At 43.0% G+C, this 72,089-nt stretch overlaps 1 protein-coding gene and 1 long non-coding RNA gene across 2 annotated transcripts; one reads left to right on the plus strand and one right to left on the minus strand.

Moving 5' to 3' along the window:
• The first annotated feature begins 13,618 nt into the window (after window positions 1-13,618).
• Window positions 13,619-53,117, plus strand: LY86 (lymphocyte antigen 86). Its single transcript, XM_034762263.1, has 5 exons — window positions 13,619-13,885; window positions 41,089-41,175; window positions 42,230-42,358; window positions 48,039-48,091; window positions 52,436-53,117. The coding sequence occupies exons 1-5, from the start codon at window positions 13,765-13,767 to the stop codon at window positions 52,517-52,519; spliced, it is 474 nt and encodes a 157-aa protein (XP_034618154.1). The 5' UTR covers window positions 13,619-13,764; the 3' UTR covers window positions 52,520-53,117.
• On the minus strand, window positions 13,801-36,222 carry LOC117873179. Its single transcript, XR_004644650.1, has 3 exons — window positions 36,169-36,222; window positions 32,282-32,416; window positions 13,801-13,844 (listed from the first exon to the last, which is right to left on the minus strand). It is a non-coding gene; the product is annotated as an uncharacterized LOC117873179 (long non-coding RNA).
• Window positions 53,118-72,089: the final 18,972 nt, after the last annotated feature.

Genomic DNA, 72,089 nt, shown 5'->3' on the forward strand with positions numbered 1-72,089 from the left:
CACCTGGAGAGGGGGGCCATTTGCCCACCCCTGCATTAGGGTGTGCCCGGGCACACCCAGCACACCCCATGTGCACGCCTACAACAATAGCTTGTGATATCGATTTTAAAGCCAACAAATCTTTGGGCCTTGTTCTAGATCTGAGAGAGAAGAGTCCAGTGATTAGGAACTTTTTATTTTAACTCTGGCAAACACCCATATATCTAGGGTGCCATGGAGAATTAACCTACCAATGTGGAGGCCAACATGAGTTTTTGGGGGAAGAAGGGGGAGGAGAAGGGGGTCGGGATTGAGAGTGGAAGAAAGAAAGGAGGGGAGGGAAATTAAGTTTATAATGTAGCTCAGCTGTAATCTTAATAATGATAAAGTGGTTGCAGCAGCTCTGAAGTTATAATACTTATCTTACAGATGGGGAAGCTGAAGGACACTTTAGTGACCTGCTCAAGGTCATATAGCAAATTAGAACCTAGACTGCTCACAGTCCTGTGCTCTAACCACTAGACACATTGACTCGAGAGCTATTGCTACTTGAATTGACCTCAGGAAGGTTTCTATAGAATACAATTGTAGATTTGTTTTTATACAGCTGTATTTATCAATTTAGGAATCGAATAAATTATTCATAGAAGTGACTATTTTAATTCCTTCTTTCAGGTCTGGTGACCCATATACACACTGAGCAGTATCTTGCTCTGTGAGGTGTCCCATTTATTTCAAGGTGACAAGGGTAGCAGAATATGGCCCTTGATTTGCGAAAGAGAAAGTTACAGCACAGTGTATTAGTAGTAACCAGAGAAATATACACCTGCTTCAAGGAAAGGAAAAAGCCATGATCTCCAAAATACTATTAATTGAGTTTTAATGCATTATAGGTTTGTTGAGCTATTCTGGAGGTTTCACCTACAAAATCAGACTGGTCCCTGGCTTTAAGAATTATAGAATCGTTGGACTGGAAGGGACCTCGAGAGGTCTTCTAGTCCAGTCCCTTGCACTCAATACAGGACTAAGTATTATCTAGACCATCCCTGACAGGTGTTTCTCTGCTCTATTTGTGGAATCTCCATCATTGGAGATTTTAAAGAACAGATTAGACAAATAGTCTGTTTCCCTTTCCTCTGCACAGATTAATTAGATTTTTATTTCACTCGTCATCATGAAAGAAAAAGGTCTTTTAAGAAGGCCAGTAAAAACCACAAAGGGCCCTTAGAGGATCTCTCCCATTTTCCCACATTGCCTGATTTTATTGTATTTTAATTGTAAATATTGGCATATCATACTCAGCCGCTTAAGTTCTATAGTGGTGATATTCTCCCTCATAGAAGTTGGCACATGCCTTGAGGAATGTAATAATTAACAATACTTTGCACTTATAACAGCACCTTCCACCCAAGACTCGCAAAATGCTCTACAAACATTAATTAGGCAAGTCTCACAACACTACACCCAGGGTAAGATGAGGCAGAGGGAGGTTACATGACTTGCCCAGAGTCATACAGGAAATCACTGGATGAGCTAGGATTTAAACCCAGGGGTTCTAACTCAAGAGTCCATACTTGATTGCCACAGATTATACAAATGTTCAAAGTATGATCCTTTGTGCTGTGCTCCATAGGCTTGGCTCCTGCTCAGCACATCCCTGTTGGTAGGGCTCGGACTATGTCTACACTTACAACACTAAAGCGGCACCACAGCAGCTGTGACGCTGTATTGCTTCAGCGTAGACACTTACTACAGTGACAGGAGGTGTTATTCCATCACTGTAGCTATTCTACTCCCCCAAGAGGCAGTAGCTAGGTTGATGGAAGAATTCTTCTGTTGACCTATAGCTGTCTACACTGGGGGTTAGCACGACTTAACTATGTCTCTCAGATCCAAACCCATGAGAGACATGGCTATGCCAACGTAACTTTTCAGTGTAGACCAGCCCTAGGATATCCTACTGGATTCCTTTGTCTTGACTCCTTTTTGACTGGAGAAATACTGGTCTACACTAAAAAATTAGGTCGAGCCAGATATGTTCTCAGGGGTGTGAAAAATCCACACCACTGAGCAGCATGGTTAACCCCCAGTGTAGACAGGTCTAAGTCAACAGAAAAATTCTTCCATTGACCTAGGTACTGCCTCTCGAGGAGGTGGACTACCTGTGCCAATGGGAGAACCCCTTCTGTCAGCATAGGTAGTGTCTACACTGAAGCGCTCCAGCAATGCAGCCGCAGCACTGCCGGCTGTGCCGCTGTAGCATTTCAAGTGTAGACTAGCTAATCCACTTGTAATGTCAAAATGAGATGTTCCTCGGAGTAGATAGTGTAGCCCTTGATAATATCACCCACCCTCTCCTTTCTTCCATTTGATCAACAGTATTGACATTTAAATCATCATCATCATTAGGCATCCAAGTTTAGTCATCCTTTGAGATGAATAGGGCAGTTCACACTTCTCAGAACTACTGTAGGCATTGTGCAAACTCAAGCAGACATTAACAAACTACATTCACCACCTGCTGTTGACCTCGCCTAGCTACATCAGGGTAAAAACTGAGAAGTAACTTCCATTAGCTATCTTGACATAAAAACACACCTTTTTGGCAGTGAAGAGAGACATAGGGCAGGTCTACCCTAGACATTTACATTGGCACAGCTGCACCAATGCAGCTGCGCTGCTGTAGTGCATCTGGTGAAGAAGCGTTGAGCCAATGGGAGAGAGCTCTGCCGTCGGCTTAATAACTCCACCTCCACAAGAGGCGCTAGCTACATCTGCAGGAAAAGCTCTCCCGCCAACATAGCGCTGTCAACACCGGCGCTTAGGCCGGTATAACTATGTCACTCAGAGGTGTGAATTATTCACACCCTTGAGCAATGTAGTTATACCGAAGTCATTTTGTAGTGTAGACCAGGGCTTAGTTTTAGAATCCAGCATTATCTCTCTCCAGTGTGCACAGAGATGTAGGAACAAAATCAGAACTGAGACTGGACCTTAGAAAGCAGAATGTCTGTTCTTTTATCCAGCCAATTTAAAGAGACTCCTCCCTTGAGTGGTGCATACTCAAGGAATATATAGCTAGACTCAAGCCCGGGAGAAAGTGAAAATAAAAGGTTTTCCTACATAAAAAAAAAAAAAGATTTCTCTCAACATCCGTAATTAGTACATCTGATGAGAGAAGCAGCAAGGAAACAGCTTCAGGTTGAACGCATCACTTACTGACTCATTGCCATAAAGCTACGCTTCAACAGAATTCCTGGTGAACAGCTATGAAATATTCATCAGCTCATATTTGTAAATGGCTCAGCAACATACTGACTAAATGACCTCCGATGAAGCGCCCACATTAAAATGGAATAGCAGCCAGCTGAAACAAGGGAGCTACAAACTACACGTGTTTTGTCAGCATGGACAAGCAGCAAACACAAACAGAAGGAAATGTAGTTGGAATCATCATATTGACAGTGAGAAACAAATGAGGAGAGAGCCTGTTTATTTCAAGGAGACCGACTGGCAGTGCTGCCTACAGCAGCCATGAACGTGGCTACCTGGACTCATGTGTTCAGTCGTGTCCAGGTTTTATTTTCAGCCTTCCCTCAACATCAGAAAATTAACACAGCAGGGAGGGAGCATTCTTTAGTCTGTTCTCCTCTCTACACATTCATTGGTCGATCTTATTAACACCAGTGCGTGACACACCTCATGCACGTAGAGATCACAGATCAGTGACTTCCTAATGCAGGGTGCGATCTTGTGAGATGACAAATGCAGTCGGCTCCCACCGAAGTTAATAGGAATCAGGGTGGTTCAGCACCTTGCAGTATGTGCTCAGCTCCTTGCAGGATCAGAGCCATAGTTTGCATTCCTTCCCTTTGCATTTTGGAAGCTCACTCTTCTTCTACACACTCCTTGGACATATCAGACCCATAACTAGCATGGATGTCTGCCTACATACCTCTGTCCGTGCATTGGGTGCTTTTGAAAGAACACTGATACAGGGGGGTGCTTAGGGATGCGGGTTGTGAGAAAGTGGATTTTACACTGGCATTGTTCTTCGTCAACTGTCTTCATGCACACTGATCATTTTGGGAGTTGCAGGAGGCAGGGGGTGTATCCTTTATCTCCATTTAAGTTCCCATTAGTATTCAGGATGTGAGATTTCCAAGGAGGTTTCCAGCTTTGCACTGCATTGCTAGTGACGGTTATTGCTTGTACTGGAAAGCTCCACATTGGAAATTGTGAGGCGAATGCAAGATAAATTGGGAAAACCTGCCAAGTGGTCTTAACACTCCACAATCCGCAGAGGCATCAGGGCTTGGCTTCCCCCTTGTCTTTTTATAGGTAGGTTCTCAAAATCAAACTTTAAATAACCTTTGATTACTTGCCCTAGGCTTTGCAGAAAGGTGAGACACTATAGACCGAGCCAGACTGGAGACACAGACCTTCTTTTTTTTAATTAAATGCATTGTGTTTGGGAAGATTTACATTCAGGTCAATAACTCTGTATTATAGCAAGATATTCTGTACACTACCATTCAGAATTTAAACTAACAGTACCACCTGGCGGTTGATATAGAAATAGCTTTTCTTCCGGGGTTTTTTTTAAACACTAGTAACAACCTTAAATATTTATATTTAATGTTACTGTACATTGTAGCCCACCCAGCTACACACCATCCACTTTAACAGTGGAAATGCCAAAGGGGAAGAAAAAGTAGTCTGAACAGACTTCCAATATTGATCCCAATCCAAACCTTTTGCCACTGGCATTTGTAATCTAGGATTTAAGAATGAGGGGCTTGGAAGACTAACCGGTGTCTAAAAATCTAGGAGGCGTTGCTGGAGTTTATCTTCCACTGTTTATTTAAGGAGGTGAGAAAAGGAGAGGGACACCACATTCCGGCACAATTAGGTGCTGTTTGACTAATGACAAGTTTCAGAGTAACAGCCGTGTTAGTCTGTATCCGCAAAAAGAAGAACAGGAGTACTTGTGGCACCTTAGATACTAACAAATTTATTAGAGCATAAGCTTTCGTGGACTCCGAAGAAGTGGGCTGTAGTCCACGAAAGCTTATGCTCTAATAAATTTGTTAGTCTCTAAGGTGCCACAAGTACTCCTGTTCTTCTTTTGACTAATGACAGGCTCTGAAATGACTTGACTTCTTTTAGACTCCCAGTTACCTTCTCTTGATGTCCACAGATTTGGTTTAAAGAACACAAGATTGTTCGCACAGTGCAGTTGTGATCCATTGGTAGACATAGCCCCATACATTTCCAATGTGCTCGATTGCATGTACAGTAGATACTGAGGCAGCAGTGTCCAATAGTTAGAGCAAGGAACTGGGAACATTGGGGTTCTATTCCTGGCTTTGTGACCACCTTGACCATGTATTATGGGGTGTAAATATTCCATCCTGTCCCAGCAACCAAGCAGCTAATGCAGATACTGCTGGCCAAGGCTGATTGGCAGACGCATAGCAGCTGGGGATATTAAAAGAGTTGGGAAGCAGAGGGACAGGGCAGATGCCAGAGGAGCAAGCGGGCTGAAGAAGGGAACTACTGCCAGCAAGCTGCTGAGAAGCCACACAGAGACAGCATGCTGAGAAGGGACATCCGGGCCAACAGGCTGAAAAGCCTACAGAAACCAGAGGAGATAGGAAGGAGCTCAGGGCACAGTGGGAGCTGTTGAGTCCTAATTCTGCCTAGCTGGCTTAAGGGCCCTGAAATGGAACCCAATGGAGTGGGTGGGCCTGGGTTCCCCTACCAATCCCTGAGGGATTTAAGAACTGAGAGGGGTTTCCAGGCCCCCTGGACACCCGGACCAGTGGACGCTGACAAGAATAAGGAGAAAACCCACATATCCCAGTGGGACTCGGGCAAGGAAAACTGACTGACCGCCTTGTCAGAGCAAATGCTGGTGTAACACTCCACATGGCCAAAAGGGGTGCTTTTGCATCAGCATACCAGCCTCACACCATCACCACCTTGATGCCTCAGTTTTCTTAACTGTAAAATGATTGGCAATAATTTACCTACCTTTGTAAAGCACTGAGCAGTGGCAGCTCTAGCTTTTTTGCCGCCCCAAGCACGGCAGGCAGGCTACCTTCAGCGGCTTGCCTGCGAAGGTCCGCCAGTCCTGCAGCTTCAACGTACCCGCCGCCGAATTGCCGCCGAATCCGCGGGACCGGTGGACCTCCCGCAGACAAGCCGCCAAAGGCTGCTGACTGCTGCCCTCGCAGGGACTGGCAGGGCGCACCCCGCAGCTTGCCGCCCCTCCGCGGCTTGCCGCCCCAGGCACGCACTTGGAGCACTAGTGCCTAGAGCCGCCGCCACTGAGTTCCTTGGATGGAAGGCAATGAAGAAGCGCAAAGTATTGTTATAGTTCTAAAGTTACTCCTGCAGTACTGTATTATTTGATCTAGTTGGTGGGCTGTTCCATGATAATTATACTTGGTCCCAGGGTACAATCCTGGCCAGTTAATATTAGGCCTGGTCTCTCATAGACTCATAGACTTTAAGGTCAGAAGGGACCATTATGATCATTTAAAATTTAGCTACAATGCTCAGGGGTATGAAAAATCCAGATCCCTCAGCACCGTAGCTATGCCAACCTAATCCCCAGTGTAGATTCAATTAGACTGACAGAGGACTGCTTCCATTGACCTCACTACTGTCACTTGAGGAGGTGGAGTTCCTACAGCAATGGAACATCCTTCCCTCTCTGTAGATTGCATCTACACTACGGGGTTATGCCAGCATAGCTATGGCACATAGCAGCACTTTGCCACTATAATCCCCACAGTGTAGACATGGCAGTTGATTTCCTTATAAAGGATTTTTAAAAGATATTGAAAGAGGTCCTTTAAAGAACATCTTCCAAGCAAGGGAATCGTAAGTTAGATGTTTTTAAAAAGCTTGTCTCATGCCACAAGTTGTAAAATCTAGTAAGGAAAAATATCTTATTGTGTTCACAAGTAGATCTAACCAAACATTTTTTGTGAAATCTCTTTTTCTGTGAAAAATGCAGATTCGAGTTAACTGAAAAAATTTGTGTCGATGTTGTCAAACTGGTCTGGTAAAAACCAAACCAACCCAAAACCAAAAAATGAAACGTTTCATTCTGAAGTTTTCAAAACAAAATATTTCCATTTTTTTAATTCAAAATGACTTTTTTGAAATTCACCTCAATTTCATAGAAAATTTTTAAAAATATAAAAAAAAAACTTTTTTTTTAAACTTTTTGTTTCACAGAACATTTTTAAAAAATTGTTTCAGGTTGACCAAAACTAACCTTTTTCTTAAAAAAAAAAAAAAATACAGTACTGTAAACAAACTAAAAAATCAGTTATTCACACAGTTATAATAAATTTAAGGGAAAACTCCTCCACAATATTTATTTTGGTTTTGGTTTTGTTTTTTTTTACTCAGATGTATTACAAGACACCTAGGCTAAAAGTTTCAGCTTTGGACGTCCAAAGTTAGATGCCTAAATATGAATTTAGATACCTAAGTGGCCTGTTCTTCCAAAGTTCTGAGCACTGTAACTTATATATAAAGTATTGATTTAGGTGTCTACCTTTAGAGCCTCAATTTTTAAAATTTGTGGCTTAGGTTGAAAACCCAGATTGGCCATAATTAACACAGGATGGCTTCACTGTGAGTGATCCATGACCTCCCTGAGCAGCTGCATGACCACTTGAAGAATGGAACTGTTCGCATCAAGAATGAAACTCATTTACACAGACGACACAGCCATTTTAAACAGGTTTCCCTCCTTGTGGATGCTTATCCATACCAAACGCAAACCTTGTAAGGGTCCCCCCCAGTAACTGTGTGACTGACTGGATAGAATTTCATGTGATTCTACTTAAGGTATGTCTACTCTGCAATCATGGTGCGTGAGTGCAGTTCGTGTAGACATCCCTGAGCTAGCTTTAATGTAGCTAGCTCTCGGGTACCAGTAGTAGTGAAGCTGTGGCAGCACAGAATTCAGTGTGGACTGTACAAACCCATCCAGAATCCTAGGTAATTACTTGAGCAGCTTCACTGCTGCTTTACCCGAGCTAGTTAGATTTTTCCCACCACCTGCCCCTCTTTCTCCAAGTCAGCTATAAAGAGAATTTGATCCAGAACAGAATTGACATTCCTCACATTAGAAAACTACTAGGGCACTATTGACTCTGCTCCATTTCTGTCAGAATGTCTCAATAAGTATTATTAAAGAGATACCTGTATGCTTGTGTATGTATTTCTTAGGCAGTGAGTGGTGCTGAATTTACTCCATGGAGGCAGCCATTTCCCCCTGAACATACAGAAAGTTCAGTTAGCTAAAATGGAGCCAGACTCCCATTGATTTCACCTGGAGAAGCAGCAGACTACAAAGAAACAAAAACAATATGCTTTAGTTCATCTGTCTCTGCTGTGGGAAGCTGTCATTTCTTACAGTCTAAGCAGTGCTGATTCACATTGATCCAAAGTTGCACATCATTGCTGCAATGTTGGCAAACAAATATAGTCCACCTGGTAGAGTGAATGGGTTTTAACACAGGCATTGATCCACTGCGGTTTTGATTCCAATACCAGTTTAAACACAGTGGATTGCCAAACAGCTGCTCTAGCTCATGAGCACGCGGTCATGAAGTTGTTGCAGAAGAAACCGACTCCTGACATAATGAAGCCCACAGAGTGGATTGAAAGCCAGAGGCTGTGTTCTTAGCTAATTAAAGATTGCGCACCAGAATAATTTCACATCACATCACTACCACCAACATGCACAGCAAGTCAAACCACTCAGTGTTGGAAGGGGCAATGCAGCCACAGTGGAAGATCTGACAAATATTGTAATGACTCCTTCCAGTCGGTAAGAGTGCTCCAGAGAGGCCAGCAAAATCTTTCTCACTGGGATACAAAATTCAGAACAGGAGAATGTTTTTTCTATTTGCACCATTAGCTGTAAGTTGTTACTTTCAGCATTAGGAGATCTTGAAAGCCTGCATGACTCAAAGGTAAAAATTTCATTCTGGCCTTGAGCCTGTGAATCTTTGCATTGTGAGCAACCAGAGCTGACAACCGGTGAGCACAAGTTAAATTTATGCATTTGGTATAGTCTCTGCACTGAGCAATAGTAAGTCTCAATTTCCCTGCCGGCCTCTTCCGTTATTCACAAGGGCACAAGGTAGGAAGGCTGAGATACCAGCAAAGAATGGACGTGTCTGAAGACACTAATTCAAAATGGCACCTTCTTAACGTCTCAGTTCCTTGAATATATAGTTATCTCTGCTCATTTTAGTCACATCACAAACCTTGTGCTCCAAGTACAAGATGCACTTTTTTGTTGTTGTCATCTCTAATCTAACCACATAGCTGCATGCCCATGTAAAAATACAAAACAAAACACTACCCTGCACACATAATTCTCATGCTGGGGAGAGGATGAGAGAGAGAGCAAACCAACATGAGAGATGTTTGTCATATCACTTAACAAGCTACTGGAAGATGCTCCATACTACAGTCATGAGTGACAGTGCAAGAATCTATATAGAACAGAGTAGTGACAAGTGTAAGCATACTATTCTTTACTCCTGTTAGTGGCGTTGGCTCTGCAGGGCTCTCAGGGCAGGTCTTCACTCCGGGGTGGGGGGGGGGGGGGGGGGAGGAAAGGGTCGATTTAAGATACGCAAATTCAGCTACTCGAATAGCATAGCTGAATTCGACCTATCGGAGCTGACTTACCCCGCTGTGAGGACGGCAGCAAAATCGACCTCTGCGGCTCCCCATCAACGGCACTTACTCCCACCTCCGCTAGTGGAGGAAGAGCATCGATTCGGGGATCGATTGTCGCGTCCCAACGAGACGCGATAATTCGATCCCCAAGAGATAGATTTCTACCCGCCAATTCAGGCGAGTAGTGTAGACCTAGCCTCAAAGGGAAACCAAGAATACATCCACATTGCAGCTGGGGGTCCGAATGACAGTTTGTGTACCAGGCTAGCTATACTCACTAAAAACAGACGTGAAGACGCCGTGGAGCTGGTTTCAGCACCATCTGCACAAGCCCACAGAAACTCCTGGGTACATACTTGCTTGTTTGACCAGACACAGCTTCTCATCCCACAAGTCATAGAAGTCTGGGAGGGCTGTTCATGTTTGAAGGAGTAGTCCACAGAGGAGATGGGATTGGTAATAAAACTCTTTCTAGGGGGGTCAGTGTGTCCCTTCCAGGATGTTTGTCTATAAAATACTTGTTATTTGGTACAACCTGGTACATTCCAAAGGCACCTACAAATGATTTTCAGATGTAACTGTTAGAGCCAGTGACAGGACGGTGTCAGAAAAGGGTGACTTTGCTTCATCTAAAGAGAGAGGGACTGTTTTGCCACATGGCCCCCTGTGCACGGTCTGAGTTCCCTGAGCTCATCCGCAAGGCCCCTGTCCTACCCAGGCCACATTTAAGTCTCTGGAAGAACCATTTGTCATCCTCCCTTCAGTGAAGCAGGATGACTTGTACCAACAAAATCCATGCTTGTTGCTCTGCTTCCCCCAAGTCTGTTGATCCATGGACTGTGAGGGGGGACCACAAATGGGGGGAACCATCCATCCTTGCATGTCTGAAAAGCATCTACTGCATTACAGAACTGCTATGAACAAAAATAATTATTGAATATCCCACTATGGCAATGAATCCTATAATCCCGCCTTGACCCAGAAGTATTGGGAGCATAAGCATTACTTGCATCTGAAGAGGTGAGGTTCTTACCCATGAAAGCTTATGCTCCCAATACTTCTGCTAGTCTTAAAGGTGCCACAGGACCCTCTGTTACTTTTTACAGATTCAGACTAACACGGCTACCCCTCTGATACTTGACAACCTTGACCCAGGAGACTAAAGAATAAGCCCTTTGACTAGAGCCGGATGGGAATTGTTTGATGAAATCGTTTTTGATTGGAAAATGCTGATTCATCAAAAAACAAAAAAAATTGTGGGACCATATCAGTTTTGATAAAATTTCATCAGAAAGGTTTCTTAGGCCCAGGACAGAATTTATAGTCAGAGACAGAAAGAGATTTCCCCACCCCAGAATAGCCTGCAACTGGGATGCAGGTTCAACTCCCTGATCCACCCTCTCTCTCCCGTTACTACCACATCACAGGTGAGTGCCCTGACCATTGGGGTGGGGGAATCTCTCTCAGTCTAATTTTTTCACACAAAAAATCCAGAAAGTCTGTGGAATCGGGAATTTTTTTTAATCTCGAACATTTTCACAGGATGGGAAAACCATTTCTGACCAGTTAGCACTCTGATCCTTTTCGGAACACAAGCGAGAACACAAGCATCTTGAATTAAAGAATGAAATCCAAGACCAGCACCATTATGATCATTCATAGTGTTTGGCTTGAGAAGTCATGGTTTTGCTTTAACAGCTTCTATCCGTGACACTTTGCAAATTGCAGTAGCACTGAATATACAGGGACACTCCCGAGTTTCAACTGTTTGTAGTTCTTAGTGGGCAGAGCATTTTATTTTGAATGGTTTACACTGATGGTGTTATAATCAAAATTAACCACAGCCTGTACACAAGTAATTCCAGATACAGTTTCCCTATCACGTTCCCTGGGTAATTTCTTTTGCTTTAATCAGACATCGCTATTGGGTGTGTTTGATCAATTGTTCGATCAAACCAAACAGATCTATAGCAACCCTGCCCTTGGCCAGGGTGCATGTTCTGCATGAAGCACAGTTGCCTGGGTTCTGAACCTGGCCACAGAGTACATGCTTTACTATTATACTAGTGCCTAAAGAATGCAAAACTAGACATGGGCCTGAACCACATGATTCAGATCTGGATTTCATGGGCTATATGGGGACCCATAACACACACGAGTTTTTAACAAAGGACAGTGCCAGTTGACTTTCACCCTTACTAGTACATTAACATGAGTGTATATTTTAAAGATTCTGTGCACAGTGAACAGGACTGGAAACTTCCTTTAAGGAAAAAAGCTGTGATTAATCCCCCAAAAATTAGGGCAGGCAGAGGGTGGCATAACATTGGAGTTGCAGATCTTACTGTCCAGCTTTGGTCATTGAAATGTCAGTTTTTAAAAAAAAGACATCCAGGTTCAGATCCTGGTCTGATTGAAGTCAATGGGAAAACTCCTCTTGACTTTAGTGGGGCCAGGATTTCACCCCCAGGAGTCGCAGAACCGAAGGGCTCCCGTTGTTAAGTATTACTTCCTAATAAACTTGTTGCATGCATTTTTGTTTTCTCAACCATATATGTGCTTCTTTTTTGTTCCCCCTGTAACTCTACTCAATGGCAGAGTGACAGACAAAGGAGAGAGCCACTTTTCTAAAGGCGTGTCTCATTAATCTAACACACGTGCCACCTTGCAGGATTTGAAATAGGGAAGATGCGGTGAGCCAGCCTAATATTTTACCAAGCCACGGGGCCAGCTTCAGCCTTGGTTCAGCTCCACCAAATAGACTCGCACCTACCTGCTGCAGGGCTGAGTTTGGCCTGAAGGTTTTTCCCAGTTATGCTCCAGTCCAAAAAATTCCTGCTTTAGCAACTGAATTTTGAAAGCCAATTGAAAATCTTGATTCTCAAACCCAACAGATGTTTGCTGGAGCTAAAGCAGCCCTGGCTTCTTTACTGTGTATTCCTCACTGTCTTCCAGAATTGCCAGTTTACACATGCCACGTTGTATGAAACAATTAGCCTGGATTACAAATTTACAATTTCAGTAGTGTGCATGTATACAGCCAGTACATATGCAGAAAAATCCAGAGCTCTGGCTTAAAAGAGAGGCAGAGGAGGAATGTTAATCAATGCAATGCCAAAAATAATTAAATCGGGACTTGAAAGGTGAGTCATCTTTGCACACCTGAAATAATTTTTAGCACAGCCAAAAGTAACGGAATGCTTCCTGAAGCTGTGTTCGTAGGGCTCAGGCTCCAGGGGAATCGAGTCTACTGAACAACAAAGCTCTGTTCTCTTTAGCAAAGAAACTCACTGCTAAAATAAATGTAGTGACAATCAAATTCAGAAAGTGGAGCTTACGTCCAAGTGGAACTTAAACTCAGGGGAGAGGAGTGCCACATTAGGGCATTTTCTACCTCCAGACGTCACATGAAACCAGCAACCCTTACTCACCTTGAGTAGTACCTTCCTTTGCAAACAGTCTAATTGAAAGTAAACTAGCAACTCATACAGCAAGGTACTACTCACTGTGAGTAAGGGTGGGAGAATATAATACTTAGTCCTGTCATGAGTGCAGGGAGTGGACTACAAGACCTCTCGAGGTCCCTTCCAGTCTAACGATTCTATGAATTTTGCCTACAGTGTTTTGCAGCCTGAAATGCCAAGTTAAGCTTGTCTTACACTCTGACCCCTCAAGTGCCCAACTACAGCATGAGAATGGAAGGTGGGGGGAGATTAAATAGTTATCTATCTAGTTCAACAAAGAATTAAGGCTGCCGAGTGGAGCTTTTCCAATGAGAAGGTGTTAGTAGATTATTCATCATTAGCTTAAACTAACATGAAACAGAAAGCAGAAGTCTGAACACACGGAACTAACACACTCAGAATTCTGATTAGCCACTTGCTTACACTACGTTGTTTCAAGCTGTGAGCCTGTATTGGATCATTTAATCCTTGTGCAGGCGGTTAATATAGTAACCTCTTACAGTTGTCACAGTCATTGAAGAGAGGAAGTGGAAAACTACCCTCCTCGCCTTGGTGACAAGAGAGAAATAATTACAGAGACCACCTCACCTTCACCACCATGAAGATGCTTAATGCTGCCATTCTCATTTTAGTCCTGTTTTATCCCAGTCTCAGCACAGAGTGGCCTACGCACACAGTCTGCAAGGAGAACAATTTGGAAATATATTACAAAAGTTGTGGTGAGATCTTTAAAATTCCATTTTATATTTACAGGGACAATAAAGTTGTTATTGCATACCAGGGAGGGTTCCTATTCCAGGTGATGGACGAAAGGGTTAAGTTTCTGAGCAAGCCCTGATTTTCTAGTTGGAATGAGCTTAGTCGTTCAGTTCTTTTGCTTCATAAAAACCTCCTGCTGAGATCAAAGATAACAGGGAGAGGAAACAAATCATGTAAATTCTCCGAAGATTAATAAATAGAGGTAATTTAGCACAAAAAGGTTGTGCAACTGGGATTTTTATCTTGAAGTTAGAGAAAACCCTTTAATCTTCACCTCCTTACCCCTCTTGTGAAATCAAGGCAGGAGGCTGTCATGGCATTGATTTGCTGTTTTCCTAAGGTAAAGTTTGGCTGTGGAGGTGCATGTTTTCTCTTCTCCCACTTAGAGTGACAAGAGACCCAGTGTGACAGTAGGAAGGAATCAGACTGTTGAAAGCTGCTACCATGCTTAGCTAGACTGCAGCAGACATGCTTAACAGAGGCATTTCCTGTGGACTGTAGGTTTGTTCTTTAAATCTGTTGAAAAGAAAAGGAGCAAACGGCGCTGAAATAGCTGAAAATGAATTCGCTAAATGGTGCTTCCTTTTCAAGTTGGTTGCTTTGCTGGCCTTGCGCCTCTTCTATCTTACTGATCTGCTTTACTACTGGGACAAAGGGAATTAGATTCACAGACGCCTCGTTCATATTACGCACGTGATGTGAAAAGTGATTCATGGCAAATGAACACCCTAGAGTTTGTTTTTCCAATTCATCCAGACACAAAGGGTTCCCCATGAGGCTTTTTCTCCCCTGCAGCTCTCCTGCAGCTTTGCAAATCCATTAAAAATAAAACCAGCAAGTGGCAAGAGGAGTAAATAAATATTTGTAATAAAATTCTTAACCAGCCCATTCCTATGAGAACAAAATCAGGCTTCACGTATTATAAATGGATCTACTGTTTTAGGAAAAATTTAATTAGATATTGGATGGAAACTTTGCCGTTACCTTTATTTTAACAATAATTCCTTGTGTGAATTAATTCCCCCACCCCACCCCCCAACATGTCTCCGTTAACAAGTAGCAGGCTTTACAGAGGCAGTGGGCTAAATTTCGAGTTGCTTTAAATTGTGAGAAGAATTGCTTGCTGGGTGTATGTCAGTCAATGATTCCCCCACCCATCTCAGCTTATTAGCCAAAATGTGTTGATTTAGAGCATACACCTCAATTGCTGTTTCCCCATACACAGATACGTTCAGCCAGAATAATTATTTATATTGAGAACAGCAAACAAGAAAGAACATAATTAAGGTCCCCATGACAAAGCCCCATTCTGCACTCAGATCCGCGAGAATCAGGCATAGCTTTAGAAGGCAGTGGAGTTACACAAGTATAAAACCAATGGGAGAGCTAAGGGCACATCTAGACTTCGAGCTGGGGTGCGATTCCCAGCTCAAGGAGATATCCCCCGCGCTAGCTCTCATCAAGCGAGCACACTCAAAACAGAATGTCGCTGCAGTGGCACGGATGGCAGGAGGAGCAAGCCACCCCGAGTACTTGCTTAGGGTCTCAGACAGGGGCGTACTCAGAGCAGCTCGCCCCTCCCTCCGCTCGCACCGCCATGTCTACACTCTGTTCTTAGTGAGCTAGCTCAATCCGATGTCTCCTCGTGTTGGAATTTACACGGCCAGCTCAAAGTGTAGATATACCCTAGGTTAGCTCCAAAATGTCTGGGCCTGATTGTCCTCTCACTGACACTGGGGCAAACCAGGACTAACTCCAATGAAAGTAATGACATTATTCCGATATAAGAGACTGGCGTTGGTGAAAGGAGAATTGGGACTTGTGTCTCCACTGACTAGAGCCATTAAATATATATGTAAACTTTTTTGGACAAAAAATTGATTTGACTAAGATTTTTCATTTTAGTCAAAAGTTTTGGGGTTTCAACAATATACTACTCCAGGGATATACTACTGGCAATGCAAGAGGCAACCTCACTTTTCTACATGCAGCCGTGTCAAGGGAGGGGGGCTCCCTCACCCTGGATTTCTCTTTGCAAGCAGCCCTCGCGCACTCTTACCATAGCTTTCTTTATTTATAATATTTTATGCAGCTTCATGTCGCATCACCATAAAGTATTTCCCAAGGATTCTCATAGGGTGAAAGAGTGGGAAGAGAGGTCTCACCACTCTGAGATTCTGGACTTCTTTGCCCTTCCTTCCAACCCTCCCCTCTCCATTCATATCTCCCATTTAACAGGCCCCAGCTGACGAGATGAATCCCTTTCTTAACTGGTTGATCACTCCTAATCAACTGTCTCCCAACTTGGCCCATGCAGGGATGCTTACAAAGTGCATAGATTGGTGAGCCCCCGCCCAAGCTACTCCCACTGTGTCAAAAGCCCCTTCAGCTATTCTCATCTTTCGTCTGTGTTGATAAATTGCTTTCCCAACGGACCTTCTGGTGCTAGGTCTAGAATAACTTTCAAGCCAGGAAACTTTGCCTGTTACACTGCATAGACTTATGAAATACTTCAAATGCAGCAATGCCCAGAAACCACAGGGCTGCTTGTCATGTCAGAAGGATAGCTTTTCATGGTGTCAGTGTGAGGTCAAAGGTTCGGAATAAGAGCTTAAGTAGCTGCCTAGGCCAGGAATCCTGGACGTTGGTGGAGTGGGAATAATAATAAGTACTACTGTACATGACAGGCATGTTCTGCTGAATGGCAGAAGAACATGAAAGGTGAATTGCAAAGCAAAAGTGGAACATTCATTTTAACCCCACAAATCCAACTGGGAATATTCAGCCCAGAAATAAATGTTAGCCAACCTCTGTAAAACTCTTCTCCCTCATTCCCTCCCAGTCTGAAAGCCTCAGGGTACTTCCACTGAAGAAATCAGATATGGGTTACAATAAGGCTTAGGGTGAGATCCTGGCCCAACTGAAGTCAATGGGAAAACTCCCATTGATTCAATGGGACCAGGATTCATTCTGGCTATTTGTGATTTTACATCCTGGGATATTGACAATGCTGGAGGAAAAACTAAGTGGATTTCAGGAAGTGAAAGAAATTTTTAACTAAATTAATCAAGATTAATAGGGCTTAGTTCCAGCATATAAATCTGGTATTAAATGTTCATTTTTGCTTTGCAGTTCACCAAGATGGCAACAAAAAACTAACTAAAGCCAAAATAAGGTCAAATGTTACTATGTTGAGTGCAGTATAAGACCTACATAGACAACTGAAGATAGGTAGAAGCAAAGAATAGCTCAATTAATGACAAAGAGCCATGAACTGCAAGAAAGGCATCAAAAAGAAATAAGAAAAAAAATCCAGATCAGTAATTCCATAGTGAGCAACCTAAGATGAGAATGCGGTGGCCCAGAGAAGTAAATAGACTGCTACACTGTCTCCCAGACGTAACAGCTAATACTGTGAGCATGTGGGAAAACTAGGGATAACTATATAGTCTACCAGGGTATAAGTGATCAAAGTGAAGGAAGATCTATCATGACCACAAATTACTTCAGAAACCTTGGAAGACATATTAAGACAGAAGTAACTTCTTGAAGATCCTTCCAATGCCAAGAGCAATCAAGAGAGAAGAGTTATACGGAGGACCAACTGATGGATGTGCCAGGAGTGTAGAGAGATTGATTTTGCATTTATTAGAATGTGGAACAATGGTAGATTGTGTTCAGCGTGATTTACTAAATCAAAAAGGATAGCTTTCATACATCTCAAGTGATTTGGCATTCACTTGCAACATATGAAATAAGGCAAAAGGAATTTGGAAAAAATTAAATGTTTTAACATACTCAAATGCCTCTCTCATATGTAATATATATTCAGTGTCTACAGAAACAGAAGACAGGGACGAGATCCAAGGTCCATTTAGTTTTGTATCCTGTCTCCGACAGTGGCCAGTTGATCAGATGCTTCAGGAGAAGCTATAAGCGTGCTGCAGGAGGCAGATGTGGGATAATTTGCTCCCAACATTAAATCTCATCCCACTCTCCGATAGTTTGAGACTGGCATAAACCCTGAAGCATAGAGGTTTAATATCCCTTCCACAATTTTTATCATTCATTATATATGAAACATGTAAGAAGAACTCAAAGTTATCAAATGTGAAGCTTCACTCCCAGTTTAATCACTTGTTTATTACTTTGTAGTCTGTCTGAGTGCCTGTTTTATACAGCTTTTCAGGAAAATCAGGCTAGAAACATCATAATATTTTAAACTCTTTGACTAAGTGCCTGAGTGAAATGGCAATTTGACAAAGTGACTAAAAGCTTCAGTCATTTAATCAAGTGGCTTGTTGGACAGAATAGGCCAAATTCTCTCTCAGATTCCATGGAGATGGGCACATCAAAGAGATAGAGTTAAGGCCATCCCTGGTGAAAACTTCATAGATTTCAGGGACTTGGATTAATTTAGTCCAATGACTGTAACATCGGTCTAGTCTCCAAATAGTTGAGAGTAACTAACCTACCCTCTTTGGGGCAGGGTCTGTCTCTCTGCTCTGTTTGTACAGCACCTACCACAATGAGGTCCTGGTCCATGACTGGGGCTTGTAGGGGCTACAATAATACCATTTTTATTATTTGTATCTGCCTTGTGATTGAAAGATTAACTGCATTTTTACTCTTGGTCCCCTATGCATATATTCCTGGATATTAGACAATATTTTGTTTAAGAAAGGGATCACCTCCACAAGGGAGAGGGCTTCCAAGAAGCAAACTGCCTGGCAGACAAATATAGTCAAGTGATTCTTACATTGTTAACACTATTTTGCTGACTAAGTGAAAAAGAGGAATCATAATAGGAGGGTTTTATCCAGAGATATGAAAGGAATCTGCAACACGAAAGTTTGACTCCGATCCTTTTGTACTTCAGAGTGACCTCTACCACAATAACGCTCTTGATCTCTTCAGTTTACATTTTAAAAGGAAATTCTCTGGGGGAGGGGAAGAGAAGTGCTCTGAGCAGATTTCAGTGTTATTCAAGTGTCATGCTCCTACTCTGAAAGTGCATGCAAACAAAGCTGATGGAGCATAACTCTGACACACCCACCAGCGGCTGCTTATAGTGTGTTTATATAACTGTAATTTGGTTAATTCGTGTTAATTAGCATTCTCAAGTTTTCCAAGGACACCCTCCTCAGAGAGTACACTAGGCCAGGGGTAGGCAACCTATGACATGCCTGCCAAAGGCGGCACGCGAGCTGATTTTCAGTGGCACTCACACTGCCTGGGTCCTGGCCACCGATCCGGGGGGCTCTGCATTTTAATTTAATTTTAAATGAAGCTTCTTAAACATTTTAAATCCCTTATTTACTTTACATACAACAATAGTTTAGTTATATATTATAGACTTATAGAAAGAGACCTTCTAAAAACGTTAAAATGTATTACTGGCACGCGAAATCTTAAATTAGAGTGAATAAATGAAGACTCGGCACACCACTTCTGAAAAGTTCTGACCCCTGCACTAGGCACTTGCTGCTATAGATATCTAAGGGGTTAATGTATTTTCCAAGTGCTTTTATAACATAGTTTCTTGAAGAGTCTTATGGTTAGCCAGTATTTGTACAACTATCATATGTTGGTGTCAACACTTGGAGACAACTAGTTTCAGCTGATTGAACAGTCCCTCCTAGACATACATACTCAACTGATTAACCAAAATCCAAAAACCAAGGTCCAGATTCCAGAGAAAACAATAATAAAAACAAATGATAATAATAAGTAAATAAAAAGATTTCAGAGTTCATTCAAAAAGCATTTGGCGATCCAGATTTGGCCCACAGTCCACTTATTGACTACTCCTGTTCTAGAGGATGGGATAGAGGTTTTTAACAACCCCCATCTCCAACTTGGAGTCTGGGGGCTTTCTGGAAAATAAAGCAATGGGTATATCAATTATTGAAGACTTCGCTTCCAGTATGTATTGAGCAACTACCAGGAAATTTCAGGGAATGCTTCAAAAGGATGATACAAAGTCAATATTTGGGTTGATATCTGGAGGGAGACCCAGACCTTATAGCAGGCCATCGGGCCCAACTTGGTTTTCTGGCTAGCAGAAAGAGTGTTTAAATGAGAAGCTGATTTCACACCTCATATCCAGCTTTTTCTTTAATTTTTTCAAGTCAAATCAGGCCCAATGTTCATGAACTGAAATTTCAGGAGAAGGGTAAACAAACATATATATAATCTTAAATTCAATAGTCAAAATAGTCAAGTGGGCACATTTTATTTGTGACTATCTGTAGGTATACCATAAAAGCACCTCCATATTTAGGAATATGAACAACCATTAGCTTTAGTTAGGAAGAGAAGCTATTGCTCTCCTCTTCACAATTTCTAAACTACTATGGAGGATTTAAACTGGAAATATTGGCTGGGAGCTCCATGGGCTAGCCATGGCTTTGGGCTCTATTTTCACATAGCAAATTTGCTGCCTATGCTTAAATGGGACAAAGTAAACCTTCATGTAGCTCCTCTATGGTCCTCAATTCTTTATGCAGGAACGTGCCAAACTTTAGGCAGACGGATTTCTACAAGAGTAAGCTTAGTCCACTGCTCTGCCCTAAAAGGTTACAGTTTTGTACCCTTTGTTATCAGTGTTCACTGGATTAGAGTCACAAATGGAAATACACTCTCCGATTACACTGCATTTCTTTAATCTGATTGGGACACATTCTGATCTGAAAGGGTACAAAACTGCAACCTCTTAGGAGTGGACTAAAGACTCTTAGCAGTGGACGAAGCATACTCTTGTAGAAAGCCATCTGCCTGAAGTTTGGCGTATTACTATGTAAAGGGTTGAGGAGGAGCACAGTGGAGTTACAAGTAACTCTACTGACTTCAGTTGACTAGTGTAACACTAGTCAATAGAGTTACTTTGGTATAACTGAGTTCACAGTCTGGTCCATTGTGCCCCAAATAGTTAAAATGAACTGGCACATGAAATTGCAAGCCCATTATCAAGAATTCTTAATGAATCTGTAAATTCAGGGGTTGTACCGTATGACTGGAGAATTGCTAACATAGTTCCTATTTTTAAGAAAGGGAAAAAAAGTGGTCCGGGTAACTACAGGCCTGTCAGTTTGACATCTGTAGTATGCAAGGTCTTGGAAAAAATTTTGAAGGAGAAAGTAGTTAAGGACATTGAGGTCAATGGTAATTGGGACAAAATACAACATGGTTTTACAAAAGGTAGATCGTGCCAAACTAACCTGATCTTCTTTGAGAAGGTAACAGATTTCTTAGACAAAGGAAACTAATTTACCTCGATTTCAGTAAGGCATTTGATACGGTTCCACATGGGGAATTATTAGCTAAATTGGAAAAGTTGGGGATCAATATGAAAATTGAAAGATGGATAAGGAACTGGTTAAAGGGGAGACTACAATGGGTCATACTGAAAGGTCAACTGTCAGACTGGAGAGAGGTTACTAGTGGAGTTCCTCAGGGATCGGTTTTGGGACCAAACTTATTTAATCTTTTTATTACTGACCTTGGCACAAAAAGTGGGAATGTACTAATAAAGTTTGTGGATGACACAAAGATGGGAGGTATTGCCAATACAGAGAGGGACCAGGATATTCTACAGGAAGATCTGGATGACCTTGTAAACTGGAGTAGTAGTAAAAGGATGAAATTTAATAGTGAAAAGTGCAAGGTCATGCATTTAGGGATTAATAACAAGAATTTTTGTTATAAGCTGGGGGCACATCACTTGGAAGTAACAGAGGAGGAGAAGGACCTCGGAGTATTGGTTGATCACAGGATGACTGTGAGCCGCCAATGTGATATGGCTGTGAAAAAAGCTAATGCGGTCTTGGGATGCATCTGGCGAGGTATTTCCAGTAGAGATAAGGAGGTGTTAGTACCATTATACAAGGTACTCATCTGACACCTCATCTGGAATACTGTGTGAAGTTCTGGTCACCCATGTTTAAGAAGGATGAATTCAAACTGGAACAGGTACAGAGAAGGGTTACTAGAATGATCCGAAGAATGGAAAACCTGTCTTATGAAAGGAGACTCAAAGAGCTCGGCTTGTTTAGCCTAACCAAAAGAAGGCTGAGGGGAGATATGATTGTTCTCTATAAATATATCAGAGGGATAAATATCAGGGTGGGAGAGGAATTATTTAAGCTCAGTACCAATGTGGACTCAAGAACATATGGATATAAACTGGCCATCAGGAAGTTCAGACTTGAAATTAGACAAAGTTTTCTAACCATCAGAAGAGTAAAGTTCTGGAACAGCCTTCCAAGGGGAGCAGTAGGGGCAAAAGACATATCTGGCTTCAAGACTAAGCTTGATACATTTATGGAGGGGATGGTATAATGGGATAGCCTAATTTTGGCAATTAATTGATCTTTGACTATTAGCGGTAAATATGCCCAATGGCCTGTGATAGGATGTTAGATGGGGTGGGATCTGAGTTACTACAGAGAATTCTTTCCTGGGTGTCTGGCTGGTGAGTCTTGCCCCATGCTCAATGTTTAGCTGATCGCCATATTTGGGGTCGGAAAGGAATTTTCCTCCAGGGCAGATTGGCAGAGGCCCTGGGGGTTTTTCGCCTCCCTCTGCAGCATGGGGCATGGGTCACTTCATGGAGGATTCTCTGCATCTTGAAGTCTTTAAACCACGATTTGAGGACTTCAGTAGCTCAGACATAGGTTAGGTGTTTAATACAGGAGTGGGTGGGTGAGATTCTGTTGTGCAGGAGGTCAGACTAGACCAGGGGTGGCCAAACTTTTTGGCCCAAGGGCCATATCAGGGTTGCAAAACGGTATTCAGGGCCGGGCAGGGAAGGTTGTGTTTCCCCAAACAGCCTTGCCCCCCGCCCCCTCCCACTTCCTGCCCCCTGACTGCCCCCCTCAGAATGCCCTATCCATCCAATCCCCCCTGCTCCTTGTCCCCTGACCGCCCTCTCCCGGGATCCCCGCCCCAACCGCCCCCGGGATCCCACCCCCATACAACCCCCTGGGGCCCCACCCCCATCCATCCCCCCCAAGCCCCTTTCAGAATGTGGCCCTGGGAACATGGGTGGAGGTCTCAGGAGGAGCAGGGGCAGCTGCGCAGCCGGAGAGAAGCAGCAGTTTCCCCTTCAAAGTGCCACTTCTCTCCAGCTGGCTGCGCAGCCGCCCGGTACTCCTCCTGAGTCCTCCAGCCGCGTTCCACGGGCTCCTGCAACCCGCACTGCCTGCCTGCTCTCCTGCCCCCTTAGTGCAGCCCCTCCCCCCTGGGGGGGGTATGCGCCAGTGCTGAGCTGTCCGAGTGCCCAGCCCTGGGTCCCCCTGTTTTTGGGGGGCCCTGTACCAGGGCACCCTGTGTTCACTTGTAAATCTGCCCCTGAGCCGCGCCGCCCAGCCGGAGCCAGCACGGTGAGCTGAGGCTGCAGGGGAGGGGGGACAGCAGGGGAGGGGCCGGGGCCGTCCGGGAGCTCAGGGGCCAGGCAGGACAGCCCCACGGGCCGGATGTGGCCCGTGGGCCGTAGTTTGCCCACCTCTGGACTAGACGATCATAATGGTCCCTTCTGACCTTAAAGTCTTAAAGTCTATGAATACACTCACACTAAAACCTGCTTTACTGCCATCTTTTCAATGCTAAGAAACCAATCACAGGATTTGGCACATTGGATAGCTCATCATCACAACATCACTTAATCATCCTTTTTTTTTAAAAAAAAAACTATCCATGCATTTGGAATATTTTCACTCTGAGGGCTGGTCTATACTAGAAAGTAAAGTTGACTTAGCTATGTTGCTCAGGGGTGTGACGTAGTTAAGATGACCTAAGCCCCAGTGTAGACAGCACTAGATCGACATAAGAATTCTTCCATCAACTTAGCTACCACCTCTTAGGGCTTGGCTACACTTGCAAGTTAAAGCACATTAAAGCAGCCCCAGGCACCCTAACTCATGACCCGTCCACACTTGCAAGGCACTTAGAGTGCCTCAACTCTGCAGCTGGAGCGCTCCTGGTAATCCCCCTCCACAAGAAGCATAAAGCTTGCTGCACCCCGGCTGAAACACCCGGGCGTCAGTGTGAACGAGGTGTTGCATAACTGCTCTGTGATTGGCCTCTGGAAACATCCCATAATCCCCTGAAGTCAAGTGGCCACTCTTCTCATTGTTTTGGAATCGGCTATAGGAATGTGGACATCCCCTTTCAAAGCTCCGTTTCTGACAGCCAGCATGCTTATCTGCTCCGGGGCAAAGCAAACCATTACTGTGGAATGTTGCTGCTGTGAGTGTGTGTGAGAGAGAGAGGTGGGGGGAAAGAGGGGTCTGCTGCTGTCTGAACTTACAAGACAGCATGCTGACACACTCTAAACACCCCAAAAACCCACTCTCTCTCCCCCCACATACACACAACACACTGCCTGTCACATTCCACAAACACCACATTTGAAAAGCATGTTGAAGCCACTTGCACGCTGGGATAGCTACCACAATGCACTGCTCTCTGTGGCGTTGCAAGAGCTGCTAATGTGGCCATGCCAGTGCGCTTAAATCTGACAGTGTAAACACACGGCAGCGGTCTCCGAAGGCTGCTTTAACTCCCAACGCTCTACATCTGCAAGTGTAGCCATGCCCATAGAGAGGTAGATTTACTACAGTGACAGACAAACCACTGGAGTAAGTGTCTACACCACAGAGGCACAGCTGCAGCACTACAGCTGTGCTGCTGTAGCATTTCTAGTGTAGACATGCCCTTAGTGGAGTCCAGGTCAGCTACTCTTCCCATCCCCCGAAGGTCTTTGCCATATGAATTGAAAGGCTTCTTGAGGACCAAATATACAGTGTTTACACTCCACTTTTTTTTCTTAATAGAAGCAACAACATGAGCTGTCAGATATGAAGCAAATCTGTAAAGCATGGGATCATATTTTATAAACCCAGAATGCCTATCTTTGATCACTCAGTAGTACCATGCTAACGGGTTGTCTTCTTTATTAATCTTTGCAGCAACTTTAATTTTACATAACACCAATTTCTGCTTTTCCCATCACCCCAAGTTAAATCAGATTGCTGTTCTCTCTCCCTTGGTGTATATGTTATCTGTACATGGACTCTCTTTTTAATTAAAGGAAATAAGCTTGCTGGGAGCTTTAGCTGTTAGGGAGAAGTTAGTGGGTGGGGAAAACTCTTGTTTCCTGCTTCTACAGGGTAAATGTTAAATCATGCGCTTGATAAAAGAAGGATCTCTCTCCATTACTCATTGTTTTATGGCAGCTAGATTGAGCCAGATGCTTCATAATTATTTATTTATTTATCTTCCTCAAGCAGTCTCCTGCAAATTGCTTTTGTTCCTGAATTATTCAAAGCCACATGAAACCAGCTCACCACTGGTCTTTTCTAGCATCGATTCCTAATGGACAGCAATCAAAGAACTAGAGTTTCCCTTGAAAATGTTTTCATTTGCGCTATCCAAAATACCTCAGTGTGACAGTTTGAATGCCCATCTGGCCCAGGATCCCCAGAGAGATGACTGATCACATGGTGTCAGCCCTTCCTCCTTATTTCTAGTTGCTATATTGCATTAAAAGATAGTATTTCCAACTAACTCCTTTCCAATGTAGGCAATTGCTGTCGCTGTCACAGGGACATTAAGGGATCGCAAATGGTAGGGGAAGTAGTCCACAAGGCAATTAATATTAAGATATGGTTCCCTCTATGAAAAAGCATGGGACTACCCAGACATAATTAAACAATGCCAAAACAGTATTCTAAATTATATTTACAGAGTACAATGCATCAAGAAGAACTGTAAGGAGCCTGTGATTTTGTTAATTATTAAGACATGCAAAATTGGAATATTTTATGGGGGACAGGTTTAGTATTAAATAGATTAGCCAAAGTTATACCAGATATCTAGTAAGACCTTGAGATTAGCTCTTTGTTGTGTAAAGTGGAGGTCATCAAAAAGCACATCCACCCCATAATAACATTAAAGACCAAGAACTGAACAATGGTGGTTCATGAGCAGTCTCATGGTAAATTTACTGTTTAGGTGTACCACAAGATACAGCTTCTAGAGACTGTCATTCTACCTCATTTAGAGAATGTTGCACATATAGGCTTTAGTATAGCTCTCAACCCTCCAGAGACGCCTTCAGTTACCATGAGAGCAGGGCTTTCTAAATGAGAGGTGGGCTTCCCTGGCAGATGTACAATCAGTTTATAGGAACCATCTAAAATAATCCAGAAAAAAAACCTCTCTAGGCTCTGATGTCTTCTCATCCAGGAGGAGGATGTGATTCACCACTGTTCTACTCCAGTTTTATGCTGCTGTAACTTCACTGACTTCAGTGGGAGTTACAACAGCATAAAACTGGAGTAACACATAGCTAATCAAGTCTGCTTAAGGAGGAGATTTTAGTGATGCTGACCCTGCTAAGCACTAAACACCAGCCTCTCCTGGATGTTACTTGCGGAGTCAAGAGAGTTTCTTATTAAAGATTTGAAGAACCGCCACAAAATGAATTCCATATACTGGCCTTCTTTTCATCTGAAAATGAAAGACTTCTGTGAAATGATTCAATGGCAGGTAGTGCAGCAAGTCAAAGCAGTTTCCTTAAGGGTTATATGGCACTGATTACAACTTATTGCCCCACCTCTGCGGCTGATTTCAACCCATTCTCGGAAAATGGGACACATCTGGTATATCTACATGCAGCCAGACACTGTTGTGCGTAATTAGCAAAAAAGTCTGACATCCAGAGTGCTGTACACATTTCTAGCCACAGGACCCTTTGTAGGAGTCTTTGGTTCTATTTCATACATGAAACAGGACCGATTCCCAAACCATTATGGCAGGCATTGATGGTCAGTGACATACAGTGATACCTTCCATGTGTTCTTTAAACAACATGACTACACATTTGCCGTGTGTGATTTATTCTCTCATCTGCTCCCCAGAGGGAGAAGCGTGTGGAGTGGAGGTTCTAGTTTTGGAACGATGGTTTTTGCTTTTTGTTTAATATAAACACACCTCTTGCTCCATGTTTATGTTAGAGAGGCAACGTCAAAGAAATGGACCTTGCACTTGGAACAGCAAGTGATGCAGTTTGTGATGGTCCTTAGTTCCTGGGGGAGTTTGTTCCACAGTCTCAAACCACGCCCCCAGAGAAGGTTCAATCTCCCACACCGATGAGCTTTACTCTTATTGCTGAGAGTTCCATTGTGCCAGAGGAGCATAGTTGCTGACCAAGTTCTTTGTCCTGGAACTTTGGACGAACCTTAAATATTCTGAGCCCAGGTCATAGAGAGCTTTGAAAGTAAAGACTGAGTCCTTGAACTTCATTCAAAATTCTATGGGAAGCCAATGTAGCGAGTGGAGGACACGTTTGAAGAATCCTTCCCTCAACCTAGCTACCACCTCTCAGAGAGATGGATTTACTACAGCAACTGAAGAATCCCTTTCTTCACTGTAGTAAGTGTCTAAGCTGCAGCTGTGCTGCTGTAGCGTTTCTAGTGTAGACATACCCTTAACCTCAACCTGTTTTTTCAAGCTTTTATTGGCAACAATGAGGTCTAGAAATTTTCCCTTTTTCAATTCTGATATAATCACTTGACTCTGGGAACTGGGACCTCAGGCACAAGCCTGTAGTGTCCACACTCAATCCAGCCCTTCTGTACATAATTGCTATTTGCAGTATTGACAACCCCAAATGTTTGATACTCATGAGTCAGACTGGAAAAAATATAATGACATTAGCTTAAATATCATGAGCTTTAAAAAATATATTACATTTTTTGGGATCTTCTGGGTTTGAAAAACTTTCAGTTGCACATTTTCAGGCTTTTCTCTGCAACCAGAATGAGCGCTAGAAACTTACTCTTTCAGAAATGAAAGCTAGGATTCACACATAATCACTTGTCTCCAGGAGCTGGGGCTTTAAGTAATACACTAAATATCACACGAGTTTGCAGCACTATTGCAGCAGGGTGCACAGGTACTTTGCAGCCCCAAAGACATGTGACATTCCTCCCACTCCACCTCTGTGATGCCGACACGAGCCAAAGTGTGGGGTTTTGGAGACAAAACCCAACAGGAATTCTGCACTGGGTTTCAGAGTGCACCCCCGAGCTAAGTGAAATGCCAAGCAGCACTTGAAGATTCAAGTTAGCAAACTCAGTGTTGACTGTGACTCTGAGGTCAATGTAGACCAGGACAAAGTGTGCTCAGCCTGGTGTCAGCTAATCATGATTAAACCCTTTCAGTTGCAGAGCTACCCAGGGTTTAATCACCATTAGCGGACATGAGTTTATACAATTTGTTCTGCTCTACACTGAATGCAAAGTCACCGTCAGCATTGCATCAGCTAACTCGGTTCTTCACAACCATGTTCCAGCATGGTCCAGTTTTGGAGTGAAGGCAAGTCCTAAGTGGAGGTTCATCAAATAGAGTGTACGTGGGCATAATCTGAAACTTTAATTCTGCTTCAACAGAGGCCATCTCAGTTCACTATGAGTGGGTTCCACTGCATTTCAAATCTCTCTCTGAGCATTCAGGTTAATTTATTCAAATAGACATTAAAAGGGAAGTGTTGAGGGAATGCATAAATTATGGCATCCAAAACAGTTAATCATTCTTTATCTCCTTTGTTCACTTGGATGTTGTGAGGATTAGTTTTGTTAAGAGCTTTGAAGGTGAAAAGTGCTGTTTAAGTGCTAAGTATTTTTTCCCTCATGCTCATTTCCAGTTCCTGCAGCACTGTACTGTCCTTGTGTGACCCTAATAAAACCATTCAATACAATTGCATTGTTTATCAGCTCCCAAAAGTGTGATTTTGAAAGGCCAAAAGGTACCAGAATCATACTGGAGAGCTTCTGTAATGCTCTGAGATGTGCAGAGATGTGAACTCTGTCACACAAGCACCACAAAGCTCATGTGATTGCTGCCTCTAATCTGCTGCACTCATTTATTATAATGACTTGGAAGCAATGGTATTTTGAGGCAATATCAGATTACTTCAAGGTGAAATTGAACCCAAAGCAAGGTCAACAAGAGTGGGGAAAAGACAAGCACAATTCTAGAACAGACCATCAAAATTATTAGAACAGACCTTTTTACACTGTGGCAGTCCAGTTTCTGCAATGCTGCAGGAATGCTGGAACAATTTGTATAGTGGAGGTGCCATTGAACCAAACTGTAAACCCCGTATATGATGGAAACCACTTCATGCCAAGGGGTGCAGCAGCACCTATGCAATGTTGTGTTAGTCACACTGATGTGAGGCCTGCTAAGGAAAACAAGACAAGATAAATACATCTTTTTTTTAAATGTATCAAGTGAATTTCTTTGAAACTCCAACCAACAGTATTTTTTGGATAGTCTCAGAGGTGAAAGTGGGCCGGTATGGGCCGATACGGCCTACCAATAAGAAGTGGCCACCGGTACCAGCCCGTACACAGGCCACTTTGCAGAGCTACCCAGGGTTTAATCACCATTAGCGGACATCGCTGCCTCTTTTGCTCCCATCCCAGGGCTGCCGATAGGAGTGGGGGGGCAAAAGGGGCAGCTGCTCCAGGGCCCAGTGATTTAAAAGGGCCCGGGGCTCCTGGCCACCGCTAGCACAGCAGTGGCCAGAGTCCCGGGCGATGCAGGCCAGGCAGGGTGGACGGGCTGGCTAGGGGAGGCTGACCCCCACTCCTTCTGCCTGAGGCCCCGCCCCTTCCAGGGGCCCTGAGCCGAGCCCCCGTACCAGTAAGTAATTTACCTTACTTTCACCCCTGGATGGTCTACTCACTCTTCCAGAATAATCCAATAGAATTCACCTACTAGCTACAAGGAATGTCAAATGAGATTGAAATCCAGCACTATGGTGCCACTGCATGCAATGTGCCAGGCAGTCTATATATAAATACGGACTGCAAGGAATATCCCTATAAACATTCAGGAAGTAGTGAAATGAGAGACGTGCCATTGTATCTGATTTGTCAGATCAGTGGGTAGTGTTCCAACTAATGGCTGATGAATAGCAGAGAGTCAACAGGGGTTCCAAATTCTAGCTCAAAAAGAGCAGTGCGGCCCTGGTGAAAGCTGCAATCTCAATGCTGAACACACTCGAAACCTCAGTAGCATTCGTGGGTCCTATTATGTTCAAAGAAGGGGACAGAACTTCAGCTGTAGTCAACCGTTCAGACCAGCTGAGGATCTAGCTGAGCATTTGTACCTGAAAGTAGTCGTGTGAAAGTAGTCAGAAATAGAGATAGGCTTAACCCAAACCGCAGATCTAGACACCCCTATGCCTTGAGGAAGTTCAGCTCTAGTTCCTAACGCTGGGACTCAGACCCATCTCAAGCAAAAATATAAAGACATAAAAATGCCTATTTTTCCGTTAAGCATTTACTTGCAGAAAAGCTAAATGTTTTTGCAAAATTTCAATCATGATTTCAAATGTTGGTAACATATCAAAGCTGAACTGGAATAGCAAACTATCTGAAACCAGAAGAAGAGTTTCTAGCTTTAATTATGGAAGAGATAACAGATTGAAGGAGTGGGTGGAGGGACGACTGGGATCTGGGAACATACAGTACTGTGCACTATGAAGTGTTGCAGGAAAGGAAATCATCATGTATTTTATAGTCAAAAAGATAAATGTTTTTGCTTTGGATATGTGAAAGACATAACATGTAAAAAAAAAATCAGTCTAGATGAGTCACTTCTGACTGAGGCAAACAAGAAAGAACGAGTATAAAGTCTCCATGAGACAAAATACATTGATTCACTCTTGGAACATTGTGCATCTGAAAACTGAAATGGCAGCTGCTTCACAGTTACTCCTGTAGGAGACAGGGGATTCCTCCACATTTAAAGGGTCAGTACAGAAAAAGCAGAATAGACTCTCCTTTCAGCTACATAGCTACCCAGGCACAGTAAAATTTGCAGACATCTTTATTTAACAAAAAAAGCCTACTTTGGGTTCTCTAAGTTCCTTTAGCTGCATCCACTCTGCCTACTTCTCACTGGCACTGCAGCTCATCCTACCTTCCCCTTACTCAGGAAGAATTGCTACCAAGAGGTCCCATCTCAACTACAGAACTATCATGTTAGACTGTAAAGTCCTACACCCATGTACCATAGAGTGATGGTCAGAAATGTGTGTCCCCAACCCCAGTGGGAAGTTTTGACTTTTCAGCAAAAATTCAAAAGCCATAAAATTTCTTTTGGGAAATTCCACTGCACATTCTCATGTGAGCTGTCGTTTGAGTGCCTCATACCTCCATTCTCCTCTACAGTCATGGTTTCTGGACAGACTACATGATGCATGATGCACCACAGGCTCGCCTCTTGTAGAAGCATTGTGGTGTCTCATGGGAGTCCCATGGCCAAAGCACATCATGGAAGATGTAGTCCAGCTGAGGATCCCAGTCCATGAAGGAGAACAGGGGCATGAGGCACTTGAACTGCAACTCCCATAAGTTCAATTTTTCAACAAAAAGTCAACCTTTTCCATAAAAAGCAGACAGCTTTCACGAAGAACTTCGTTTTGTCAAAAACCCAGTTTTCCACCGAAAAACAGTTTTGACTAAAAAATGTTGACCAGTCTTAGTGCCATGATTCAGTTAGATGGTTAAAAAACAGACCAGTCCCATCTAAAAGAGCAAAACCAAACTGTATTTGTTGCAATATCATTTTGTAACTGTGTCCCCGTATGAAAACTTCAGTGTTGGAACTTTTAACCATTCAACCATCTGTAGCTCTTATGCAAGCTCAACACATTACAGAAAGCAGTGGCAGCAGCACCTAGAGTAACACTGGTTGATACATTTGAGCCACTGACTCCTGATTAGTCCAAAATCTGAGCAGCTGCTTCCTAAACTTTATCATCACACTTTGCATTAAATACAGAAGTGAGAGATTCGCTTGCAGAAGCAAAGAGGAAACCAACCCCTGAGAGGGGACAGAGAAAAGTGGGGAGGGGGCCCTAGATGCTTTAGAGAAAAGAGAAGTCTAAAACCATATCTTCCACAAGAGCAAGAAACGGCTCTTTTCACTTCATTGCAATGACTTTTGAAACCAAAGTTGCAAAATAAGAAGTGACAGGAAGGGAAAAAAAACCAAGCCATCAGGTCCCTCTGACTCTTGTGTAACTATTAAACAGCTCCCTTGGCGCCATCCTCCTTTTCTAGTCCGTCACACAACTACAGGGACTCGTTCATTGAAAGAAAAAACAAAATGCAGCTCACTGGCATGAAGCCTTGGGCAAATATCATTGCCTTTTTGCCTCACTGCTTTATTTGATAGTTATTTTTAAGAACAGAAATTAAGTTTTGGGTGGACCTTTGGAGAGCTTACATGCTTCCCTGGTCTAGGTTTGTTTGGGGTTTTTTTAGGGTACCCACCCATCTTCTCTTTACCGCCTCTTGCCTTTTCCTTTCCATTTGTGCATTTGAGTCACCAGGCTTCATTGCTCACAGGCTCCCGCCACACTTTCATCCCTGCTGGCCCCACCTACCAGTCACACATATAGTGTAAACCTGTGGGAGGGGGAGGACCATTGTAAAGACAGCATTCAAACTGGAACACAATGCACTGCTGCCACATCAACCCAGCCTCACAGAAGACAATCTTGACTCCAATGGGGCGCCATTTCAGATTTTGATGGCGGGGGAGAGGGGGCAACTTTAACCATGATTCCAGGGGCTACTTAGGCACCTGAAAACTCTAGGGTTTTGGTTTTTTTTTTTTTTTTTGCAGATAATAACTTAGAAATTAGCTGTATCTCATTCCTATATAAAAAAAGAGAATTAAATATTAGACCCACTTAGCTCTAATACTAACATGTTCTCACATCTTATGTCAAGTCACTTCAGGGACACTGGTTAGGTTTAAAAATTTAATGTATATTCTTAATTTGTTATAAGGGCGTGTCTACACTATGAAATTGTTGACAAAACTTTTGTCTTTCATGGGTACTTTAAAAAGCCCCGCCACAAAAGACAAAAGTTTTGCTGACGCAAGTGGCAGTGGGAATGCAGCTTTGTCAGCAGGAGCACTCTCCTGCAGACAAAGCTAACGCTGCTCGTGGGGCTGGAAGTCTGCTGACAAAGTACCAACAAAGAGCATTTACACACGCTGATTTTTAGAATAATCTAGATTACTTTTCAGAGTAGCAGCCGTGTTAGTCTGTATCCGCAAAAAGAATAGGAGTACTTGTGGCACCTTAGAGACTAACAAAAGCTTATCCTCAAATAAATTGTTAGTCTCTAAGGTGCCACAAGTACTCCTATTCTAGATTACTTTCAATCATTTTTTTGCAGTTCACCAAGCTTGGAATAGATCATTTAACTTTGGAAACATCCTAGTAGGCCAAGGCCCTGTCAGTTTATACTGCACCTGCCTGGGGCAGGTAAAACATGACAACGGCCCAACACTGTAGCATTTAATTTCAGAAAGGAGAACTACACAAAAATGAGGGGGTTAGTTAAACAGAAATTTTTAAGATACAGAGCCAAAAGTGAAATCCTTGCAAGCTGCATGGAAACTATTTAAAGACACCATAATAGAGGCTCAACTTAAATGTATAGCCCAAATTAAAATACATAGTAAGAGAACCAAAAAAGTGCCACTGTGGCTAACCAACAAAATAAAAGAAGCAGTGAGAGGCAAAAAGACATCCTTTAAAAAGTGGAAGTTAAATCCTAGCGAGGAAAAGAGAAAAGAGCATAAACTCTGGCAAATGAAGTGTAAAAATAAAATTAGGAAGGCCAAAAAAGAATGTGAAGAACAGCTAGCCAAAGACTCAAAAAGTAATGGCAAAAAAAATGTTAAGTACCTCAGAAGCAGGAAGCCTGCTAAGCAACCAGTGGGGCCACTGGATGATCAAGATGCTAAAGGAGCACTCAAGGACGATAAGGCCATTGCGGAGAAACTAAATAAATTCTTTGCATCGGTCTTCACGGCTCAAGATGTGAGGGAGATTCCCAAACCTGAGTCATTCTTTTTAGGTGACAAATCTGTCAGAGGAGGTTTTGGAACAAACTGATAAACTAAACAGTAATAAGTCACCAGGACCATATGGTATTCACCCAAGAGTTCTGAAGGAATTCAAATGTGAAATTGCAGGACTACTAACTGTAGTCTATAACCTATCATTTACATCAGCTTCTGTACCAGATGACTGGAGAATAGCTAATGTGACACCGGCAGCGGAGCAAAAAAAAAAAAAAGCCACTGGAGTGCCATCCCCCCGTCTCCACAGCCCAGTCTCCACCTGACTCTATGGTGGCTGCAACAGCTGAGCGCGCCCTGGCCCGGAGCTGCCAAGCCCACGTGCTGCACTAGATCGCCGGGGCAGCCTGGCTCGCTTCCCGGCCGCCCTCCCCGCCCAGACCAGGCCAGGCCGGGCCGCTCCGTGAGCCATGGGCGCGGCGCAGGAGGCCCAGGCCTGCCTCGCGTTCTACAAGGGGCTCGGGTGGAGGGAGCTGCTGCAGGATCTCTGCCGGGCCGTGCTCACCTTCCTGGAGAAGCTGGACTGGAGCAGTTTGCAGGGTGAGTGCTGGGGACCACCCCCTCTCTCCAGGCTTGTGCTGCCATACAGCTGATCAGCGCAAGCCTGGGAGGGAGGAGGAATGCGGCATGCTTGGGGAAGAGGCGGGGCCAGAGCGGGGATTTGGGGAGGGATCCAATGGGGCAGTGAGGGGGCGGGGCTGGGGGCAGGGCCAGGATGGGGATTTGGGGAGGGATTCAATGGGGGAAAGAGAGGGTGGGGCTGGGGGGCGAGAGCCCCTCGAGGCTCCGCCTGTGCGCCGGAGCGGAGGGCAAAATTGCTTGTTTGTCCAGTATCAAACTGTTTGTTTGTGCGGGACAAACAAGCAAATATTGGGACGTCTGGTCACCCTACTCCAGAGGTGATCCCGGCAATTACAGGCCGGTAAGCCTGACTTCAGTACCAGGAAAACTGGTTGAAACTTTAGTAAAGAACAAAATTGTCAGATACATAGATGAACATAATTTGTTGGGGAAGAGTCAACATGTTTTTTGTAAAGGGAAATCATGCCTCACCAATCTACTAGGATTCTTTGAGGGGGTCAACGAGCATGTGGATAAGGGGGATCCAGTGGATATAGTGTACTTAGATTTTCAGAAAGCCTTAGACAAGGTCCCTCACCAAAGGCTCTTAAGCAAAGTAAGCTGTCATGGGATAAAAGGGAAGGTCCTCTCATGGATTGGTAACTAGTTAAAAGATCGGAAACAAAGGGTAGGAATAAATGGTCAGATTTCAGAATGGAGAGAGGTAAATAGTGGTGTCCCCCAGGGGTCTGTACTGGGCCAAATCCTATTCAATACATTCATAAATGATCTGGAAAAAATGGGTAAACAGTGAGGTGGCAAAATTTGCAGATGATCTAAAATTGCTCAAGATAGTTAAGTCCCAGGCAGACTGCGAAAAGCTACAAAAGGATCTCTCAAAACTGGGTGACTGGGCAACAAAATGGCAGATGAAATTCAATGCTGATAAATGCAAAGTAATGCACATTGGAAAACATAATCCAACTATACATATAAAATGATGGGGGTCTAAATTAGCTGTGACCACTCAAGAGAGAGTTGTTGGAGTCATTGTGGATAGTTCTCTGAAAACATTCACTCAATGTGCAGCGGCAGTCAAAAAAGCAAACAGAATGTTGGGAATCATTAAGAAAGGGATAGATAATAAGACAGAAAATATCACATTGCCTCTATATAACTGCATGGTACGCCCACATCTTGAATACTGCATGCAGATGTGGTCGCCCATCTCAAAAAAGATATATTGGAATTGGAAAAGGTTCAGAAAAGGGCAATAAAAATTATTAGGGATATGGAACAGCTGCCATATGAGGAGAGATTAATAAGACTGGGATTTTTCGGCTTGGAAAAGAGACGACTAAGAGGGGATATGATAGAGGTCTATAAAATCATGACTAGTGTGGAGAAAGCAAATCAGGAAGTGTTATTTACTCCTCATAACACAAGAACTAGGAGTCACCAAACTAAATTAATAGGTGGCAGGTTTAAAACAAAAGGAAGTATTTTTTCACACAACGCACAGTCAACCTGTGGAACTCCTTGCCAGAGGATGTTGTTAAAGCCAAGAGAATAACAGGGTTCAAAAAAGAACTAGATAAGCTCATGGAGGATAGGTCCACCAGTGGCTATTAGCCAGGGTGGACAGGGATGGTGTCCCTAGCCTCTGTTTGCCAGAAGCTGGGAATAGGTGACAGGGGATGTATCACTTGATGATTACCTGTTCTGTTCATTCCCTCTGGGGCACCTGGCATTGGCCGCTGTTGGAAGACAGGATACTGGACTAGATGGATCTTTGGTCTGACCCAATATGGCCATTCATATGTTCTGAAATCATCACATGTCCACTTGACTCCAGGAGCTGGGGCTTTAAGGAAAACAATAATTATCATGAGACTCATGACAAAATCATGAGAGTTGGCAACACTGCTTTTATTTCTATGTAAAGGCTAGTTACTTTCCAAAAGTCTCTTAAACACAACACTACAGTGATTGAGTTGCAGTTCTCACAAAAGAATATTTAAAACCAAACAACAAGAAAATTCCACATTTTAAAGATTAGAAAAAAATTGAGACTTCTGAGGTTTATCAGGGCCACTGCAGGCAGGAAAGGAAAATAAACAGGCACAGGAGCTCTGGGCAGCTCTTCCTCTTGAAAGAAAGTTGGTGGGTCAAATCTTCTACTCCTGAATCCAGTAAAACTTCTATTGCCGTCAGTGCCTCCACTCATAGATATTAACGTGTGCTTAATAACTATATACTTCATACTTAAATATCTGAGCCATCTTATCCAGGGCTACACATTTTATACTCATTGGCTGAGGGACTACATTTTCTGGCATATTCTGAACAGTGCTGAGCACACAGATGGTGCCCAGTGAATAATACAAATCATGATAATAATCATCAACTTTATGGACTCTGTGGATGTAATTTCTATTCTTTGTTCTGGAATTGGCCTGGATACAGTTGAAACCTTAAGAATTTGAGGCATAAATACATCTGATACTTTTATGACACTTTCTGATTCCTTCCTTTTCTCGAACTCAGAACAAAAAAATGACAAAACAAAATGGTTTTCAGTTAAAATGTAAAATTGCACAGTAGCCATTGCTCTACAACCCAGCATGGGACAGAACCTGCCACCTCTTGGGAGTTAAGTGATCTCCTCTTATCTGACTCTCATTCTCCAGCCTTCCTGACCTCTGTGCTGCTTTTCATGCTGTCAACCAGGACATCCATTCTAACCTCCTGGGACCATTTGCTGGAGTCTCAGAGAACTGGCCACCTTGGTTTTGCTCTCATCTATCAGAGTCCTCTTTTTTTGGCAGCATGCAGCAGAGAGATAGCTCCTTATCCAGCAAACGAGCCTTTCTCTGAAAGACCTGAGTACTACTCCCCGCATAGACTTACTGCATGATCTCAGGCCAGTGTGTTAAGGACAGAGTTTCAAAAACCTTTTAAAAAGAACAGGAGTATTTGCGGATACAGCTTAACACAGCTGCTATTCTGAAACCTGTCAAACCATTTTAGGCACCCAAAGATGTAGCTAGGCATCTAGTGGGGTTTACAAAGCACCTAACCTTCTAGGCACTTTTGAAAATCATGCTAGGTCCCTAAATACCTTTGAAAATCTGGCCTTTAGAATGAATGTGCCTCAGTGCCCCACCTGTACAATGAGGCTATGCATCCGAAGAAGTGAGGTTTTTACTCACGAAAGCTTATGCCCAAATAAATCTGTTAGTCTTTAAGGTGCCACCAGACTCTTTGTTGTTTTTGTAGATACAGACTAACACGGCTACCCCCTGATACTTGACACCTGTACAATGTACAGCACTGCTCTACCTCACCGAGGGGCTGTGAGGAGAAATAGCTTAGACCTTGTGAGGCACTCAGATACTACGGTGATGGGGCCACATAAGTACCACAGGTATAGTGGGAACTTCTTTATACCACTGCTATCCCTTCCCTTGGTTTTGGCCCTTCTTTTCACATACGTCCCCAAATCTCCCCCTTTCTGAATGTAACCTTGGCTCAGAGGGCTTGGCTGTATTTTTTCTGAGATCCCTGTGTTATCTCTAAAACAGTGGTTCCCAAACTAGGGTTCGTGAACCCCTGGGGGTTCGCAGAACGTTACAGGGGGTTCGCCAGAAAAATGTCACTAATGGCAAACAGAGGACCCCGGGCATTGGAGACAGCAGGTGGGATCCAGTTGCAGGGCAGACACCCTGAGCCCTAGGGAGAGCGGTGCCAGGCAGTAGGGGTTGGCAGCCTGAGCCCTAGGGAGAGCGGGGCCGGGCAGCTGGAGCAGGCAGCCCGAGCCCTGCCCCCGTCAGCTGGGGAGCCGGCAGCCCAAACCCCAGCGCTCCACGCAGGGCTGGCAGCCCGAGCCCAGGGAGAGCGGGGCCGGGCAGTAAGGGCTGGCAGCCCGAGCCCCACCCCTGTCAGTGGGGGAGCCGGCAGCCTGAACCCCAGCCCAAGCCCCAGGGACAGTGGGGCCAGTCAGTTGCAGCCAACAGCCCGAGCCCTGCCCAGGTCAGCGGGGGAGCCGGCAGCTCGAACCACAGCACTCCGCATGGGGCTGGTAGCCCGAGCCCCAGGGAAAGCGGGGCCGGGCAATTGGGGCCAGCAGCCCGAGCCCTGCCCCGTCAGTGGGGGAGCCGGCAGCCCAAACCCCAGCCCGAGCCCCAGGAATTTGTCAAATCTCATCTAAAGCCAGAACCACGGCCCTCCTGGTTACCACCAGCCACAACCTCACCCGAAACTAGAGGTGGGTGAAACATACCAAGCTTTTTTCACAGAAAGTTTTGAATTTTTTTCACATTTTTCAAAATTCCCCAAGAAAAATTTACAAAAAACTGAAACGGAAAAATGGTCCATTTTCAAAAACTGTTTTCATGAAACATTTTCTGATTTTTAAAAACCAAAAATGAATTTATTTTTATTCAAAACCATTTTTTTTTTAAACAAAAGCTAAAAAAACATTTTTGGTTTCTGGTTTTTCTATGTTCATTAAAAAAAGTTTCAATTAAAAATATTTTTCAGAGGTTCATAGATTCTGGGGCCCAGCGGTTGGGGCATCCATCACACTGAGGAAATTTAAACTTAAATCCCTGAAAATATTCATTTTTAGAAGGGGGTTCACGAGATTTCACAATTTAGTGAAAGGGGTTCACGGGCTGTTAAAGTTTGGGAACCACTGCTCTAAAACAACCTCCTCCCTCCCAGCCACCCACTTCCCCAGGAATTCCTGTTTTACAGGCTAGACTTCCAGATCCTTAATTTAATCACCAGCCCTTCCTTATCTTAATCACCCTCCCTCTGTTTGTAAACAAAATACTGACACCCTGCCCCAGGGGCACATCTCCTCTGCAGAACTTACATTTCACACTAATGTTGTGCTGTAGCTAAAAGCTCCACCTGGAAGCTCGCATACCTCCTGTACAAAACTCAGGGGGGGCTCCTGCCCCACTTTGCCCCCCTAAATGGTGCCCCGCTAGAATTGCAAAGATGTGAAACTGTCCCTATCCCACCGTTTTCAGTTCAATAAAATGTCACCTACAAAGCCTGGGCTAAGGTTTTCAAAAATAGGAGCATAGAGACTAACAAATTAGGTTCCTAAGTCCTTAACTAGGCACCTAAGTGACCTGATTTTCATTCACCAGGCAACTTTCCCTGAAGTCACCCACGGTTTCTGAAATGTTTTTAACAAGTTTGTTTTGGTCTACGCCCGGGGTTCTCAAACTTTATTACACCGTGACCTCCTTCTGACAACAAAAATTACTGCACGACCCCAGGAGGGGGGGACCGAAGCCTGAATCTGCTCGAGTCCTGCCGCCTTGGGTGTGGGTGCCAAAAGCCAAAGGGATTCAGCCTCAGGCAGAGGGCCTGTAACCTGAGCCCCGCCACCAGGGCTGAAGCCCTTGGGCTTCTGCCCCAGGTGGTGGGGCTTTGGCCCCAGCAAGTCTAATGTCAGCCCTGATGATCTTATTAAAATGGAGTCGCGACCCACTTTGGAGTCCTGACCCACATTTTGAGAACCGCTAGGCTATGCTTGCAGTTAAACCAGTTCAGCACTGGCTCAGCTGCAGTTGTTGTCGACACCCAGCATCAGAAATGGATATATTGACAAAGCGTTAAAGTATTAAATAATTTAAGGACAGGCCAGGTCCTAATGGCTAGAAAGCAGGAATGTAGGGGGAGGGAGAGGATTTCAATTTATACAAGAGTCTGGTTAGTTTCATGCTGCTATTCAGTGATAGGCAGCAGTAAAACTGACAAGAATCTTGTCAATTTCATACAGCAGCTGCCAGAGTTTGTTGTACCCCAGCACCCAAGCATCCAGCTTGGAGGCATTTTTCATTTCAGAAACATCATGTTTCAATGTTGAAAAAACAAATAGATTTCAATTCGGGAAAAAAAATGAATTTTTGGCGTTTTGTCCTGATTCAGGATGAAAAAATTTCCAAAAACTTTCACATACCTAAATTAAATTTCCCAGCCAGCTCTATTAGGCATTACTGCAATACAAATAGAACGATAAATAATAATTATAGTATTAATTATTATTATCTCAGTGGTTTGAGCATTGGCCTGCTAAACCCAGGGTTGTGAGTTCAATCCTTGAGGGGGCCATTTAGGGGTCGGGGGGGGAATAGTTGGGGATTGGTCCTGCGTTGAGTAGGGGGTTGGACTAGATGATCTCCTGAGGTCCCTTCCACCCCTGATATTCCATGTATGTTCTATTATTAAGCACAAGTCACTGTGATAGAGGGAATGAGAGTTTAGGGACACTGGAAAGTGCAGCTGTGCAAGGACTCTTGTTTCAACTGAGTCCTGATTGCCATCCCTGAACTCCCATTTTGAGTTGTCTCTCCCCACGGCAGGTCCCAGCCACATTCTGGCTGAAAGCGAACGTAGTTGGGATTAGCGTGATGTCGGTGAAATAGGCACAGAGCAGTCTAATCCTTTAGCCACACGATGTCGGAGTATGGGGATTATGTTTGGGAGGATTTCAAAGAAAATATGTGTGACTTGATTTTCATAAGGATTCTATTCTTTTATCGTTATTTTTTATGAAGTAGAGTTCCCATGCATTGGAAATAAAAGTAAAAATCAATTGCCTGTTACCTTTTGACAGATCCTGTGCAAGATTTTGCTCTTAGCATCGATGACTGTTCCAATATCTTAACAAATACTTTTAACGTCAGAGCTGCAATGGTCTTAAGTAAGTAAAGTGCTGTTTTTGAGTGTTACAAATAAGATACTTCATTGTGCATGTGTCAGTGTTAAAGAAGGTCTGATGAATAATAACCAAGTGCTTTTGATAAAACATGAGAGGGTTTATCGCTCTCATGCGAGGGTCCAGGGGCTCAGACACAGATTGGGCCTCAGGAGGCATAGATTCTACTCTCAGTGTGTCTCTGACTTACTGTGTGACCTTGAGCAAGTCACTTCACCCCTCCCCACACCTTTGTTTTTCCTCCCACCCTTTGTCAGCCTGTTCACATTGTAAACTTGTTCGGGCAGGGGGTTGTCCTTTGGGTATTGTCTTCGCTGCAAAGTTAACTCAAAGTTACTCCTCCGGAGTTAGCCTAGCTAGAGAGTGAGAGCGGCCACACCGCAAAATAACACTTGAGCTGCTGTGGCCAAACTGGCCCTGCGCTCACTCGTGTGCATCACTAAGACGTCTGGGGACATGTCTGTTTTCGGGGTTCACAAGCGAGACAAGTTTGAGGGTTATATTACAATCCTTGCACATGCTTGTTCACAACCCCTGACTGCAGGGTTTGAATCCAGTAGCCTCAAAAGGAAGCTACTCTTCATTCAAAAAGAACAGGAGTACTTGTGGCACCTTAGAGACTAACAAATTTATTAGAGCATAAGGTTTTGTGGGATATGCATCCGAAGAAGTGGGTTGTAGCCCACGAAAGCTTATGCTCTAATAAATTTGTTAGTCTCTGCGGTGCCACAAGTACTCCTGTTCTTTTTGAGGATACAGACTAACATGGCTGCTACTGTGAAACTCTTCATTCACTACATGTCTTGTTATCTACCAACAGGGACATTACAGGGCAATTTCTGTATCGCAGGGTGTTCTATGGTTTCAGGAACTCTCAGTGAAATTGGGGCCTAAATAAGAAAAGAATAGGATCTTTTTAAAATAAATAATAAACTAATAATTTAATTCACTTAATTAATAAATTCATTATAAAATAAATAATAATAGCTCAATTTCCAAACAGTTCTCTCCCTGAACTCTTCTTCTGTTTTCTGCGTAGGACAGAACATCAAAGAACTGTCTATGGACATTAATCTCATCATAAATGGGAAGAGTATCCTAGCCTACTCACAGAAACTCTGTGAGCCGAATGGCCGAAGGTTTATTTTCTGTGGAAAGAAAAAAGGAGGTAATTTTACCTAGCACACTAAACACTTGATGGGTGCTGAACACTGCAAGCAGGACACACCTGCTGTGCTGCTGAATGTACCACTACTTCCTAACATTCTGTTTACTTCAACAGAATGTTAGTGGATGACAGAAACACAGTAGGAGAGCGTCCTTTTATTTTTAAAGTCTTCTTTTTGCATAACGGGCTCACTAGCTTGTGTTTTAATGGCACAGAGGTCTGAGTGCTATATACATCAGAGTTCACGGGGAATTTAGAAGGATAATCTATAACTCAATATATAAGGTAAATAAGTAGCCTGGGCCTACACCCCTTATGTTCAGTAGCAGTCTTATCTCAGCAAGACTGCTTGCATATCTGAGGACTATTGCAGGACTGTCTCCTATTTTTGTAAAAGCAAGGGCTGAGCTAATGAACAAGATTACTTGAGAAATGTCTCCTATCTCAAAAGTTGTGTTTCCTGTTCACTGATCCATAATCCTTTCATAGAAGTTGCGCCTGAGTAAGGATTAAAGACTGCAGCATTTGGACCACGATACATTTTGGTACCATCTAAAGTATTTGGTTTTATTTAAGGATCTCTAATAATAATAAATTCTTACTCTTCGTGATGCCATGCTCATCTCTTTGGGCTGATTTGAAAAGAAAGGCGGGTGGAGGGCAATTTCCTAGGGAGTTAAGAGAATGGCAGTTTAGTAAGTTAGTTTTGAAAGCTATTTTTCCCGAGTCACCTGCATCTCCATCAGCGCTATGATAATTCATTTCCTGTAGGGCTGTGGGTTTGGTGACCGCACACTGCACTGTTGACAAGATGACCTCAGGGGAATTGCTAAGACATTTCATACAGTACAGAGATATCAAAAAGAATAGAAGAGAAATACTGCACGAGCAACCAATTATGTAAATTCTGCAAACCAGATAGACAGAAAAATTAAATTCAGAGATTTTCTCAATAGTGTACTGAATTAAAGAAAAAATAAGACACCCACAGATCTACTGGAAGATTGTCTTCTTCTGACGAAGTGCTTAATAACACCCTGCAGAAAACGCATTAAGGAGAACTAGAGTCGATCCTGAGCCCAGCACAAGCTGCTGTTTACACATTAAGCCACACAGCCAAACCCTTCTGGGGTATGCAGATCCTTAATCTTAGCCTGGCAGGGAGATTGTTTTCACTAATTGACGTACATCATGATATAAAACAACACTTGATTGTTTAAATAATGCCATGTATCTTCATTTAGAAGCTGCCCTCAATTAATGACGGAACCTTATCACACAGTTGTTAATAGAAGCCATGTGGTTTAATAGCCACTTTCATTGGGTAGCCAGGACTTTCCCATGCAATCCACAGAGGGAAGGGGTTAAGTTTGGTAGATGATGGGGCTCCAAAATTGAGATGTGGTATTTCTAGATAGTCAATGTACATTTTTACACTATGTTGTAATGCAGTTTGGTCTCCAGCCCCACATGGAGCAGCTCAACACAGCCACATTTGAAAGCTGTGTCTATACTAGCACTTTTGTCGATATAACTTATGTCACTCAGGGGTGTGAAAAAACAACCCTCTGAGTGACATAAATTACACTGACAAATGCACCGGTGCAGACAGCGCCATGTCAGTGGGAGAGGCTCTCTTGCCAACATAGCTACAGCCACTCGTTGAGGGTGGTTTAATTATATTGACAGGAGAGCTCTCTCCCACTGGCATAGAGCAGCTACATGGGAGACCTTACAGCGGCACAGCTGCAGCAGTACATCTGTGCCACTGTAAGGTCTCTAGTGTAGACATGGCCCAGTTGTTAGCATTGTTGTTAAATTTGACCATTGCCCTGTGTAGAGAAGGCCATAATTTGAACTGTCAAATATGAGGTGAAGGAAGTGTGAAGATGGCAGAGTGTTCTCTTTTTAGGGCTGAATTTTGTCAATTAGAGCCCCATCTTCATTGCACATTGAGTAACATTTGTAAAGCAAATTTTATTTGACCTCAGTTTAAATATAGTTGCAAGCAGGTTTTTGTTCTCACTACAGTGGCCAACCAAGACTGTAAAGCTTTCTCCTACCCCGCTCCTAAAAAAGCCACAGGCTTTATAGTTTGTTCCATTTATAGATCTTGTGGATCTTTTTTGAGAGAACTAGGAATATATGGGGCTGAGAGAGAGGAGGGTGTAGTGGAAAGGAATTGAGGAGGAGTCGAAGGTGGCTAATAGAGAACATTTTCCTTCCTCTATTATCTTTTACTTCTAGATGAGCAACCCATGATTAGAACTGTCATGTCAGAACAAACATACATGGATGTTTTACCAACATCTTTGTTTCAATTACAGTATTTGTTACCTATCTTTTTACTTTTATTTAAACAAATTGTATAATGGTCACAACTGGACTAGCAAAGCTCACGAGGGCTCTCAAACATGATTCCGAACAACTTATGTCTGTTTCTTTGAGATCTAAACCTATTATACTCTCAGCTGTTCCAAAGAAGGCAAAGAGGTGAACTTTAGTAGTGAAAAAAATCATTGCTAAAGTCTTTGTGGTATTAAGTTTAGAGATGAGCTTCCTCTCTCTAGGGAGGAATTTTTCTGATCGTCGTTCATATCCCACACAAGAAAATAGTTACATAAGAGTTAGGGTTGCTCAAGTGCCCATCAACACAGTCACAAAAACCAGAAAAACCACTCATTCTGGTAACATTAGGATCCACATCCAGCACAACTCAGAGACCTTACCCAATTAATGCCCAAACACACTCACAGACTTTTGCGGCTGCACAAACTCGCTTTTTCAGATCCAACATAGGATGCTCAAAGCACACACCCAATTTCTTGCAATCACACTCAACCGAAAAACCTTAACTCGGACCTTAGTTACAAATGAACATACACATGTAATGGCTTGTGTGTAGAATGAGTTACACTTGCAGAATATGAGATGTGAAGTTAGGTATTTCTTTTGAGTGCAATTGTGAGGAAATGGACACGTATTCTCAGCAAGCAGCTACACCAAAGAGCTGGGTTCTGGTCTGATCTGCCATATGACCTTCAGCAAGAAACTCATCCTCTCCACCTCAGTTTTTCCCACCCATAAAGTGAGTTAAAGATACTCACCCAGCTCCAATATTTATAGATGAGCACTGTTCAGATCAGTTCTGAACCAACAGAATTCATGGCAGTTGTGCCATTGAGTTGAATGGGTGCAGGCCCTAGAAGAGCTAAGTATTACTGTATGATTACTCACACAGAAAAAAGTAAAAATTCTATAAAGGTTTAAAGCCCAGAAAAGGAAGAGGTGGGTGCAGATGTACTGGGGCCTTTATATAGTGTAACAAGTGTGAGAATGTTCAAAGATTTTCAGCCTAAGAAAGAGTTGAGAAAGAGGCGTCAGAATTTCATTATAGGTGTTTTGTCAGAAATGAGAGGCAGCTTCACAAGAACAAGTAACTTGAAGTAATTCTCAGGAAATTCTTACCCGCTCCACTTCCTACTGTAAATTGCTAGAGACCTGTTGATGGCAGGGAGAAGGAGTAAATTACTTTTGTTAAGAAGTAAGAGTGAAAAGAATCCACAAAATAGAAAAGAAAGCCTGAAGTCAGCAGTACCTAGAGACCTTTTTATGATGTTCTGAAGAAAACCTCTTCAGTCATGTTAGCCCTTAAGAGAAGGGTTGAACATGGAAGATAGTGCAAAACAGCCAGTGTTCTTGGGACATTAACAGATGCTGTGACTTATTAGTATCTTGCAAATATGAAGATGGGGGAAATTTTTTACTGGAAAGTTTACCATGATTTGTGAATTGATCCCATAAATAAGATCAGTCTTTCACACTGTATAACCTATGTGAACTCAGACAGGAAAGTTCCAAAGAGGCAATACTTTGCATTCAATGCACAACGCTAAGTGTTTGTCTTAGTTATAATTACGGCAACTAATTTATCTCATTTGCCCCCCACTGATAGGCAAATGCAAGGGTTTAGGAAGATGTACTGTATCAAGAATACTATGTTAAACTGGAATCCCAAAAGCAAGATATGCATTCAGTTGGATTCAGCCTTGGGAGACACTGTTTTCTGCTGTAGCCCCAGCTCTGTAAAGTCCATGGAGAGGCAATCACACTGGTTTCAGGGTCCTGGTTTAAACAACACAGCCACCAAAGTGGGTGGTTCTGGTCAGCTAGGGGTTTGGTCATATTGATTCAGAATATCTCTTGGGAGCCTCCAGTAGCTGAAGATTAAAGCTGCTCTCATCCCCCGCAGCAGAGGCCCACATATTGGTGAAGGGGAGAAGAGTCTATTTCCCCATCTGTGAAGTGGAACTGATATTCACCCAGCTCACAAAAAAATAGAACTCGCGGGTGCACAACACCTACCCTCCTACTAAATTCTAGATCGGCTTCCCCAGATGCCCCAGAAAATAGTACTGGTGGTGGTGGTTTCTGCTCAACACAGTAGTCCTAGGAATAGCTCCTACTGCTACCACCTCAAGCAAGAGTGTGGCCACAACACATGGGCAGGACCTCAGGGTCTCCTAATGGGGGATGTACATCTACAGCCCAGGATTGCCTTAATCTAGCCCTGGTGGGATGGTCAAAGTTTGACTTATGGTGTAGTAGAAAAATTAGCATCTACCTTCACCAGGGAGATACTAGCATCCCCACACGTTCAGAAGCACGTGTGTTGTATGATCTTGCCTATTTCAGTTTCAAACATAGGCTTTGCAAAGCTAGGACACCGCCATTTCACTTTCAATCTCTTGCCAGTTCTGAAATACTCCAGGGCTGACTTCATTGACTAACGTGATCTCTGAAGAGTCTCTATCTCCAACTGTTAGAGAAGGATTCAGAGCCCATACTTCCTCCACTTTTGTCCTCTGCTGTTGTCTTGTTGGGCAGTTTGATCCTGGTTCCAAGCTGCCTGTCCCACTTGCTGCATTTTCCTTCTCAAACACAACCCACTGCAGGAGATTCTACAGAAAGGGGCTGCTTTCTGCACTGCACTGTTCACACCAGCACTTTACAAATAAGACAGCTCCCATCTACACCTCTGCTTCTGCAAATTCTTAAACCTCACTTTAATAAAAGAGGAAATGAAGGCAGAGTGGGCAAGTGACTTGCCTAAGGGGCCCAAAATGTCGACATCAACACTGGGATTAGAATTCAGGATATTTTAGCTGCTGACCCTAAATCCAATTCACTAGACTACAGCTGGCTCATGGCCTGGACTCTCCAGCTGCTTCACCTGTGCCATGGGAAGCATTTTCCTTTTCAAAGAGCTGTTGCCATGGTTGCTCACTTCTGCCCATGAAGCAGGAGCCTTAGAGTCTGAGGCTTCTCTGCTGCATCGAGTAATGACTCAAAATTTTAAAAATACTGCAAAACCCTGTTCTGTTTAGTTTTGCTAAATACCAGACAGGAATTATAGGCCCGGATTCTGCAGACACTGAAGCACCTGCACAACTTTACTCACATGGGCAGTGATTACACTGGGACTCTGAATAATCTCTCTTACACTAAGAAGATGGTCCATACCTTTACACTTCTCTCAGAGAGTTGTTGTCCATAAAGCTTTTTTAAGTCCTAGAGCACTTGTCACCGGGGGTTTCAAAGTATTGCTATAAAATAGTGCATATTATCAGCTGCTTGTTTCTTTTGTGCATTGCACAATCATCATCCATTTGTTTTTCAGAACATATCTACTATGAAGGGCCTGTCACACTGGGAATCCATGAAATCCCCCAAGTAAGTTCCCTGTGGTTATGTCCTGAAATCTAAGAGTTACCTAAGAGCAAAAAGCGCAATAATAATGGGTGATTTCAACTATCCCCATATTGACTGGGTAAATGTCACCTCAGGGCATGATGCAGAGATAAAATTTCTAGATACCAACAGTGACTGCTTCTTGGAGCAGCTAGTCCTGGAACCCACAAGGGGTTGGGGGGCAGCAATTCTTGATTAAGTCCGAACTGGAGCCCAGAATCTGGGCCAAGAGGTAACTATGCCTGAACCAATCAGTAATAGTGACCATAATGTACTTACATTTAACATTCTCATAGAGGGGATAAAAGCCCCCCAAACCCTACCATGGTAACATTTAAATTTGAAAAGGTGAACTATACAAAAATGAGGATGATTGTTAGATGGAAATTAAAAGGAGCTATCACAAGGGTTAAATACCTACAAGTAGCAGGGGTACTATTTAAAAACACCATAACAGAGGTTCAGAGTAAATGTTTACCCCCCAACCAGAAAAGACAATAAGAGGACTAAAAGAATGCCACCATGGCTAATAATCAGAGTAATGTTTAGAAAGACATCTTGATGTCACTGTGGATAGCTCTCTGAAAACTTCAGCTCAGTGAACAGCAGCAGTCAAAGAGGCTAACAGAATGTTAGCAACCATTAGGAAAGGGATAGAAAATAAGACAGAAAATATCATAATGCCACTCTATAAATTCAGGTGCCCCCACACCTTGAATACTTTGTCCGGTTCTGGTCGCCCAATCTCAAAAAGAATATAGTGGAACTGAAAAATGTTCAGAGAAGGGCAATAGAGATGATCAAGGATGTGGAATGGCTTCCATACGTGGAAAGACTAAAAAGATTAGGGTTGTTCAGCTTAGAAAAGCAACGACTAAAGGGGGATATGGTAGAGGTCTCTTAAATCGCGAATGGTGTGGAAAAAGTGAATAGAGAGGTGTTAGTTACCCTTTCCCACAATACACAAATGTGGGATCATTATATGAAATTAATAGTCAGCAGGTTTAATACAAACAAGAGGAAGTATTTCTTCACACAATGCACAATTAACCCGTTGAGCTCATTGCCATGAGATGTTGTGATGGCCAAAAATGTGACTGGGTTCAAAAAAGAATTAGGTCAATTCATGGAGGATAGGTCCATCAATGGCTATTAGCCAAGATGATCAGGGATGCAACCCCATGTTTGGGATGACCCTAAACCTCTGCCTGCCAGAAGCCAGGAGGGAAAGACTCAACTGCCTTGTTCTGTACACTTCACCTGAAGCTCTGGTATGGGCCACTGTTGGAGACAGGATACAGTGACAGACGGACCATTGCTCTGACTCAGTATGACAAGTCTTATGTCCTTAAGAACCACCACATGGTCCTACCAGAATGTCCCTAGTACAGTAACAGATTCGCTCTTCTAGTACTGGAGGCTGGGGACATTCAGCAGGTTAGTTTTCCCCATATTTGTAGTTTGTCCCTCTAATACACTGCCCTGCCCTGACTCTTGCATTGGTAGCAAGGGAAGCAGCGCCTCCTGGTGATTCCTAAGAGGAAGGTCACCTCTGCAAGGAACCATTAGCACCACTGGAGCAATGCTTTCTATACCAGTAGTTGCTGCAAGGAGCTTAAACTTGCTGAAGACTTAAGATGAGAGTCAAGGGTAGTGGGGAAGCGGAAGAAATGGAAAAAGGAAGAAGTGGAGAGGAGGTGAAAGGAGTTTAGACTAGAGGACACAACCTCTCTCTCCCCTCTTTTCCTTACCATCAGTCCCTCCCTTCTACTCTCATTGGCCTATTTTACCCCCTCCCTTTCCCTGCTTATCCATTATGCCTTTGGAAGTAGCATACTCCATACTGAACCAATCTCCTGCTTGAATTTCAACAGACAGGCACACAGTGCCAGAGATGCTGAAAGCCTTCTAGCCTCTGTTTACCTGCCCAGGCACAACTAAACGCTGTGCTCGGCCAGGCAAAGACACTGACCATTTGCCAAAGAGTTGAGGAGGCCAGTGGAAGGGGGCAAAGGGGTCTAGCTCAGAATGGCCATTGGTTAAGAACTTGCAGGTGGGGAGAATCATGGCCACCAAAACTAAAGTGTACAATCCCATTAAGCAGTCAAGGACCTACTACCGCTTCATTCTGCTCATGTTGACTAGTATATAACTCCATGAGACATTGATAAGCAACTTGGCCCATAAGTAGTCCCACTGACTTCAGTGAGACCACTCCTACAATAAGGTTCTTAAAGTGAGTAAGTATATATATTTCATAGATTTTTAAGGTCAGATGGGACAATGAGATTATCTAAGAAAACCTTCTATAAGAATCTGACCCTGTGAGAGTTAGGGAATCCAGACCTAAATAAGAAAGACAGTCATTCTTCTCAGATTTTTTTATTTATAAAAATTCAGTTTTCCAAATTATCAAAAAGTTATAATAAAGTTTAAAGAAATCCAGTCATTCTAGAACAATTGGGACAGGTCACAGTAGCCCCATATCCATCCAAAAGACTATAGAGCACTGAAGAATTAATACATTTATAAGTAACAGAACAGGAAACCAACCTCAATTACCTAATAAGGGCCTAATTCTTCCACTCTGACCCATAAGTGGAATAAGGTACTACTCAATATGTATATGGGTGGCAGAATCTAGCTCTGATCATTATAAACATTGATCTAATATCAGCAATCTCAAGAGAGTCCAGAGGCGACACGCATGGGGAGAAGGCATGCGGGGTCATGTGCCTCCCCAGATTTCTACCAAGGTTTGCCGGCCCCGTTCTGTTACATGGTGCGGCTGAGCCCCCCTCCCTGCATGGCAGCTGCTGGAGCCTATGAGCTGCGCCCCACGGGGAGAGCCAGAAGCAACAGCTGGGAGCCGCAGGGCGGGGCTGCTGCTTTCCAGGCAGGGAGGCTGAGAGTAAGGGGGGAGGGACCTGCATCAGGGGGAGGAGGGCAGTGACTCGAGCTATTTTGGGGGTGGCCAAACCTTTAAATTTTGCCGTCCACTACCACTCACAGCAGATATGAGTTGTCTCTGAGAGACTCTGTTCAGTGGAATCCAGCATAGGCGCCAATTTTCCCTGGCGCCGGTGGGTGCTCGCAGCCCCGCGCCCCTGGCCCCACCCTGACAATTTTTCCCCGTGGGTACTTCAGCCCCGGAGCACCCACGGAGTTGGCGCCTATGGAATCCAATACAAACAAGGCTATATACTCAGGAGCCATGTTGTCATGAGGCCTCCTCCGGAACCTACACTGTACTGTCCCCAAAGAGAGGTTCAAGGGGGAAGAGGCCAGTTACTGTTGCAGAAATCCACATGGTACAGAGAGGAGAATCCCCAGGAAAGCAATCAATTACTAGATGCACACATCTGCCGCCTCAAAGCCAGAGAGCCCTGAACACCCAGAGAGGTTTCTATGAGTGGAGGCCAAAGGCAGCACTGCTCCCCCGTGCCTCCACACTTCTGGTAGGTTTCCTGCCCAGTTTCTGCAGAGAGACCAAATGTGGCTCAAAAATCCAGAATTAAAACAAATTTCTGTATTAAGTCCTCCTCTCAATCTCTTAAGTGAGCTTAGCCACCTGACTTTCCCAATACTTCTGATTGTTAGGAGGAGACAGATGTTTTGACCTATGAAATTAGCATGTCCCCTAAGCCCAGGTCTACACATTTAGACCGTGCATAGTTTCTCTTCTACATTGGGCAGAGTGCTGATGTGAAATTGTCCCCAGAAGGAAGCGTTATTGTTTCCACTTGTTTTGTTGGAACTAAAATACAGCAAGTTCTGTGTCTGTGTCATGTGTTTCTACAGATGATGCTTTTTTTTTAAAATACCCAATTAATATGTTAACGTCTGTGAAAATTCATCTGAAGTTATAATAGTGCAATATTTGAACAATAAGATTAGAGTGGGATGAATCCCAGTCAAAAGAACATTTCTCCCACTCTGATTACACAGCAGCTGCAAAGTAAAGAGAAAGCCTTAATAACAAAAGCCAAGGTGCAATTGTTTCAGAAAAAGCAAAAAAAACAAAAAAAACTGCATGGACCTGAAAGGAATTTTTAAATATCAAAGAGTTTTGTTTCCCTATGGAAGCATTCACCAACATGTTTTAATTTTGAATTTGCTGCGCTATCAACATTTGACATGTACGAAGAGGGACATTTGGCAAGAAAAATGGGCCACACCTTTTACTGCCATTGAAACATATTTGTCTGGAAGAGCTTTCAGGAGGGGCATAACTATTTTATTGAAAAAGGGGTCTCTCTCCTATGAAGCGAGGCAATTCTGTACTATTTGTGCGCTAATCTAATGTTTTGCTTTTGTTTCACACAGGGAGAGTACACAGTTTCAGTGAGGCTGTATAATGGAGATCATCTCACCGTTGCTTGTGCTGATTTTACCATAAAAAATAAATAATTTTTCCCCATATAAACCAAAGAAGCGATCAGAAACAGTTCATTTAAAGGGGCAGGTCACCAAAATAGTGCAAGCTTTGTAGCTAAGAAAGTTAGTTATATTCTACATCTACAGTGATATTGAAGGAAATAATTCCACTCAGAGGTTCGGGTGCTATTCTTGTTTATAATCTATTGTTTTTAAGAAGTCACTAGACCCCCAAGAGGTAATTTATCCTATGACATTCACTGTACTCCATTTGTTTTTGTTTCTATAATATATGACTGCTTTAAAATAGCAAGAGTTTTAAACGCTCAAAAGCCTTCTAGTCCACTAACTACAGAACTGAATGAAACAGGCATTGCTCAGTGAGCTGTCTAGCAGGAGGAGATCAGAGCTTGGTGCTTGAACTCTGCCCTTTTTTCCTGGGCTACTGGAGGCAGGAGGGGACTTAGCACAGTGGTTCCCAAACACGGGCATGCCTGCTAGAGCGATGGCTTTTGTGATTAACACTAGGCAGGGAGTTCCAACCACAGAACCCTTTCCTACCTGAACTTGGTGCAACGAATGTCTGTCTCATTTTATACATGCTGGATCCAATGATAGACTTAGATTGTCCCAGATTGCTCAGTCTGACATGACATGGGATTTGGAGCAACCTTAGTTTAACTAAATGAGAGACAGGCCAACATTATACCAGAGGAGAGGAGTTGCAATTACTGCATTAGGAGAAGAGGGCACTGGCACTGCCCAGGTCTTACTCTTAGAAATATATGCCTTGGGAACCACTATATTGCACTCAGTCTCTGGTGGGGAGGAGGGAGTGCCTCACATTATCCCTTCCAAATTCAGTACAGTTCAGTACCTAGCACAGAGCCATTTAAAAAAAAAAAAGTAAGCTTCCAATGTCTTACATTGGCTATTACAATATCAAGGTCAGGAAGGCACCCACCCCACAGTTAAACTCTCAACATGCACTTAACATTTGCAATCAATACAATATAATGTCACAAAAAGCTGCAGATACCATCTCATTTATTAACAGTGAAGAAAACCAAATTATTTATGTTCAGGAAGACATAAGGAAAGTAGGGAAAAGGCCTACATGATATGGAAGCCTCTTCAGACATCCCAATTGCAGCATTCATCCACATACTTTTATAGAAGCTACAGCATAACCTCACTGTAGCCCTGTAGTGCTCAATGGGGATAGAACATCCCCAGCACTTTCTGTGTAGACTCTTTTTAATAAACCCATGAAAGAGAGACCCAAGAATGTGAACAGAAGTATTCCACCTGCTATTTGAGCAATCCTTGTGTCATATCTGTTCTCTGGAGTAACAGCACTCCACTCTTCGATTTTTTGGATTAGCTTTTTTGTTTTTTACGTCCTTTTTAATGACATGTGAACGACCCTGCTTATATGTTATTATGTCCATCTGCTTCTCAATAAAGTCATATAAAAAAAGAGTCCTTTATGTTCTTTTTTCTGTTTAGGTATTCTGCCTTTGAGGTCCACCCAAAAGGTAAAGCAAAAAACTCATAGAAAAAGTTACAATTTCTTGCTTGAGACTTGAATATCCTCTTCTCCCTGGCTTTAACAATGCAGAGAAATATCAGGATAAGAGATATAAGCCATCTTCAATTCTCTCAGAAAGAACCATTCCCCAACTGTTGCCCCGAGATCTCATCAAAAGAATGCATCTCTGAACTAACAGTCCCACCTGATAAATAACCATTGTGTTCCGAGATGGTCCTCCATTTCCTATCCATGCGGTGGACCTGTTAAACCCAGTTTCACCAACTGTGTTCAAGTTTCAGGGACCTGATCTACACTGTGAAGTTTTACCATGACTGAATATAGTTGTGAATAACCATGTTAACTGACAGTGCTCAACACAAATTAACGGGCAAAGTATAAACTCGGACAAAACATTCAACATACTGACAGCTAATTGTGATTAAACCTTGTTCTGATCAGGGTTTAAACATAATTAGCTGACGCTATGTTGAACACAGTTTATCCTAGTTGCCTGCTAAACAGTACTCAGCATTATGTTAGTTAACTCAATGAGTCACAGCTGTGCTCAGCGACAATAAAGCTATACCGGGTAGACCTCTGAGGAAGTATGGGATATCAGCCCACATACAAACAGTTAGGCAGCATGGTGCATGTGGATGTGCACACAATGACTATGTTGTGGAAAAGCCACCATGGAGACTGACTTTAACTTTTTGTAACCTGCCCAGAAGAAGGTATCACAAAAATGGATACAAAAAAAGTTCCAAAGCTTGTACCTTCTACCAGAAGTTGGTCCAATAAACGATATTACCTCACCCACCATGTCTCTCACAGAAAGAGTTGTATTTATAGGTTTTCCCCCCTAAATTTAAGCCCTCTCTACAAAACTCCTACATGGTTACAAAAGTCAGAACAAACTGACATGGAGAAGAAACCATCAAAATTGCATCTAGCAGTGTTAGTAGCACACGGAAATGTTCCCTATGTCCAGCTCGCTTCCATGACAAACCTTGCTGCTAAAATCCTATTGGATGGCCTTGCCTTCAACCAACCAACCATACCAGATGAAAAACAATCCCAAGGGCCTTCGCTAGTTGAAATACCTCCAACTAAAATAGGTGTCTCCTATGACCTAGACATTGCCCGGGCTTCTTCAATCCAGAAGCATACCTCCAAAAATTTCCATTACCGGAGAAATAAATAAACTGGTCATCTCTTACTTAAGGTGTGGTACTACCTGTGTGCTGTGGACAATCAGTTACGCAATAAACTACACATCCGAGCAACACAATCTCATCTCCGGAAATCAGACTTCTATTGCCTGAGCTAAAATAGATCTCCCTTTGGTGTTAACTGTAGCAGGTCCCTTAAGATATGTTTACACTGCAATAAAACACCAGGCACGGCTGGTCCATGTCAGCTGACTTGTGCTCACGGGGCTCAGGCTGGAGCCTGGAGCTTCAGCTGGAGCCTGGGCTCTGGGACTTTCCCCCTTGCAGAGTCTCCAGAGTTCGAGTTCCAATCCGAGCCAGAATGTCTACACTGCAATTTTACAGCCCCACAGCACAAGCCCCAACTTGGGCCAGCCAGGGGTATTTAATTGCTGTGTATATATACCCTTAGCCTCTTGATGGACCAGCTACTAGAGGATCTCACACAAATACACATACATAAAGCCAGTATATCACACCAAGACCAGCTGAACAGTCCTTGGTTTCCGCACAAACACTGCTTGTCTCTTGCTGTCAGAGAGAATTATGTAAATGACTAAAAATAAACCCAAGTTCTTACTCCCCAAATAAAACTGGAAACACATTTTATTCCTGGTGGTGTACTCGAACCCTTTGCTCAGTTATTTGCTATCTAAGAACTAAGAGGCTTCCCTTGCGAACCCTGCTCCACAGCTTAGCAGCCCATAGCTGCATCTGCTTCCAGATTAAAAAGTGGCTCAGTCCCTTCATCCTGAGAAGCCCCTTGGCTTAACCCAGCTTCTCCTTTTATTTCCTGTTCATAATCAGCCTCAGCTGGGCCCCTCCAGGCTTGGCAGTTTGAGCAGTTTCTGCAGGACAGGGATTTTTGTCTTCTCTGGTCCCAGTATAGCATGTTAACCCCTTCATGTCCCAAGAAGGTGTGGGGCGCAGCCACACTGTGATGCCTGAATTAGAACAGATTTAGCAATTACAGCATTTGTCTTTCCAAAATAGCCTTAAAAAGCTAAATAAAGCTACCATAGCAACAAACAAGTTCTGATTATACCTGGGCTGTGTTAGTGTGAGAGCACATCCTCCAGTGATTCACAGCTCTAGAGAGGAGGAAGGATGCTTTCACAGAAACAAGGACCTGTGAACTTCCCAATCAGCTCTCCTGGAAGCCAGGAGGAGGCAGAAATGAAATCGATGCTAGATTCTGTGCTCAAAGACTTCCCTGAAGGAACTGTGTGGGTTGGAAACAACTTTGGGGATTTGTGTAGTCTTCTGTTGTCTTCAAAGGTGCTATTCTTTTCTCAAAATGAGTGCATGTATTTTTAAGGATCCTTTTTAGACTCTTGAGTGTGTCTCTAAAGAAGGCTCTGGCTGCTCCATTTTATTCTTTCATTGGTTCTCTGGGACACAGTGGTGGGGGAGACCTCAGAAGGGTCTGAATCAGGATAATGGCAAATTAAAACATGAAGTTATCTTCATCCTAGTCCTATACACCACCCAGCTCTCATTGCAACAGAATAGCACACCCATCTTCCTGATGAAGGATCCATGTGGCACCTAGGCCCCACTCTTTTAAGGAACTGCATGGGAGCAAACCTGTGCCTGTGCAGAGCCTCACTGAACTGAAAGGGGCTCCATGTAACACAAAGGTCCAACCACATGTGCTCCTGCAGGACTGGGGGCCTGGATGACACTGTGGTTGGCACATTACAAATGCATAAAATGAATAGATGATGTGGATGTGGGATTTCCATGCCTCCAATGTTGTAAAGCACATTCCAGTTGGGAGCCCCAAAGCAACAGAAGGACTTCAGAGAGTGTGTCTGCACTTCGAAGACTAGCCCAGCACACAAAGCTAAGGACTAAAGGACACAAAGGTCTTGTCTAGATGGCAAGTTAATGCGTGACAAACTGGGGAGTGTATCTTTAGTGTACGGGAGTTCATACACTAACTGGCTGTGTGGACCCTGCTACCACACACCAGAAGTTCCTTGGTGCACTTTGACCTACTCCCATTTGAAATACGAGTAGGGCAATGGCTGGAAGAGCAGTCACCACCCCTCTGTGTCAACTGCATAGGGTATTGGGGCCACTGGATCTGTGTAAAGGGCTCCCCTACTGCTACACCAACAGTTACCTGTGCAGGAAGTAAGTGGTGCAGAGGACTTGGGGTGCCCTTTCCATCACAGTTGATTTTCATCTATTTTGCAAAAATAAATAATTAAATAGTACTTGCCCCCAATGCTACAGATGCAAAACCTTCCCCTGCATGGCATGACAGAGCTGGCTGGAGGAGGTTATACAATGTCTCTTGGGTTCTGCTGAGAGGGGCCCACATGAATTGTTTTGCAAGGGTTACAAATTTGTCTCAACTTCCTGAAGACCCTCCCACCCCCCGCTAAAGTGAGGCTTATAATTAATATCACAGCATGGCTGTTGGGCAATTTGGGGCCATCTCTATATACATATCGTTTAAAAAACAAAACATTGTGTCATCAAGATTTTATACTATTTAGATGTGACTCATTGTACCATCACCACTTGGCCATCTTAGCCATTGTTTGTTCCACTTCCTCTAACCCTCCATCTGTCTGTTTTGTCTTCTTTAGTTTGTAAGCAGAGCTGGTCAAAACTCAGCATTACTGTCTCACAGAAAATTTTGGCATTCCAAATTAGACCAAAAACAAATCTTTACAAAATTTCCCAAAAAATGGAAATTCAGAAAAAAAATGTTTTGGAAAAATTTGTTTTTATAGGAAATGTCATCAAAATTATACACAAATTGGACAAATTCTGAAGCACAGTGAAGCCTGAGGTACAAGACCATGCTGGACTGACAGAGAAGTAAAATGTGAACGGCAATGACAAAAGAAACAAAGGAGACACAGTAAGTTAATGCCACATTTGTGATATGTTTTAAACCCATGAAATGAAAGAAAAGACATTTGTGTTTGAGGTGGATAGAAAGATCATTATTACAAGCCTTTTCTAAAAGGTATCCATCATCATTACTATTACCTAATATTAGAAGTTGACCCAGGTACTAGAAAACTGTTGGGATCAAGAGAAAATAACATTTTCACCAGTTGAGGGCCTCCCACATGCAAAACTAACTAGCCTGAAAGAATTGGAGACAAGCAATTAGTATCAGCCAGCAGACAATTGCCAGGGTGATTTCAAGCATCTCCAAAAAGCCTGAAGAAAGAGATCAGACATACAAGACACACTAAAAGAGACCAGGCTCTTGCTTAGATGGATTTCCAGTACAGTGGCAGCATTAGGCACCTGCAACCCATGCAATCGTTGGCGGCCCCGAGGCAGCCCCCTGATATGGTAACTGAGTTACAAATGAACGCAAGCCCAGCCCAGCATGATGATGCAGGGACGCAAGCCCACCCAGTGTCAATACTTGTAGGGGTCCAAGAACTGAGCTCTGCAGGGGCTCACCATGAGACAAATGCCACCCCTGTTCCAAAGGAGTGTATTCTGTTGGTAAGGGCCCAACTGCTATTTGGTCAGCCACTCATGAATATACAAGATGGTAAAACATCCTTTGGCATTGTCATAATGTATCCACTATCTGGTTATACAATAATCCTGAGGCTATTTTAGAGTGAGATGATAGTGGCTGGTTTCAGAAATTCAGTTATTACTGACTCACACGTTGAGTAGCCACCCATGGGCTTTTCTTTTTTCCTCCTCTTCCCATTCTCCTCACTCTGCTCTGCCACCATCAATCTAACCACAGGACAGCATGACGCTGAGTGTGAAACAACCAGAAAGGGGCTCAACTTCCCGAGGGTTTGATCACGAGAATGGCTCTGCTGAGAGCCAAAACAAATATTTTCCAGTAACCCTGTGTCTTTTGTTTGCTTGCGTGGCTCCCATTTACTAGCTTTCTTATGGTAAATTTTACAGCTGGAGTTAGTAGAGAGACAAGGTGGGCCTATTGCTTCTCAATGCGCTGATGGTTTCTTCCTTATTTAGTATTTAAACACTTGTATTTAATATTGAATGTTCTCCATCCCTTCCAAGACTAGATTGTCACTTGTTTTCCCTCCCTGCCCTCCCTTTATCATGCTGAGAGCTGTCAGCCTGAAAAATTCTGGGATCTTTTGGGGGAACAAGTGGTGGGGAATGGTGCACACATAGCAGCGGTTTTCAACCTGTGGTCCATGGATCCCTGGGGGTCCGCAGACTATGTCTAAGATTTCCAAAGGGATCTGCACCTCCATTCAAAATTTGTTAGGTGTCTGCAATGAAAAAAGGTTGAAAATCACTGATCTATAGGGTTTAATTATTTAATGCTTGATATGCTTTAGTCACAATGCAGCTGGCTCTGTTTGATCCATATTAAGGATTCTTCTGTCCTCTCACTACTAAGCTAGATCCCAGTCCTGCAAAAACATAAGTGCTTAACTTTGCCTTCAATGGGACTAGTCATATCCTGTGCATATGTGCAGGATCAGGTCCTTTGTCCCCACATCAATCACATGATGCCAATAACTTTCCTCCCTCCCTCTCTCTAACCATCTCTGAAATGGAAACAGCAGTGGCTGTTGCAGTCCTTGTTATTTCAGGCTAGGAAACACTGCACACAAGTTCCCTGTACTCTTTCATCTCAATTTATTGAAGTTAAACCCCAGCTATTTCCCATTCTGAATGCCAGAAAGTGAAGCCAACAGAAAAAGTAAGTATTAAAAATGAAGACATCCAAACTGATCTTAATGTTGCAGAAAAAGTTCAGGCTTGAATCAATTAGCTGGAGACACTATTGTTTGTAGCCAATTAAAAATCAAAGCAGAACCAATTTACCCATTAATGGGGCTGTTGTGAAAGATGAAGAGGCTGTCAGTAGCTCCCTAGTTACAACATAGATTTTCTATTGCTTTGCAGAGATCAGATAAATGACTACCAAGGTTTTATTACTGATTCTATGAATGGGGGGGAGGGGAATCTTGTCATGAAGCTTGTATTTCTTCATTGCAGCTTGGGCTGTTCTCTAATAAGTAGAAAGGGGACATCAAATTCAATCATCCCCAAACTTCAGGGAAGTTTGGATCCAGATCACAAACAGGTGATTCTTTTCCACCTCTAATTATTTTGTTAACACCCATAAATATAACAGCAGAACTGGAGAAAATAAATCCAGATCCATTTAAAAACAAATATGTATCTTGTACGTCATGTTTAAAAAGAAAGGTGGTTAGCCACTTTGCTGCAGGTCCTAAATGGAACTTCTGTGTAGTAATGATGGAATGTGGCAGTGGAATGCCAGAGCATTCCCTACAGTGCCAAATTCCTCTGGAATATCAATATCTCCAAGAGTCACATCTTCCTGTTCATCCATAGCTGCCATACAGCCTTGTCTATATTGTGGATTTGCCTTGATTCCAGCACTCAATGGCCAGCAGCTGCACTGGTGTAAACTCCAAGTGCAGACAAGGAAGGCAACTATTTGTACCACTGGAGCTTACCTTGGATTCAAGCAGAACTTTATGTAATTTTTAGATTATAGGACCATGCTTTTATAGCAGTACCCTCTCTAGCAAAACAGCTCTTTCCAGCCCCAACTAGAACCTTTGCGGAAGGAAGTGCAGCTTCCCCTCTGAATCCCAGCTGTAGTGAGGCTTTGCTCACACAGCTAACTCTCAAGAAAATGAGGCCCACATCCTGCTAACTTCCACTGATAGAGCCTTGCTAGCCTTTTTTTTCCACTCTGGTGTCCAAATCATAATGAGGGGAATCATAATGAGAGAAGGGAACTCCAGACTTTTTCCAGCACTTAGCTAACCTGACATCTACAATGGGTCACAAATTTTCTGACTGAATGTTTTTTCATCAGAAAATGCTGATTCCTCAAGAGCAAAAAGTTTGCCAGAAACAAGTGTTGATTCTGATGAATTTTCATTTTAGAAAAAAAATATATAAATGAAGAATTTTGATAATGTCAAAACATAATATCTAGACATTTTCAGAATGGAATGTTTCAATTTTTCATTTCTCAATGATTTTTGGTTTGAAATTTATTTTATAATCAAATTTAAAAAAATTTAAATACTGAAACGGGAACAAAATGTTTTGATTTTATCAAAACAAAAAATTTCTATTGACCAAAACTAAAATCAGAATTTCATCCCGCAGATAATTTCACAATTTTTGTTTCTATTCCATTCAGGAACAGAAAAAAATTTCACACTCCTGGAATTTCCCACAAAATAGAAAACTGATTCCTGCCCAGCTCTACTCAACTCAATACACTAAAGGTTTTTTCTGGCTGTTCTTCTGACTAGTGCTAGACACCTTTTCTTCCTCTTTACAGCTACATACCATTCAAGATCCAGTACCTGGGTGTGGAAGACTTTTAAGTAACTATAGGATTCTACATCTTATGCTATGTAATGATGTATATTCCGTATTCCAATTTGGTAACATCCAAGTCCTTATGTTATACACTATTCCAGTAGGTGGCAGTGTTAACCTAGGAGTCACTATGTATATTTTTTGTTTTGCAAGATTCTTCCTGGATACCTGACTTGGAGATTGTGAAAGGAATTTACAGTTTTAAAAATACAAATAAAAAATAAGAAGTTCTTAACTGCACAGTGGTTTTATCATGGCCTTAGTGTTAACCTCTGTCTCTTGCACCAATGTTTTAAGGGCTTCCTAACTGATAATGAGAGATGTTTTATTAAATGTTATATGTTGTTATATTCATTTCTCCCCCCTCAAGTGATTCTAAAAATTTTTGTTTTGTTTTTAACCCTTTGATATCTGGAGCCAGCCTTCCCAGAGTTCTGTTTGTAACCACATCCTCACTGCACCCAAACACAATACATAAAAGGTCCTCTCTTCTCAAGTGGATGTCTGGTGAAAGGGTGATTGCATGTTCCATGTCGCGAAGTATCTTACATTCTCAGTTAGGTACCATGACAACATGGCATAGTTACAAGTTTCCAGCTTTACAAGCAAAAGGTCTCTTACTTCTCTGTATCCCAAACTCACACAGAGTCAGTGTATAAAAAAATTGCTGTGAAAAAATAGCAAAAGTGGTCTTGAAATCCTCTTACACCTAACCTTGTCAGACTTTTTTCATAATGTAGCCCAAACCCTACTCGACAGTCTTGTGGACCACTTCCTCTCGCACTCACCATCATGGGGCCCAACCCCCCCCCAAAACCCCGTTCCACTGAGCATCACAGGGACCGCCTCTCCATTTCATTCACCATCCTGGGGATCATCCCCCATTCAGCATTGTGTGGACCACCTCCTCGCTTGCTCACCATTCCAGGGACCACCTTCCATTTGCAATTGCACAGATCACTTCCCATCCCACTGGCAAAAAAAAAAGTATCCTTGTGGTTACTGCTGCTACGAAGTAGTGATATTGGGAACACATTTAATGTATTTTTAGCTTCTTGTGTATGCAATTTAGTAGCTAGAAACAATGGGAGGAAAGAGCTAGCACCATGTGACTCACTAGCTCTCCTAAGAGACCACCAGCAAATGCACTGTGGACAACCAACAGTCCGGATCATAGAATGGGAATCCCCTGCCTACACTAATTCTGTTTTCCAGTGCTTGAACAATTCTGCAAACGACACTAATGTGTCACTTCTTTTCAGTTAAGTGGGAATGTTGTAAACGTTTCAGCAATTACTCAGCCCACCCCTTTCACACAGCAACCCAGATATTATACAAATCACAGCAAAGATTGCAATGCCTAAATTTTCTTTTATTTATTTAAAAGTCCCCATAGTCAGTCACTCTCCCTGAAACCTGGCCTCTTCCTCCCACACGTCCTCTTTTCTACTACAGCAACAGAAATGACCAATCTGAGGAATTGCAACCTACATGCTGTAGTTTACCAGTACAGTCCCTGGTGATATCAGAAGTGTTCCAATTAAGAGATCATTCTGACTATCAGAGACTCATAGGAATATAATGTGCTGGGAGATATTTACTATTAAGGTATTAATTACTTTAAATCTCATCAATGTACATAGCATTAAGACATTTTCAAGCTGGTAAAAGAAGAGGGGTTGTCCCTGGTGTTCTGGCCAAAATCCAAGTCAAGGAAGTTAATTATATTCTGCTTACTTAAAATACCATCTTCAGTTTCATTACAATACACTAGTTGGGCCTGATCCAACACTCATTGAAATCAATAGAAAACTCTCTCATTGACTTCAATAGGAACTGGATCCGAGTCACGTTTACTCCTTGGCCTAACCTGATGTTAAGTGTTGTTGTCCACGGTTTAACGGCTGCTGTGTGCTGCCCTAGAATGACTGCACTTCAGGAGTGAATGAAACAATCCCTATACGTCCATTACCTTCCATAGAGAAGTGGGAGGAAGCTCAATTAGCTAAAGAAACGTGAGCCAGTAGATTAAGCCCAAAATACTGGTTTTCTTGAAAAAAGTTGATAAGGAACCTGAGGTCCTAATTCAGATAAGCTTCTAATGACTGCAGTGAGTGTCTCCCTGAGTAAGAACCAAACAAAAAAAATGAATCAAATATGCAGTAAGGATCTCAGGAATTGGACCAGTGTTAATACAGGTCTGTCGCATCTTACGCACATTTAACATGCGCAATTTCAGCTTTATGCGGTCGGCAAAAAAAAAAAGAGAGAAAAATAATTTTAATACTGTACTTGTAGTGCGGGCAATTCCACCCGTCATTCAACTCAATGTAATTTTGACTATACGCAGTTTTCGCTTTACGTGCTAACCATGGAACAGAACCCCTGCGTAAGATGAGACTTGCCTGTATATATTTTCAGAAAGTTTAATTGTGTTAGAGTTAGTTGTTAGAATTAAAATATTATCATTATGGTCATTTGTATTACTGCAGAGCCTATGAGTCATGGACCAGGACCCCACTGCATTACACACTGTACAAACAGAACAATAAGACATTCCCTGCCCCAAAGAGTTTGCAATGTAAATACAAGGCAAGCAACAACAGATGGATAGACAGACGGGGGAGTGCAAGGAAACAATGAGACTATGTTGGTCAGCATGGTAGGCAGTGGTCTTAGCACACCAGCAGCCTGCCTAAATGTTGTCAAGTTTGTGTTGAAAGGTGATCTGTAAAGCATTTATTTTTAAATTGGGCTTATACTCTTTCCTCTTTAAGGTGGGCATAGGTGGCCTGAGAGGTTTATGGAGGTATATTTTGTTGGGTTTTTTTTTTAAAAAAAAAGAGGGTGTAGAAGCTTGCTTGTTTTTTAGTTTAGAAATATCAAGTTTATAAGTGCAGTATTCTCTGGGTTTGCTGAAGGAACCAGAGGTTTAAGAGGATGTGTAATGAGAGCTCTCACACCTTAAATGAAGGGTGTGAGTGATGAATGCTCAATAAAATCTTTCTCCAACATGTTTATTAGCCATCGGAGTTCAATAGTTTAAACAAAAACAAACAGCATCTTACATCGGTAGCTCTGAAAGCACTTTACAAAGAAGATCAGCATCATTATCCTCATTTTACAGAAGGAGAAACCTAGGCACAGAGAGGTAAAGTGACCCAGCATACCTGTGGTAGAGTCAGGAATAGAACCCAGGTCTCCTGAGTCCTAATCTTATGCTCTTATCCAGAAATCAAGTTTCCCTTTAGAATCTGAAAGTATTTTAGGATACACAAGTGAAAGACACCATAAAAGTGTAGACGTTTTGAGTAGTGTAGCAGCTATTAGAAGCAACCTGGAAGACTGAATTGTACCCAGTCCAATCTGAGTAATAGCAACAGGTACCTGTGTTGCCCCAAGAGCAGGACAGCGATGGGAGAACTCCTCCCGTCAGCATAGGTAGTGTCTACACTGAAGCGCTACAGTGCTGCAGCTGTGCTGCTGTAGCATTATAAGTGAAGACATACCCTCAGAGTCACAATCTGGTTCTTCTTTCCCTGTTACCCCAGGGGGAAATTAATTGTGCTTGCCCTTCTGCTGATGCAGATTACTTCTACCTCTGCACTGGCTCCAGTGTGCAGTTGGCTCCTAGTGAAGGTAGAGGGAGCCCAGCAGCCACTACTCTCCCTAACCTATGCAGGATCCAGTGATGCGGGTAAGTTCTCTTTTGTCCTTAATCCCCACCCACCCCGGTTCCCTGTGTGAGTTTGCAGGATTGCTCATGATTAAGGCCCAAGTGAACAAAGACTGTACAGTCAGATATTTACGTCAGCAAATACCAATTTCTTACCCAGACGCCGCTGGAACAGACATTACCAGGTAACTAGACAGGTGTGGCTTTTATCGATTTTACACAGTCATTGAAACGAATTGCATTGAATCAGTTCCCTGGCAGTTATCCAAATTGTGATACTACTTTGTATTTTCCATCTCAGCATCTCCAAGTGCTTTAAAAGTCTACACTAGAGACTTCAACTATTCCTAAGGATTTGTCTAGATTTAAAGGGGTGATGTTAGATCATGTTAGCTGGCTTGATCTAACACTTTCTAAAACCTTAGTCAAGACAAGCAAGTTGTACTTTATCATGTGCTAGCAGGTCAAACTAAGTCCTGGGGGGCGGGGAAACTTGCTTTGGGCAGGTCTAAACTACTGCTTACATCAATCTAACTTTTGTCGCTCTGGGGTATGAAAAAGACACCCCTCTGAGTGACGCAAGTTACAGCAACCTAAGTGCTGTCCACACCGGCACTATGTTGGTGGGAGACGCTCTCCCATTGACATAGCTTCCGCCTCTTGCAGACGTGGAATAATTATGCCGACGTCAGAGCGCTCTCCCATCAGCATAGAGCATCTTCACCAGATGTGCTGCAGCTGTACCGATGTAGCACTTCTAGAGCAGACCTGCTGTTTGTCTTGACTAAAGCTTAAGAATGGGTTAAATAAGCTCAAAACAGCAGCTAACAGGATTTAATAACATACTGTATAGTACTTTTAAACACTATTTTAGACAAAGCTCAGTTGAACCAGGGCGTTGCCTTGCATCTGGCTTAGCCTTATATGCTAGTGCAAATTGGGTACAAAATGTGCCGTTCTAGTTTGGTAGAATTTTACACACACTTTGCACTTATGTAAAGGAACTTTCCAACAAAACAGTTTCTCCATCAGAAAATGTCAATTCAGTGGAACCGAAATGTTTTGCAGAAATTTATCAGTTTCAGCGAATTTCCACTGAAACACAGGCAGTGAGACCTCCACCTTGCCTGCCAGCCAGCAGTCTGGAAGCCCTGAGAACCTGGCCTCAAGCTGGAGCTCCCAGAGCTTCTTGTTCCCTGTCACACAGGGACTAGGAGCTTGGCTTCCAAGCTCCCAGATCCCTCACGGCTGCCACAGCTTCAGAGAGCTTGGAGGCAGGGCTCAGCAGGGAACCTTGGAGCTCGGGCTCCCAAACTCAATTTTGTTCCAAAATTTCCAAAATGAAACATTTCGATTATTTCAGTTCCCCCCCCCAGATTTTCCTTTCCATGGGAAACTTAGAAATTTATACTTTTTTTCCCCTGAAACAGAGTGAATTTTTTTCAGAATTTTGAAATTTCTGTGGTACAGAAATTTTGACCTTTGACCAACTCCGTTAAAAACCTGTTCAGTTAAACCAGCCCAAACCTGTGTGACCAGGCTTATATGAGTTTACAACTGGCTTATGGCAATTTAGCTTGCATCGGCTATTTGTAAACTGACATACATGTGGCCATGAAGGTCAATATTTAAACCAATTTTAATTAAAACAGCACAACTTAATTATATGCTCTTTGGGGCAGAGGCCATCTTTTTGTTCTGCATTTGTACAGTGCCCAAAAGAATGAGGTCCTAGACCATGATGAGGAGTCCTAGGCACTACCACAAAACAAACAAACAAATGAAATAATAATAGTTAATAATAGAAACAATTCTTGCAAAATATTTTGCAGCTGATCTCTTTCCTTACTATTTCAACTGCTTAGTGCCTGTGGAGAGTCCATTCCCAAAAGCAGGTTTAATGCGGGAACATATTTGCCTCTCAATCCACAGATCGGTTTGATTTTAGCAAAACACTATGACTAACTGATAACTTGGTTCCCTTGAAACATCAGCAGCCAAACACGAGATTGGCATCATCTCGAAAACACCACGGCAGCTATTTTTTATTTAAAATCATAATAAAAGAGGATTTTATTCTCCACATGGTATCAACTATAAGTCTGATTCCTTCTGAAAATATGATATACAGAGATCTGAAGCAAGGAAGAAAGTTACAAGCATTCAAGTGAGAAGAGAGAACCTTTGGATTTAAACTTTGTAGAAGAGAATGTTTGACTGCAATGAAGATGAGGCTGCAAACAGGACTACCTGGGTAGACTGGCTCACAACATCAAAGGATTAAAATAGGAAAAGGCCATGCAATCCCGCCCCCACACCCCTACTCAAAATTGATGAATCCACCAGTGTCAGGTATTTCCTTTCTCTAAAATTACCAAGCTGCTGATGTCAGTATCAAACTTTGTAAATATGTGACTTCTGGAGAAATATCAAATACTTCAAATACTTCCTAATTCCTCAGGGGAGGGTTGTTATCCATGGAAATACTTTCAATGTCTTTGCACCTGTAATGTGAACAGCTGCTGGGACGCCTTATTACTGTATTGCATGAACTGCTGTTCCCCCCAGCACAGGCAACATCACAGAGAACTCACTTTTGTAAGAGCATCGGTCTGGATCAAAATACCCAAAAGAAGCATGTTTTAATAATGCAGAGTGAGACTGTCAGTCACTCTAAGCGCCCCTGCTGAGGAAGAATTGAGATTAAGGTGCCCCTGTTCTCCCCCCATGATAAATTGTGACATGGGAGGGAAAGCAACCTCCGCAGAGTCCCTGCTCTCCCTCCCTCCCAGATGGGCAGGGAGCAGATGGAGCCTTGGCTCCTCCTATTACAACATACCAGCCAGTGCAGCTAGGTTAGCACACAGGGGCAGTAATCCGTGTCAGGCTGGCACATATGACTTCCCTCCCACACCTTCCCAAGAGCAAGGGAGGAACCATGGACCAGATTATGACACTTTGAGGCTAAAACCAGGTCTAGACGTACAGTGCTGCAGCTGTGCCGCTGCAGCACATCTGGTGAAGATGCTCTATGCTGATGGGAGACAGCTCTCTTGTTGGTATAATTAAACCACTTCCACAAATGGCAGAAGCTGTGTTGGCATGAGCTCTCCTGACAACATAGGGCTGTGCCCACAAGCACTTATATCAGCGTAACTTATGTCACTGGGGAGGATGGTTAATTCATATAAATTATGCCAACATAAACTGTAGTGTACACATAACCTAAGCCTTATTTCCTGGCCTGCAGCTGGGGCAGCACAACTATGCACTGCCCTACACACAGAGTCTGTGGCAAAGCCACAACCGAGTCCATAATGTGGAAGTGTTAAAGCAGGTAAATAATGCACTGACCCACTATCATGCAGGTGCCGGTGGTGAGGCAGGGAGCATACTATCCAAGTCAGATATGTTAAATTTAGATCTACATCCTCCACTCCACCCGTGTAAAACCGGCTTAACCATGGGGAACTAACTGCAAGGAGTCTGAGTGCATGTAGAAAACAGTGAGTGCTTCCTCTTCCTGTTCTCTAAACTCGCTGAATTGTCAGACAGGCAAGCCTATGGTTGTAGAGTGGGGGTGGGTTAATAGGAATTATTGGGGCAGCACTGGGACAAGAACACATTCATTGTACAACCACAGATGTATACAAATAATATGCAAGTTTTACACCTTTTTCATCATATTTTTTTTCCATTAAACTCTCCATAATGAAAAAGCTGACCTGCTTGTCCAGGTTCAGGGGCAATATAACTAGCATAACTAGTTTGGCATTCAGTGGTGCATAAAATGAGTGTAACATGCATGCTGAGAAAGAAGAGTATAGCAGGAAAAGCAGGAAGGTGTAGGATAAGGTAGAAGAGTGGGGCAATGGGTATGAGAACAGTGACAACACTTCCTGTTCTGCTAGGCCACAGACTCAGTGCTGGCTCACTCGCCTTATATTTTATATTAAAAAATTAGGTTCTTGTTTTTCCTATAAGTCTCTATGGACAATTAGAGAGCTAGTAGGTATGTGACTCTACAAATACCCAAGGCAGCAATAGGTGATTAATTGAGAGAGGAAGTGATTTTTATTCAGATTATTTAAAACTCTTTGGGACCTGATTCTCCTCTCATATACCATGGTGTAAATCAGAATGAACTCCACTGAAAACCATGGAATTGCATCAATGCAAAAGTGATACAAGGTAAAAGAGTATCAGGCCTTTTGTGTTTTAACTCCTATTTAATCCAAATATCTAACACTTGGAAGAAAAGCTCTCTTTGTTAAATACTCAATAGCCACACGGAGGCACAACAGAGCAAGAAAAGGGAGCTGGTGGGGTAGAGCCAAGCATGGGAAAGCTTTTACTGCTTACACACACAGGTCCTAGAGTTAGCACCAGCAATGATAGCAAACAGAGAAAGATTAGCAACATTCCTACGGTGCTACTTCTCATCCCCAAGCCCACCATTTGCCAGAGATGGGCGTGAAGCAGCACCCCTGATCTGAATACCTCTGAGCTTGGGAGGGGTTGAAATCTGGATGAGAATCTTACACCGTGGGCGCACCTGTAATATTTGAGGTATAAATCATATCCCTGTTGTGCAGAGAATTAACTGCCTGAGATCTGAGCTCGACAGTAATATTCAAATCACAGCAGGCTGTCTTGGCCCAAGGCAGTGAGACAGCCAAAGTTTAGTCTAGTTCAAATCTTTTCCTCCTTAAGGATATGCCAAGTGATTTGCTAGTTCAGCTAATCTGAATTGGTGGTGGGGCAAAATAAGCACTTTTCCCTCTTAATTATAGTCTTTATATTACATGATTTGGGTTCCTCTTGCCATTGTTTGTAACGCAGGATAGTACTGCATAATAGCATGTAACTTGATACTGCGGCAGGAGGGGCTGTTCAGCCAAAGCAAGCCCAAGTAGAAAACAGCTCTTCTCCTAGCCAAACAGCTGAACAGCAGCAGGGAAATCTCCCCATCTCCCTCCTCTTCCACTCAGTGCTGAGCTGTGCTAGCCACAGTAGGAAAGGCCAGTGGGCTGTCCCACACACTGTTCGTATGCAGCTAATTACGGCCATGAGAATCTTGTTGGCACGATTGAACAAACTTCACACTGGTGTGTCCTGACTGAGCTAAGCCTGTTATGCTTGGCGCGCAGTCCCTGATTTGTGTGTTTGTTTATTTATTTATTTGCTTTAAGAAAAATAAAGAGAAACTGCCCCCACGATTTCAGTTTTTAGTCACCAAGCGCCAAACATTGTAGCCTTCCCTCAGACAAAATTCCCACTGATTTCAATGGAGTGTTGCCTGAGTAGGGCCCACAAAATCAAACCCAATGTCTCTCAACCCATATCTACACTACAGGCACTACAGCAGCACATGTAGAATAAACGCTTCCTACAGTGACACAAGGGATTTTTCCATCAATGTAGAAACTCACCTCCACAAGTGACAGTAGGTTTCACCCCTGAGCACTGTAGCTATGCAGACGTAACTTTAAGTGTATGACCAGCCTAAAATAGGATGATATTAGTATCTTATGCCTGGGACAATGATCTTTCAGTACTTCACTGGCTACTCATTGTTCTGAACTGGGTAGGGGGACGGAGATGTTATGCCAGACTAAAATAAACTTTGATTTATATCTCCACCCTCAGAGGCCTACATGAGGGAGTCTGAATATGGAGCCTTGGGACAAATTCTGCCCTCATTGACACCAGTGCAATTCCACTGAAGTCAATGTGCTTGTGCCAGTGTCAAGTCTTGTCTGCAGACTAACTGCACCATTTTACTTTAAACTGGTTTAGTTAAAGCGGTGCAAACCCCTGGGTGGACACTCGCATTTCCGTTTAAAAGTGATTTACTTTTGTTTAGCTCAGACCTGATCCTAATCAACTTAAGCCAACCCTAAATAAATGTCCAAAAAGATATTTGTATTGGTTTAACTAAATCAGTTTTAATCACTCCTTTAGTTTTAGGTCGGGTCTACACACACTGAACTAAACTAAAGATATGACTTTAAACTGATTCAGTTAAAGTGTTGCAAACCTCTGTGTGGACACTCCTATTGATTTAGACCTGATTTGTAGAAGGGGTTACCTTACATCCCTCAGGCTCAGTCTACATTAAAAAGTTAGGCTGACACAGCTACGTCGCTCAAGAGTGTGAAAAATCCATGCCCCTGTGCGGCATCGTTAAGCCAACCTAACCCCCAGTGTAAGCAGCACTAGGTCAATGGAAGAATTCTTCTGTCACCCTCACTACCAGCTGCCCTCTTCTTGTTTACAAAGTCACCAGAAAGTGAGAACAGGCATTTGCATGGCACTTTTGTAGCCGGCATTGCAAGGTATTTACATGCCAGATATGCTAAACATTCATATGCCCCTTCATGCTTCGGCCACCATTCCAGAGGAGATGCTTCCATGCTGATGATGCTCATTAAAAAAAATGCATTAATTAAATTTGTGACTGAATCCTTGGGGGAGAATTGTATGTCCCCTGCTGTTTTACCCGCATTCTGCCATATATTTCATGTTATAGCAGTCTCAGATAATGACCCAGCACATGATGTTCACTTTAAGAACATTTTCACTGCAGATTTGACAAAACGCGAAGAAGGTACCAATGTGAGATTTCTAAAGATAGCTACAGCACTTGACCCAAGGTTTCAGAATGTGAAGTGCCTTCCAAAATCTGAGAGGGATGAGGTGTGGAGCATGCTTTCAGAAGTCTTAAAAGAGCAACACTCCGATGCAGAAAACTACAGAACACAAACCACCAAAAAAGAAAATCAACCTTCTGCTGGTGGCAACTGACTCAGAAAATAAAAATGAACA

Source organism: Trachemys scripta, chromosome 2, assembly GCF_013100865.1.
Source record: "Trachemys scripta elegans isolate TJP31775 chromosome 2, CAS_Tse_1.0, whole genome shotgun sequence".
NCBI classification, from domain to species: Eukaryota; Metazoa; Chordata; order Testudines; family Emydidae; genus Trachemys; species Trachemys scripta.

Bases quoted from the DNA above. Each gene is read 5' to 3' on its own strand.
- LY86 (XM_034762263.1), top strand. From the start codon at position 13,765: ATGAAGATGCTTAATGCTGCCATTCTCATTTTAGTCCTGTTTTATCCC. The intron at 13,886-41,088 runs GTGAGATCTTTA...ACCTTTTGACAG, and splicing joins AATATATTACAAAAGTTGTG to ATCCTGTGCAAGATTTTGCT. The intron at 48,092-52,435 runs GTAAGTTCCCTG...TGTTTCACACAG, and splicing joins GAATCCATGAAATCCCCCAA to GGAGAGTACACAGTTTCAGT.